The sequence below is a fragment of the Centropristis striata genome, chromosome 17 (genome assembly GCF_030273125.1).
Source record: "Centropristis striata isolate RG_2023a ecotype Rhode Island chromosome 17, C.striata_1.0, whole genome shotgun sequence".
NCBI lineage: Eukaryota > Metazoa > Chordata > Actinopteri > Perciformes > Serranidae > Centropristis > Centropristis striata.
The window spans coordinates 27,300,458-27,372,546 of NC_081533.1; the positions used below are offsets into that span (position 1 = coordinate 27,300,458).

The 72,089-nt window shown below is 37.2% G+C and overlaps 2 protein-coding genes and 1 long non-coding RNA gene across 3 annotated transcripts; 2 read left to right on the plus strand and 1 right to left on the minus strand.

The window, feature by feature from the left end:
• Positions 1 to 3,470: 3,470 nt before the first annotated feature.
• LOC131989845 (equilibrative nucleoside transporter 2) lies at positions 3,471 to 33,441 on the minus strand. The gene is made up of 13 exons (XM_059355192.1): positions 33,161 to 33,441; positions 26,245 to 26,301; positions 25,747 to 25,828; positions 20,034 to 20,179; positions 17,169 to 17,308; positions 16,375 to 16,509; positions 16,055 to 16,152; positions 13,292 to 13,361; positions 12,647 to 12,840; positions 10,852 to 10,954; positions 10,614 to 10,699; positions 8,385 to 8,584; positions 3,471 to 4,658 (listed from the first exon to the last, which is right to left on the minus strand). Exons 2-13 carry the CDS (start codon positions 26,274 to 26,276, stop codon positions 4,547 to 4,549), a joined length of 1,398 nt encoding a protein of 465 aa, XP_059211175.1. The 5' UTR covers positions 26,277 to 26,301; positions 33,161 to 33,441; the 3' UTR covers positions 3,471 to 4,546.
• A 21,346-nt stretch (positions 33,442 to 54,787) lies between these two features.
• LOC131989850 (uncharacterized) lies at positions 54,788 to 58,149 on the plus strand. The gene is made up of 3 exons (XR_009395997.1): positions 54,788 to 54,959; positions 56,269 to 56,366; positions 57,953 to 58,149. It is a non-coding gene; the product is annotated as an uncharacterized LOC131989850 (long non-coding RNA).
• Positions 58,150 to 65,160: 7,011 nt separating this feature from the next.
• LOC131989849 (protein S100-P-like) lies at positions 65,161 to 67,017 on the plus strand. The gene is made up of 2 exons (XM_059355196.1): positions 65,161 to 65,647; positions 66,784 to 67,017. Exons 1-2 carry the CDS (start codon positions 65,510 to 65,512, stop codon positions 66,919 to 66,921), a joined length of 276 nt encoding a protein of 91 aa, XP_059211179.1. The 5' UTR covers positions 65,161 to 65,509; the 3' UTR covers positions 66,922 to 67,017.
• The last annotated feature ends 5,072 nt before the right edge of the window (positions 67,018 to 72,089 follow it).

Below are 72,089 nucleotides of genomic sequence, written 5' to 3' on the forward strand. Positions count from 1 at the left end.
TGAAGGTTCGAGGGCCATTCAACGCTTTTTACAGCTTTAATTTTTAGCTTGCATTCATTTAAATAGTTGCTGAATGTTTTGTAGAAATCAAAAAGATTATTTAATTAAAAAAAAAACACTGCCACTTTTTGTTGTAATGTAATATTTATCTAGTTTTACAAAGTTATTTGGTCCTGCATAAAAAATGACAGATGTTGCCAAATATAGCTCAGGAGCTGAAACCAACACATTTTAAGGTATTTTTAATGTTGATTTTATTTTAGTTTACTGGAAACTTTTTTTTAAATTGGAAAGTGTTAGTCATCATTGTAGACAGACTCAACATCAGGTATTGGTGACTCGACTTGGACTTTGCACTGATTTTCCAATATTGCATCAAGTTCTCCATTGTGGCACCTTCATAGAGCTGATACAGAAATAGAAAGGTTGCCATTAAACATAATAATTTAGGGAGTTTAATTTGTTCTTCCAAAGTCGACACAAACTAAAAAGACATTAACATTCCAAAGTTATAATGTGGTCGATTCATTTCTTTATATGCATTGTTCAGAATGTCATTTTTAAAATATGTTTGAGTCTGAGTCACAAAAATCAGGACTTCAGTACTCCGTCCCTGATTGCAGATTTTTTTCAAAAGGCGAGATGTTATATTACTTAATTAACTTGTTTATTGGACAGCTTGTATTATCTTTAGTTATTTTTATTTTTTACACCAAAAAGTTGATACTTTCTCAATTTACCTGTTCACAATGAAAAATATTATTTTACTTTTTTCTGACTATTAAGATGGACTATTGAACTCAGTTTGGCAGAAATTAACATTACAAATCAAATTTGATTAGCAATCAGCCACTCAATTCATATCACCTATTTCAAAATAAAAGCAAAGTTATTTAAAACAACTTCATCTGGGACAAACTAATCCTCTGAATTAACTGGATGTAAATTAGCAGAATAATTTTAGCCTGAAATATAAATATAAAAATAATGTTAATCATCCAAATGGCTATAATTTATCAAATCAAATCAAACTTTATTTATATAGCGCTTTTCATACATAAAAATGCAACACAAAGTGCTTTACAAAAAAAAAAGAATAAAAACAAACAATAAAAATGACAAAACCCACCCCTCCCTCCCCCATATACACATTTGTAAGTATACATACACAAACATGCACACACACGCATTTAGTCATGCAAGCACACAAACACACACTCAGACTCACACACAGCACATGACTTTTTAATGGTTTGATTCTGCAAACTTTTTAATTTAGATTATAGATTTTATACTTTGTAAGGTGACCTTGGGTGACATGAAAGGCGCCTCTAAATTAAATGTATTATTATCGTTTGTCTGATTCTACAGCTCCTTAATACATACTCCTTCTTTAGACACTTTATTTTTACATTACATTTTATTGTATTTTTATATTTTATTGCTTGAAGTATGCCTAGGTTGTTCTTTTTATTTCATTATTTAATTGTGTTGTTATTGTCTCTGTGTGTAATGCTGCTGCTACGCTGTAATTTCCCAGCTTGGGATAAATAAAGTATATCTATCTATGTATATATCAGACAGAAAGAGCATTTATCAATATACAAGAACCACACACACACATCTGGTTGAAACCATCCATTTATTGACAGTCAGAACTCTAAAGAAACATTATGAACATGCATAGGCATGAATTCCCTTTACTGTAAAACTCAAAAGACGAGATGTTGTGTATATCTGTCAGCATGTGTTTGTATGGAGCGGGTCACAGTGTGTGAGAGGAAACACAGGAGGGCGACAGGTCAGTTAATGTTGGAGATGATCTGCTGTTCTGTGCTCCATGTTGACACAAGCACAGACCAACTACCACGAGGAGGCAGACAGCAGTATTTACAGTCAATCCAATATCATGTGAACACAACATGAACCATTTAAACAAGGTTTCATTGTTATTATTAAGGCTGTTTAGGACCGTACTGTTGCAGCTACACTGCCTGAGAATGAGTCACACCCACATTCTTTATACAAGCTGAGAAATCTGAAATAAACAACAACAGAGTGTGAAATCTTCTGACGAACATTGGTTCCTATTCTTATGTTAAGTTGCTGCGACATAGCCTGAGTTCCTGTTTCTGATGCTGCATTGATGTACCGTAGGAAATACGGCTCATTTCAGCTTCCTATTCGAAATACATTGTCCGTTTTAACTTAAAATATAAATGCAAGTTTGTTCAATTCAGACTGGATATTCCTACTAGACATGAATGCAGCACTAACCATGCTTTTAAAAAATAAAAATAAAAAGTTCCTTTTACTTTTGCTTCCTTCATTAGGACTCAGCCCTTGGTGCATTTGAAGCAGCATCTGTATCGACACAAATTCAGTAAACCACGCGCTAATCTCTTCATTTACAGATTCAGTAAAAAAAACACTTTGAATAATAAGCATATAAAATCAATGCTTTTTTTAGCACTTAAGCAAATTGTGATGGTGATTATAAATCATCATAAATCTACATTAATCTTTTAATAACTTAATTTCTATACATGGTAAGATGTTTGCCCACTACAATGACAAAAACTAAACTTTAATTACAGGTGCATCTCAATAAATTACAATATCATAGATAGGTCTATTTCCAGTAGTTCAAGTCAAACAGCCCCAACAAAGTACCGAGTCATATTTCCATATTAAACATACTTTTTAAAATTGGTCTTTTGTAATATTACATTTTTCTTGAGACACTGAATTTTAGGTTTTCATTAAATGTAAGCCATAAAATAAATGAATTAAGACATGAAATGTTTCATTCTGTGTGTAATGGATCTATATAATGTGCTATTAAGTAATATAAATTGTTTATAGTATATGTATATATATATAATTATTTATAGTATTTGTATGTGACTATATCGATTATTCATATATGTATATACTGACCCGTTAAGGGGTAGGACTAGATACGTATTTTTACTTCTTCCTTCCCCCTTTCGAGCTTGCAGAAAGTGTCTGTTATTTTTCTTTTTTTTCTTTCTTAATTTCTTTTTTGTTTCGTTTTTTATTTATTCATCTATTAATATTTAAACCTGTTTTTTTTATTGCCTGCATGTTCTAAATAAAGACAATCAATCAATCAATCATTCAATTTCCACTTTTTGAATTGAATTACTGACAAAAAAATAAACTTTTCTACGATATTCTAATTTAATGAGATGCACCTGTAGGTCATTGGTGCATGGCACATTGGTAACAAATCCAATACTATTTGACATAGCTAAATGGCCAATACAATATCTGTACAATACAACAACAACAAAAAAAAGTCTAATTTGCGGGAGTTTTAATGGCTGACAGCAACAGCAGCATCACTACGCAGCGCTGCCAGCTGTTCTCAGGAGAACTTAAAGTAAACCAGCTTCTTGTATTGAGCCAAGAGTTGAGTTCTCTCTTCGGTTCCAGCCCGACAACACCAGAACGTGGTCGTACTCGTCTAAGCGGTTCACCTGAGCTCTGTGGTCCTGTCGTTTCCTGTCGTCGGTCCTATAACCTGTGAGCTCACAATGCTACAGCAGTCTTTGATGTTTTTCAACAAAGGACATGAAGCTGTGAAGGACCAGCAGATGGCAGCGTTGATGCTGGTGCTGCAGCTTTGTACTGAGAGGGGACAGGGAGGTGAAGACCAACAGGAATTGGCAAAAACGTCCCATGAGCGTGGAGGAATTACTGAACAACGGGGACCGCCCGAGACAATCCTAGTTCTGGCTACGTGAGACTACAATGAGGCCCATCTCTGCGGTCCGATCAAAATCCTTTGTGGATATTTTGCGTCTCTTCAGATGAGGGGCCACCTGGGCCCCTGAGACCGCCCCCCCGACGTTCAGTAATCCATACATGCCCATAAGACAGGCCATTAACCCTCCATTTTTAATTTACCGAACCATGTTATAAAAGTTTTGTTTGTTTGTTTGTTCTACTTCTGTAACACAGAGCTACAGTACTTCAATAGAAAATAATTCAAAGAAAACTACGTCAAAAATACCTATTGTCAGTACGGGAACAAAGAGGAATCATTCAAGCAACCAATCAAGTAGTAATAATAATAATAATGATAAAAAAAATAGGGGATAATGCCCTAAAATGAGTTACAACAACACAACAGTGAACATAAAAAAAAAATCAAACTAATAAGTCTCACAGAGAGGACATGTGGTCCAGCCTGTGGGTTTAGGTTAGCAGCAGGTCACATAAACAGCAGGCAGTCATGGTACCATAGTAACATACAGTACCTCCCTTATTCCTACTTTCAAAGGGAATCTTTTCAGTCATTTATGACCAAAACACTCGATGAGCTGCTTTTTACAGCTTCACTCAGAATGCTTGGTTGTCAAGGCAACAACACACACAGCACCTGACAGATGAAAGAACACAACTAGGTCACCCAGGAGGGACAGACTGACGGAAAAAAAACAAATATTTATCATATTCTCCTCTTAATCTGTGTGTGGTCTCTCCTCCTGTGTGTGTGTGTGTGTGTGTGTGTGTGTGATTAGACCAGGGCTCTCAGAGGGAAGGACAGGGCGGCTCCTATGGACAGGCCCAGGGCTAAGAAGAAGGTCATCAGGGCTCCTGCGGTCTCTGCGTCCTTCGGCTCCACCAGCCTGATGAGGAACAAAAAGCTGCTTTTAGTGGAGGTTTAGTGTGTCACGGTTTTGCAGTGTTGCCATGGTGATTCGGCTTGAACAAGAGGTGCTTTTAAAAAACACCTTGTTGGTAATTTCAAGAGCACTAGAGCACAAGAACACTTTTAGACCAACGCAAACCTGGTTCTAGTGCTGAGCTGGTGCTTCTCAGGACCCGTTTGCTTTTCCACAAGAGACACGTCATTACGTCACTGTGTACGTCTGAAACGTCTCCGCTCTCCACAACTACTCTACTGGTCAAACGTTTTAGAACACACCAACTTTTCCAGAATTTAATTGAAAATGATGCAGTTTAATGTCTCAGTGTACTCTGAAATTAATGCACATTTGCAACATTTAAAATTCTTTATTGAGCATGATAGTGTTTTGAAAGTAAAAAAAAGATTCAAAATCACATTTTATGTTGGACTAAAGGACTAAAAAAAGACACAAAATGACAAAAAAAGACACAAAATGACCACAAAAAAAAGACACAAAATGACTTACAAAGACATGAAAAGAATTCAAAAATGGACAAAATAGCCCAAGACTCCATAGAGTTAAGTTGTTAACCCATTTCTTGTTCCCTGAAAAAGGCCTACTTGTATAATTCTGAAATGTACATTATTTTTCAGTTTTTGTTAACCTTACCTTTTATTTTATTTACCTCTGGCAGTTCACCACTTACCTTTGTACCCTTTCAAGCTGTTCATTTGACTTAAACTGCTTGAATTTCAATAAAAAACTGGAAAAATTGGGGTGTTCTAAAACTTTTGACCGGTAGTGTATAATAACAACAATGTTGGACTACATCGTCTCTTTACAAATGTGACTCCTGGCTTTGCGAGTCTACACCGGCATCCACATCTGTGCTGCTTGTCTTGATCGCTACGGACAGAGATCACATTCTTATTAAAACTGAAGGTTAGATGTTAATGTTAGACTTTGTTGTAAGCTAACGCTAGCCGCTAGGTCTAACTAGTTATCTAGGAAAGACTAACTAGTATCCATTAGATTTTATCCCAATACTTGAGTCAGGATACAATATTATTGCGATTTTAAGCATTTCGTGATATGGTGAGTATTGCGATACAATTTATTACAGTTTAACTGCATTTTGTGTCACACAAATCAAATTCAATCAAGGATTAACATAAATAAAGCCAAACTTTGCAGCGTTATTTCGACAACTTCCTGACCTGCTCTCCTGACCTGGTGCCTATAGATTCCTTAGATGTGGTAGCTTCATTTGCTACCATTATCTCCAGTATATTCCTAAAAGTGAGCACGTCAGAACGCTAAATATCAATACTTGGCAGCCATGAATCAATATAATATTGCCACACAAAATATCGCAATACTATGCTGTATTGATTTTTCCCCCCACCTCTAGTATCCATCACATTGGTCTTGTTGCTTACAATAACCAGCCCCCGATGTAAGCGGTTCGTGGTTCTAGACCAGCAAAGACTTGGTGCTGCTCTGGAACCAGTTTTCCTGGCTGAGCTGGTTCTTTGGCAGTCAAAAAATGAAGAACTGCTTCAAGATTAGGAACAAGCTCCAAACCATCCCTGCAACTGCCTTGGTGGTAAAAGGGGTATGGCTGTTGCATTGCATGGTATTCATGAGCTGTAATGACACTAAGCCACCAATTTGATAGTATTAACGCTGAGCGTTTGGCCATTCAGTGTATTTACATTCTCACCTCTGTTATTCCCGCAAGGATTCAAATTATTTCTCTGATTTTAACTTGTCAATAATATCCTGAATGTTTTCTACTTACTGTCCTGCAGCTGTGTCAAAACCAAGGAGAGGGTTGAAATTCATCATCATTTGCAAAATGTATTCTCAATTGTTTTCCCCTTTTTATTTGAAACTGTGTATCTCGGCAACATATTACTAGACGGCTTTAGCAATGCAGACAAGAAATTGCTTTATATTCTTTTAGCAGCAAGCAAAAAGGCCGTTACCAGGAGATGGCTCAAACCTGAGCAACCACAAAATGAGGACTGGATCAACATCATACAATGGAAAAAGTGACTTTTCATCTAAAGTTACAAATGGACTCATTTTACAAAACCTGGTCAAAATGGACTGAATATGTTAAGCCTACAAGTTCTGATTTTATTTAAAACTGTCCTTTAACTAACAACGACTGCTGCAAAGAATGATGATAGGAGAAAATGATTACGCTGTGTGATATTGGTACCCCACACCCCAACTGTTCTTGTTCTTTGTTCTGTATAAAATGTTAAAAAAATTCCTCAATAAAAAGTGAATTTAAAAATAAATAAATTAAAAAAAAACGAGGAGAGACCTCTGGGTCTGAAAGCCTTTAACCTGCATTCTTTCCTATGGCCAGCAGGGGGCAGATCTACAGCTGACAAAAAGCTGATTGTGTAGAAGTCTACTTCTCACTTGCTTTACTCAGTAAATATTAACCTTGTTTGTGCTAGTGTTAGCTTATAACTTAGCAAGATGATGATGGCGAAAAAAATCATGCTTCTAACGTGACGTGTGAGACACGAAGGAGAAGATGGACCCTGATGAGAAAGACAGACTACGATGTCTTTGCTATACAGGTGATGGACGAGGTGCGGAGATTATAAATGTCATATTTTGAATAGAAACAAAACAATCTTGTTAACATTAGTCCTGGTTTATACGATAAAATGGCACAATACCGCCGTTTGTTTACATTAGGAACAACTCATTGACCTCCGCTGGTATGACTGGTGCTGCTGCTCTCTGATTGGTGGCTTCCTCCCAGTTATATATAACCCATAACATATATAGTGCCTTTTACAGGCATTGTTAATGTCTTATACCAAAACACAGCTTATTCTTACAGTTCCTGTGGATCTCTATTCTCCTAGCCGCCTAGGTGTGCATCACATTATTATACTATATAGCTAAATACACTACCGGTCAAAAGTTTTAGAACACTCCAATTTTTCCAGTTTTTTATTGAAATTCAAGCAGTTCAAGTCAAATGAACAGCTTGAAAGGGTACAAAGGTAAGTGGTGAACTGCCAGAGGTAAATAAAAAAGGTAAGCTTAACCAAAACTGAAAAATAATGTACATTTCAGAATTATACAAGTAGTTTTTCAGGGAACAAGAAATGGGTTAACAACTTAACTCTATGGAGTCTTGGGCTATTTTGTCCATTTTTGAATTATTTTCATGTCTTTGTAAGTCATTTTGTGTCTTTTTTTGGTCATTTTGTGTCTTTTTTTAGTCATTTTGTGTCTTTGTAAGTCATTTTGTGTCTTTTTTTAGTCATTTTGTGTCTTTTGGTGTCTCTTTTTGTCATTTTGTGTCTTTTTTTGGTCATTTTGTGTCTTTTTTTAGCCCTTTAGTCCAACATAAAATGTGATTTTGAATCTTTTTTTTACTTTCAAAACACTATCATGCTCAATAAAGAATTTTAAATGTTGCAAATGTGCATTCATTTCAGAGTACACTGAGACATTAAACTGCATCATTTTCAATTAAATTCTGGAAAAGTTGGTGTGTTTTAAAACTTTTGACCGGTAGTGTATATTTAAACCCTGAATGTGTATGCTGCAATCAAAAGCACACTAAGATGTGACAGTCTCCAGATCAGCAGTAAAAGGAAGCACAAACACTTTAAAGTCCTGAAGTTGTCATTATTGAATGTGATGTTTTTATGGTGCAGCAGTGATGAGCATGTTTGGACTCACTGTGGTGCGTAGGACATGGAAAGGCAGACGAAGTAGCCGCTGGACAGAGAGAAGAGCGCCATGATGATGGAAAAAGCAGCGTCGTGGCTGAAGTAAACAGGAAGGTATTTGCGACCCTGGACGTTACAGAGCATCAGCAGAGGGACGAACAACACCCTGGAGACGACCAGCACCGGGAACAGACGGGACTCTTTGTTAGGCTGCAGAGGAAACAGGAATGGGGAGAGGAAAAACAATGAGATCAGGTACAAAGAGATAGTTTATCCTAGTCAAAACACATAAATACACATTCATGCTTGTGCAATATTTAGAAATACTGACATAAAATGACAGCAGGTTGTAATGTACACCCAGTGGTGGAAAAAGTATTCAGATCCCTTACTTAAGTAAAAGTCCTGCATTCAAAACTTACTGAAGTAAAAGTACAGAAGTATCAGCATCAAAATGTACTTAAAGTATCAAAAGTAAAAGTACTCATTATGCAGAATGGACCCACTCAGATTGTTTCATATATTCTAAAAATATATTGTTGGGTTATTATTTTTTGATGCATTTATGTACGGACCGTTTTAATTTTCTCAAGGTAGGGCTCATTTTAACAACTTAATATACTCTTATGATGTTCAATTTAAAACATGTTAACATGTTAGCAAACATTTCATATTAATTATGTTTTTATGTTAAATCTTGAACTGAAAAGTAACTAAAACTGGCAGCTAAATATAGTGGAGTAAAAAGTACAATATTTGCCTCAAAATGTAGTGAAGTAGAAGTATAAAGTAACATAAAATGGAAATACTCAAGTAAAGTACAAATATCTCAAAATTGTACTTAAGTACAGTACTTGAGTAAATGTACTTAGTTACATTCCACCACTGTATACACCAAATATACTTGTAACTGTAAGCTGGATGTGCTGCGGTGGGCTTTCCTGTATAGCTTAGTTGGTTACAATAGGGACAATATTAGGTTTATTATTAGGGCTATATTAGGTTTGATTTCTAGCTGCGAGCTAACATTAGCCAACAATAAAAGATGTGTTCATCCAACTCTGTTACTATTAATTACTAACCGTATGAATTACTTCCTGTTGCTAACACATACAGCTTTCAAAATAAGAGCACATGGATGTGTGAATAAATATAATGTCTTAAATAAAACACACAAGAACCCTTATTAGCATTTACTATAATTCCCTACATGTTTACAATTACTAACTAATTGAAATATGCAATCATTAAGATCAGTGTATCTGATGGAATAGTGGCATTAGAATATGTGAGAGGCCACCAAATTTGGGCTTTTATAGCAAAAAAATTCTCCTGGGGGGCATGCCCCCGGACCCCCGAGCCGGCTACTTCACCCCACTGGCTGGCTACTCCATGTCCCAGTGGAAGGCATGTTCACAGTGATTAAAAATGTCACAATCGGATAACAATAATACAGTGTTGCCCGACTGTGAAAAATGCACATTTAGCTCTCAAAGTGCACACCGATTGATGCATTTTACTTAAAAATGTAAAAAAAAATTCTCCGAGGGGGGGGGGGCAAGCCCCCGTACCCCCCTTGATGGTTCGGGTCCCCCCACCGTAATCTCATAAAATCCTGTGGGGATGTGCTATATGATATAGATATACAGTACTGGTCAAAAGTTTTAGAACACACCAACTTTTCCAGAATTTAATTGAAAATTATGCAGTTTAATGTCTCAGTGTACTCTGAAATTAATGCACATTTGCAACATTTAAAATTCTTTATTGAGCATGATAGTGTTTTGAAAGTAAAAAAAAGATTCAAAATCACATTTTATGTTGAACTAAAGGACTAAAAAAAGACACAAAATGACCAAAAAAAAGACACAAAATGACTAAAAAAGACACCAAAAGACACAAAATGACTAAAAAAGACACAAAATGACTTACAAAGACATGAAAATAATTCAAAAATGGACAAAATAGCCCAAGACTCCATAGAGTTAAGTTGTTAATCCATTTCTTGTTCCCTGAAAAAGGCCTACTTGTATAATTCTGAAATGTACATTATTTTTCAGTTTTGGTTAAGCTTACCTTTTTTTATTTACCTCTGGCAGTTCACCACTTACCTTTGTACCCTTTCAAGCTGTTCATTTGACTTGAACTGCTTGAATTTCAATAAAAAACTGGAAAAATTGGGGTGTTCTAAAACTTTTGACCGGTAATGTATGAAGAGGAGATGTAGAAATGACCTTACCCAACGGATCAAGGTGGTGATGGTCCGACCGAACCAGTCGTTGATGTTGAAAGTCAAGAAGCAGCACACGGAGATGAAGAAGCGGTCTGAAGAGACAACGAACAGCAGGAGACGTGAGGGAAAGTAGAAGGTGTGTGTGTGTATATTATAACATCTGCAGTGTGTGTGTGTGTGTGTGTGTGTGTGTGTGTGTGTGTGTGTGTGTGTGTGTGTGTGTAGAACTGAGGCGAGGTCATACCCCATTTTCCTGGGAACAAGGTCTTGACATCTGCAGTCACAGCAGGGAACACGGACAGAGTGACTGTAAACACAAACGTCACACAGAACGCCATCACCCAGATCTGAAAATTAAAGGAAAAATCTAGTCAATATTTTAGATGTTTGACCCCTTACTGTTTTCTTTTTTAGAGCAATGGAGGGCAGGGGATGTTCAGGTGTAGATATCACGATCAACAGTAGAGTAGAATTTTTTTCTAGTCATAAATCAGAACTACAAAAACAATAAATTATTATAAATTAAAATATACTGTGAACAGGTATAAGACTTTAGAACATTATGATGTGAATACATTCCCATACTAAATTATATCACAAATGTTGATGCAGAAATGTTTTGGTTGATAACAACTGTTACAAAGTTTTTTGCTAAATTTGATACCGTTTTTGACCCCGCGAGAAATGATAAAAAATGGTCAAAAATTCCTCCAAAATACCACAATAAGATAACAAGATCATGACAAGCTGTGGTTTGGAAACTAAAACTCTAAATAGGACCCTAATTTACAAAATGAACACCATGCTGTATTGAAGATTTAAAACTAGCGACTCATTATAAAAATGTTGTGAGATCAGACTTCTTTTTGCAATCGGTGTAGTCGCCACCTGCTGGCCGGAATTGCCACTAAACAGTAAGGATGTTTATTTAGCTTTTAATGTTATTCCTACTTAGTCTTTTTAACAATGCAATAAATTGTTTGCATGATGCATAATCATTCATTACAATGTTAAATATTATTTAATAAAGTTTTATGTTTGAGAATGTAGCTCTCTGGGTACAGTTGCAGAGCGGTGAAACTCGCACATAAAAAAGATCTATTTTCATTCACGCTCCATAGATAAAGTTATCGGCCGCCGTATCAGTTATCGGTTAATATAAAAAAAAAAAAAGCTTTTATTCTTTTCTCTTCTTTTCTTCTTTAACATATAGCACTCCTTTAGCGATGACAGTTAGCTCTTAAAGTTATGTACTTACTTGATTCCTGTGGTCTATGTTTAGTACCATCAGGTTGAATGCACTTATTGTAAGTCGCTTTGGACAAAATCATCTGCTAAATGACATGTAATGTAATGTAATATTCCCTCTAAAATCAGTATCGGCCCCCGACTCATAATAAATGGATTCAGGACGTTCTGCAGTGCATTACACTAGAGAAAATTAGGCTTTCCTTAAAAGGGTCCTCAGGCAGTTTCTATAAGATGTGGCAGCCCTTTACCACATACATTGAATCTCTGAATATTGTAGCAGAAACCTGAGCCCCCCCCCCCCTTATTTTATTTTTTTTACTATTTATTTAATTTATTTTTAATTTAATTTACTTATTCAATTTTTTTTACTTATTTATTCCTTATTACTTTATTTTCAATATTCATATGTGTATGTATGTTTTTATTTTATTTTTATTTATTTATTTATTTATTTTTAATGGCTATGTATCTGTATCTTTCCTTAGTATTATGTCTCTTCACTTTCTGTTCCCTCGTTTGTAACCTGTGCCTTGCACATGTATGTCGTGAGTATGAATGGATTGAATGTGTGTAGTTCAGGGTGGGTGGATGGTTACATCTGGGCTGATATGTCCATAATAACTGGATCTTAAGCTTGTTTTGGAACCATTGTCTTTTGTAAGAACTGAGATCCTGACTGTTTGTAAAGAAAGAAAAAACCAATAAAGAAAGTCTGGATTAAAATCAGTATCGGCAACTGTCAAAAATCCCACATCAGTCGGGCTCCATTTTAAAAAAGCTAGGTTCACCTTCTTGAAGACCTCTTTGACGGAGGCCTTGGCTTGTCCCTTCTCCACCTGCTCCTCTGACAGGAAGCTGTGCTGAGTCTTGTGCTGACTGGTGTCCACCTCAGTGTTCTCTGCGCTGGCGTCCTTGGTGGCGCTGCTGGTCACGGTGCCGTTAGCGTGGCCGTTCAGCTTGCCGTTCTCCACTGCGCTGCCGTCTGCATTCACACAAATGATTCCATTGTTCCACTTCCACATAAACAACATTATCTCTTAACATGGTCAAAGAAAACATTTCAAATGTGACATCTGATTGAGCGAGGTAATTGCGTTTTTTTAGCTCTCATAGAAAACACTAAAGAGAAATGTGAGTCTCTCTGAGAGTAACAGGCTCGACCTTTGTCTGGGCCCTGCCATCACTCTAATTGGATAACTCAGGGGTTAATGCGCTTAACAAGATAATGTTCCACTGAACTGATTTCATTCAGTCAGACTCAGTGGAAAAAGCAAACAGATGTTCTCTCACTCATTGACTAATGTTGAATGATTTCAATTTCCACAAGTGTTAAAAGGTTGCACTCCTAAATTAGCATGCATGATGTTAAGTGGCCCAGTTTGGTGACAGATAAAGTGACAAAAAAAAAAAGTTGGTTGAAGCCAAAAACTCACCTTTCAGTAACTCCTCTGTGGTGCCTGGCTCATACCTGCTGCTTTTGTTCAGGTAATATTGGGCAAAGTCCTGCATGGAGACACCAAATAACACAAATTAGGCTTCACAGATGGAATACAGCAAGTTAATACCTCTGAAAACTAGACCAAGACGGAGTTTAGTGAGATTTCAGAAACAACAAATTTCACTAGAAAAGTCTCAACCAGTTGTGTTTTTAAGGTCTATACAAAAGCGTAATGGTATCATAACGGAGCGTCCTCAGTTCCCCCAACTGTTTAAACGTAATAAGGAAGTAATAAACGTGAAGATAGGGCCAAACTTCTCAATTAACCCATTGAAGCCTGTAAAGCGGATACGTCGTTTTGTAACGTTTTATAAGCTCTCAAATACTTTTTGAATTTCATTTCTACCTGCTACAGAGGCTGAAAAATCTATTATTTAGTAGAAGCGTTGACACTTCTGTTGAATTTCCAGAAAAACTTCAGGTTTTAGGGGCTTATTTTAAAATCACCCAGAGGTTTTACAGGCGTTTTAGGCGTCAATGGGTTAAAAGAACCAATTTCTTGAGTTAAATCTCACTCAATTGCAATTCCAGGCTTTCTTATAGTTAAGATTGCAGCGAAAAAAACAAAAGAAAGATTTATTCATCTTATTCTGTGCCTCACTTTAGGTGATCATAACATAATGGGTAGAGAATTAATCTCTATTCAAATTAAAAAAAACAAAATGGCTTTATTTATCCCCGAGGGGAAATTCAGTTAGTCTGGTAACTCTGGAAGAATGACACAGCCTGATGGCTGTAGGAGCGAAGGATCTTTTGTATCAGCACTGCAGTGAGGATTAAGAGCAGCAGGATAAAGACCAGGCTAATCTGCAGATAAGACTGAACTTTTCAATAGCTTTTTAGCCTCAAAAAAAGCCAGAATATGGCCTTCAACAGAAGTGGTAGAGCTTGTTTTTTTAGCCTATAACTTAACTGTTGACTCAGCTGAACACATGGTTGCTCATAGGGACCACAGCTGTTGAAAACACGAAAACATACAGGTGTCGTTGTAAAGTGAGGTTGTATGAGGTACTTACCCACAGTCAATGTATTACCTGCAGTAGATGACGGTCTGAGAGTTCCCAGTTTAGAGAACCAGACACGCTCCAGGCAGGAAATTAATGAATGAATCGCTGCAGATGGGGACTGACATAAAACATATTTTAACCACCTAAACAAAGGCACACCCTAAAAACGTTATACCTGTTTATGTGTACGCTATAATAACATTATGTCCACCGATTTTTGTTGCTATTGTTGAGTTAATGCTCTCACCTATTAAATGTTATTTGTTTTGTTTTTCATGTATGATGGGCAAACATGATATGTTTTTGTGTATTGTTTATTGGTCATGTATTTTGCGTTTCGGCATTGATTGATTGTGGGCGTGTCAAATAAAAGGGCCATCAGACACAGCTGTGTGTGGTTGATGTCATGATGACACAAGAGACAGCAAATCTCAGTGTTTCACTCTGATTGTTCTTGTTCGGTGTTGCTTATCTCGCCACTTTAATCTGGAGCTGTGAAGTTGACTCTGCTAACAGCTATCCACAGCCGTTTCATTTGGCTAATTTTTTTCTCAACTGGATTCTTACGCAGTAGCACACCTACGCTTTGCAACTTTGCTGGAAGTTCTACGGTTGAGAAAACTGTAGAACTTCCATGTTCCAACACATATGCACGCACACTTAAATGCTGTGTGCACTGCCACAGATCAGCTGTTTTGGTCAGAATCCAGTAGTAGTAGTAGCAAAGCATAAGTGCGCTACAGTGTAAGAATACGTTTAAGTTCTACGGTTGAATTTTGTGACATAAAAATCGGTGGACATTGTTAATATAGCGTACACATAAAGGAGTAGAACATTTTTAAGGTGGGCCTTTGTTTAGGTGGTTAAAATATGTTATGTATGACAGGCCGTCTGCAGTCTGTTTCCTGCCTGGAGCGCATCCAGTTCTCCAAACTGGAACACACAGACCAACATCTACTACAGGAAATACATCGTCTGTGGGAAAGTACCTCACAAACTTTCCCTTTAAGACTTTTACTTTATTCAGGACTGATACAGTTGAAACCAGAAGTTTACATACACTATATAAAAAGACACATATGCTTTTTTTCCTCACTGTCTGACATGAAATCAGACAATCACTTTTCCTGTTTTAGGTCCGTTAGGATAGTGTATGTAAACTTCTGGTTTCAACTGTATAATCAGGAGGATCTGGATTACAAACTCTTTTTTTCCCACAATCCAAAGTCCTACTATGTAAACAAACATCTTCAGTTGGATACACTGATTCCTTTTAATCATTTTAAAGACATTCTTATTCATCTTATGATTTCTGAATGTGTATGTGCTCATTGAATTTATTGTGCTTCTGTTGATTATAAATTATTATGGATATGTAGTGTAATGTGTTAAATTGTATTTGTACTGTAATCAGGGCGCCATTGGAAATTGGCCCTCCCTGAATAAATAAAGGTGAAATGAATGAAATGAATGAAATGAATGAATCTAAAAAGCTGTTTAATATCCTGATGTATAATTCTACAATGTCCTTTAGCGGACGTTATCCGAAGCGACATACATTTGAGAGATCATACATCACAAGCAAAAGATGATGCAACAATCAGGGGTCAAAAAAGAGATGGCACCCAAGTTTAGGAAGAAACAAGAGGATTATGGGTAATGTAGTCATGCAGAGCGAGGTGCTGACTGACCAGTCGGGGTAGCAGCAGGTAGCTGAAGAGCGTGACCAGCGTCCCGACACATGGCGTGATGAAGTAACCCAACGCTGCCGTCTCAGAGTCTGCATCACCTGAGGGACAAACGCGACTTAGCTCATTGGGGATTCTGGGAGAGAGACGTATCATATGAAAGGAGACACTGTGTGTTTGAAACAGAACAGATCGTGTTGTGTGGCGTCATGCTGATTCGACTAGCTCGACATCCACTTTGAATGTCCTCTGTTACTAAGCAACTGGGGATTAGGCACCCGGTGGCGTTTTTGTATGTGTGTGTGTGTGTGTGGGTGGCTCACTGGCTATGGCGAGCAGCATGGCGATGGCAGCGAAGGTCCCGGCGAGGCCCTGGCCGCTCATGAAGATGGCGCTGTACTTCTGGGGAAGCAGACCCACCAGGCCGAACAGACTGCCCTGCAGCACGGCTCCAAACGCTGCGGGAACAAGCAGCCAGTGTTGGGGGAAGTATTCAGATCCCGTACTTAAGTAAAAGTACTAATACAACACTATGAAATTACTCCACTACAAGTAAAAGTCCTGCATTCAAAACTTACTGAAGTAAAAGTACAAAAGTATCAGCATCAAAATGTACTTAAAGTATCAAAAGTAAAAGTACTTGTTGTGCCGAATGGACCCACTCAGATTCTTTCATATATTCTAAAAATATATTGTTGGGTTATTATTTTTGATGCATTTATGTACGGACCGCTTTAATTTTCGCAAGGTAGGGCTCATTTTAACAACTTAATATACTCTTATGATGTTCAATTTTAAACATGTTAACATGTTAGCAAAGATTTCATATTAATTATGTTTTTATGTTAAATCTTGAACTGAAAAGTAACTATTATTAGTATTTGCCACAAAATGTAGTGAAATAGAAGTATAAATTTACAGAAAATAGAAACACTCAAGTAAAGTACAAATATCTCAAAATTGTACTTAAGTACAGTACTTGAGTAAATGTACTTAGTTACATTCCACCACTGCAAGCAGCGTTTCATTTAAAGTTACTCATGTTCACTTCCCAGCTTCTCTTTATTACAGGCTGAAACACACACACACACACACACACACAGCCACCACCACTCACAGTTGATGAACCAGATTGTTGCCATGGTCACAGAGAAGAAGCGGTCTGCCTCCATGGGCACTTTGACCAGCACTGCTGTGAGGATGAAGAGCAGCAGGATGAAGACCAGGCTACCTGCGATACGCATTGCCTCCGATATCCTGAAACAAGAAACACATCAGTCATTTACACTAGCGGGCTCTCTACGCATCACACTGAACAGGATATACACCACAGAGGAATATCTGGACATGAGACCATGCTCAAGGTACAGACACTCTTCTGATATTTTGAAATTTCCTCTCAGAAGACTTTATAGGGCGCTACAGGAATGAGTTCTTCAACCCAGAAGTAAGTTAGCATTTAAGCGCCATGGGGCCTATCCTTTCTAACTCAATGACGATTCTTAATGGGGGTTTTTGTATGACATAAAATATATGGGTCAGCTACAAAACTGCGCAAACTTCAGGTAGCATACAATGACTGTCTGAGGATACTAGTGAAAAAGCCCAGGAGTAGCAGTGCTAGTAAGCTCTTTTGTGACTCAGGGCTCAGCACTTTACAGGCTCTCTTGAGGAACCTGATGTTTAAATTTATGTCTGGACTTGATGAGTCACAAAACTGTATTATAATGATGCTCACAAGTCCCAAGTGCAGCTCGGTCAGATATCAATCATATCTGTGGAAACATTGGTATGGGTGCCTTTTAAAACTCTCATGAGTAAGAGTATGTTTGAATGTGTTTATGTATCTGTTGTTTTTTGTATGTTGTATGTCTTGCTATTGGGTCTAGAGCCTGTAATAAAGTTTATATATACATTAGTAAATACCCCACTTGTGAAATTTGGAGTTTTTAAGTATCCTTAGAAAGGTGGTGGCTAACAAGTGGCTAAATGAGACTACCGTGGTTGTCGGGGGCATTAAACGTCATCACGCAGACGGAAGTCCGCTTCACAGCCTCTAATCGTGTTTTTCAGTGCTTTTGCAAACTCTTGCAGATTCTAATTTATGTTATTAAACAACTCATTAGACTACTACTACTGTCTGAAGCTAGCGGTAGTGACTTAGAAGTCATTTACTTTTGTTGGCTGCATTAACGCTTCAAACATAATTTAAGTGTTTTTCATTTGTAAAGATTATCCTGCTGGACAAAATGTGTAAGCATCAGAAACGTGTGTTTGCCACAGAGCTTATTTTCTGTAATGATCCAAAAATCCAAGGAAAAAATCCCATGGAGATACTACTTCCGGGTTGGTCATTTTGTTTGCTCTCTCTCTCTATAAATGTTCAATTTAACTATTTGATGCACACCAGTATAATGATCCTAGTCCCCCATGCAACACGTCTGCATTAAAATATTCAGTTTTATATTTATTACATGTTTCTATTTGGATTCATTTTAAACTTGCATGCAAAAATGAAGAAATGCAACCAAAAAAAAGGGAAAAAAAGAGTAGATCTTAAATAAACAAAATGCTCAGTGACTGATTCAGCAAATTTGTAGTTATTTGCCTGTTTGTTTCACGTGTTCACTGCATACTTGACAGGAACTTTTGGACATTGGATCTGAGGATCCTATACATTTTAACCCTTATCTCAGATCAGCATGACAAGAGAAGTGCTAGCAGGCTGCGTTGAGATCGCAAACAAAGCTCATTACTTATTGTCTATTGTGGAAAAATAGTTTTAGATTCTTGATATTTAAACAATAAACATTTCCACAACATTTAATTAAATCATGTCTCATAGACAAATGGGCAGACAGGCCAACTGCAGGGGATTAACATGTGTATTGCATGGCAATTAACTGAACTGGTTCCCAATCTACGTTTCTATTGTTTCTTAGAAGTTTATGTGTCTCACTACTTTCAATGTCTGGTTCCTGTATGTTAATCTCATTAAGACGCTACTTCACCTGTAACTTCCTCCTCTCTTTGATCATGTAAGGCTGAAATGTTGTATATAAGGAAGAAAGTTTACTTTGTCGAGAGAGATTGCTGAGACTCTCTCCATGTACACGTAACTAAAAACTCTGATTGATCACACCGGCTCATTCCATTTTTCTTCAATATTTTGGGAAGAAACTGCATCTACACTATCACTAGCATGTCCACCCCAATGTACGGTCGCTGTGGATCAATACTCATAAATGGATTATGGACTGCAACACACACAAACTAATCCAGAACGTGATCTGTAACACCTGGATGGGTGGGGGAGTGTGTATGCCAACGGCTAAAAGAAAACGACCTGACAACTTGTACTCTATGTTCAGGGTTTTGTAATTTACCACATCCCATGCAGAACAAGTTGTATCTTAATTGTCTATAAACAGCCTTGGCACATTTCAGAGTATAGATATCAGTATCATCTGACAGTGAATCAACATAAGTAAACAGGTATTTAAAAAGAAACTGAAATGTTATTTTATACAAGCTGTACATTTTTAAATGTTCTTACCTTTTCTTTCCTTTTCTTACCCTTTTTAGGTTTATAGTGATTGACCTTACCTGTAAATGTTTGATATATTGAGAATATGTTTTTCTGTATATTCTGTGTTGTTCCTGTGGACCCCAGGAAGACTAGCTGGTTACTAAGGTACCAGCTAATGGGGATCCTTAATAAATAAACAAATAAATATAACAGCCTATAAAAGTTGTCCCTACATAGTATAAAAGTTTTTCTTTTATTGATAATTAATAAAAAAAAGAACGTCTGATGCTGTTAAACTAGAACGCACCATCTGTTAGAATGACAGACTTGGCTTCAGCTGACACACTGAACAGGTTATCATCATTATCTATCACTAATAAATATCATTAGGGCTAAAGCTGTCCAATTATAGCTTAATAAATAAACAAATAAACATGTCACCCCGTCACTGACCTCTGGTACAGGAAGGAGTTGAGCAGGGTGAAGAGCAGCAGGGGCAGCTGGGAGAGCAGAGTCATCCAGTTGTTGAAGTAGTACTCTTCGGGGACCGACGCTGTGCCATTTTTGAATTCTGTAGAGTTGAGGCGGCCTTGGAAATACTGCAGAAAACAAGACAAGTTTTAAATTGTCACTGTCATATTATCCTGCATCTATAATTATTAACATGCAAACATACAGTACAGGCCAAAAGTTTGGACAGACCTTCTCATTCAATGCGTTTCCTTTATTTTCATGACTATTTACATTGTAGATTCATCAAAACTATTAATGAACACATGTGGAATTATGTAACAAAAAAGTGTGAAATAACTGAAAACATGTCTTATATTCTAGTAAGCAAAGGGTGGCTACTTTGAGGAATCTAAAATACAAGACATGTTTTCAGTTATTTCACACTTTTTTTGTTAAGTACATAATTCCACATGTGTTCATTCATAGTTTTGATGAATCTACAATGTAAATAGTCATGAAAATAAAGAAAACGCATTAAATGAGAAGGTGTGTGTCCAAACTTTTGGCCTGTACTGTATACAAGAAGTCATCTAGTCTCTTACAAATTAACAAGTCCTGTTTATTATAGTGTTTGTTTCCCAATAGACCAATTTACTGTTTTACCAACAATGATGACATATTTGTGGGCGGAGCCTAACTGGTGGCAGAAAGTGACAGTTAGCTGCTGTGACAGTACAGTTAATAATAATAATAATATGAATCGTCCTGATGTTTTTCCCCGATTATTTTCATGGCTTGTTAGCAAAAGACAGATTAAGTTACATGAATAAGCTAACCCTTAACAATGCTGTGAGATATCAGGATGGTAAAGGACCCAAAATAGCTTAAATGTCCAATGTTAGAGTGGCTGAACATCCATATTTGTCTGAGGATTTTTGAGCGTTTCGGACAGAGTTATTGCTACTATGTTTGTAAATGATACTTTAAGTCGGCAGAAACTCAGAGAGAAACGACTTCTTTTAATGACCAATCTATGAAAACAGGAAGGAAATAGAAGGAAACAGAAGAGTTTCAGTTTCAGTAAGGATGTCTGACTGTGCCGTTTGATGTCAAATCGCAGTTGTTTTCTGCCACCGATATGAGCACACAGCCGCCAGTGATGTAACCGTGAAGACCACTCCATACTGGCCTATTGAGCTTAGCAGTATTCCAGGAGTATTAGTTATTAAAGGCTACATGTGACATTCCATAATGACTTAACATTGTGTTTTATATCATGTATTTTATATCAGTGTGCCACATTCATAGTGACCTCAAAATAATTCCCAAATCATCTTATCATAATAATCATAATATTAATAATAGTAAAATCAACATCAATCATTCCTTTTCATCAGGAAAAGCTCCGATGGAATGAAGGGACCTATGATGTCCAGGATGTGGAAAACATGGACGGAATCTCGTAATCTCAGAATAAAAATGGAATTATTTGTAAAATGTGGAATATTAATATCCTGTATCCTGCCCTGTCCTGTCCTGTAAACAGCTCTGCAGATATTGTTTTATCATGTTTGTTGTGTTGTTTTATTCTGACTGTATTTTTTTTATCTATTGTTACCATGGTCCTCGTTTCCTGCTTCTTATGTTATTTTTTTTTATTGCTCATTCATTGTAAAGCACTATGTAACTGTGTTTTGAAAGGTGCTATATGAATAAAAGATATATATATATTTTTTTCATTATTATAGGAGGCTATTGAATACAGGTGATATGAATACAGCACCGATATGAATACAGGTGCGCCTTGAGATTTTGGCTTGCACTCTGGTATGCCTTGGACACAAAAAGTTTGAAAACCACTGTTTTATATTATGCACTTTATCCACATAAACAGAGAGTGGGAGAGATGAGCAGACACACAAACAGACACACAAACAGACACACAGAGGTTCTATGACTTTACTGTTTGGGTCTCATTCTCACCGCTCAATAACCCTGTTTCCAGACACAGCAGTTAGACCCCTTTAGGCAAAAAGTTCTATTAAACTGGCTGTGCACTTTATATCCAGCACCAACCAGCAGGCAGACACATTAAGGCTACGTTCACACCGCAGGTCCTAATGCTCAATTTGTTGGCTTGGTGTTTTGTTGGCTGTTCACATTATTTTTTAAATGTGACCTACATCAAGACTCCAGTGTGAAATGCTCACGGTCCTGAACTGACCCGCATGCACAGAAGAACAATAACAAAGACGTCACACACTGTGTATGGAGGTAAACATGGAGGCTGCTGAAGTCAGCATTTAACACTATTGTAATGTAAATACATTAACTCAAGTACTGTACTTAAGTATAATCTTGAAGTACTTGTACTTTACTTAAGTATTTCTATTTTATGTAACTTTATACTTCTACTCCACTACATTTAGAGCCCAAAAAAATTTTTTTTACTCCTCTACATTAAGCTGAAAGCTTTAGTTACTTTAAAGGTCAAGGTTACCATGAAAAAACATGATTAATATAAATTTTTACTTTTTTTAATTTACCCAAATTACAATATATTAGGTAGTTAAAATTAGCATTAGCTTGAGAAAATTGTAATGCTGCTTACATAAATGCATCAATAATAATAATCCAATCATATATGTGGAATATATTTAACAATCTGAGTAGGTCAAATGGGGAATGTTTTTAAGACTATATTCTTTACAGGGTAGCTAAAAGGTATCTGCATACACTGACCATTATGGGCTGTTCTTGGGGGACTGGCATGGAAATGAAGGGGGAGGCAGACTGGGTTCATTACAAGGAAATGTTTACTGGAAGACCTTTGTAGACAGTGAATTAACACATTGAGCATGGATTAATTGTACCTGTCTTGGACCTCTTATGTACTTATTTTTATTTTGTTTTATTTATTTATTTTTATTTATGTTTTATTATAAGATTGTGTATCTTAATCTTGCCCCTTTTTTCCTTTTTTTTCCTTTTCTTAATTGGTTGTTAGTGTGGTCTTGTAAAAAATTGTAAAAACTCAATAAAAGTTGAATCATAAAAAAAAAAACAATCTGAGTAGGTCAATTCTGCATTAAGAGTACTTTTACTTTTGATACTTTAAGTAGATTTTTATACTGATAGTTAGGTGAAGTTTTGAATGCAAGGCTTTTACTAGTAGTGAAGTAATTTCACAGTGTGGTACTTATGTGTAGGGGATCTGAACATTTCTTCCACCACTGGCGTTTACGGTAGAAGCTGGTGGAGTTATGAGCAGATAATAACAACAAGGACGAGGAGAAAGAGAGCAACATTAACAATGGCTGCTCAGTCTGTAAAGAGGTGTGTGTGTGTGTGTGTGTGTGTGTGTGTGTGTATGAAAGATGAGAATCACGTCATCATCATAATAATATATAAATAACTAACAACAAGGACGAGAAGAAAGAGAGCAACATTTTTAACAATGGCTGCTCAGTCTGTATAGAGGTGTGTGTGTGTGTGTGTGTGTGTGTGTGATCAGAGCCGGGAGTGGTGGGATCGAAACAATGGATTGTATAATGAGTGCGTCTGAGTGACTTTCACCCCTGCCAGAATTGTGACGATCGTCGCTTTAGAGTGACGTAAAAGTGACAGTTCAGACTGAGGTCGCATTGGAAAACAGCAGACCTGTATCTGATTTAGAACCCCATATGAAAGAGGATATGGTCTCTTTGAAGAAAATCAGATTCCATGTGATTTGTGCTTTTCACACTGCTATAAAAAAAAATCAGATAAGAGTCATGTATGATTAAAAACAATTTGGGCCACTTTTGCCTGCAGCCTGAATGTAGCCGTACAGGTAACAATGGAGCATTTAGCAGAGCTGTTGGTGGAAACCCCAAAACATGTGAATCATGTGTTTGCATGTGTTGGTGCAGTGATCCATACGGTTACCCAAAGTCATATGACAGACTGTGTGGACTTATAGGCCCCTCTGGGTCATTTCATTTCAAATTCCTATGTCCAGACTCCAACAACTAATCACTTAAACCACTAACTTCAAAATACACACTTCCAATCCACCATCTACACTTAAGCTACATACAATCGTTTTCCCCTACATTTTCTTAAATGATATAAACAGCTTATTGATTCTTTAAGAGGTTTAAGTAAAGAACCACTGGACCAACAATTCCCTTGCTGTCACAGTGACTGGGAAGATGATGGTATGGATTCAGTCTATAGATTTTTATGTGGTAAAACATTGAAGCAGAAGGTGCAGATAATGGGTTTCCGCTATCGTCGAACACCCGGAATGAGGCGGGTCTCCCCTCGCCGAAACTCCCCTAATTTGAGTGTGAGCTGACCCTAGCAGCTGTTTGACCGGCCCTTCTGCCCTGAAAAAGCAGGATGTGACTGAGCGGGATTGGCAGCCTTTCTTAATGTTTGTTGAAGATATGGAGGCAGACAATATAATACTGTAAACCTCTGCTGTTGGCCTCAGTCATCATTATAATTATATTTATGTATTTGTTATGTTTTTGTTTCTTTGTTTTCTTTATGATTTTTGCTAATCTGGCTATGTGAATTCTGTATTTTGAACTATGTATTTCACACTGTGAACTCTTAAGTCTGGTACTTGGGGAGGGGGGGGGGGGGTTACTGAGGGTTTTTCTTTCCCTTTTTCCCTGTGTGTTCTGTTGGACCTATGTTAAATTGTAAACTATAATCTGTAAAACAAAATAAAAACACCTTGATCAAAAGCCAGTGAAGGAGCGAGTAGTCACAAGCGACAAGAAATATAAACCCCTTTCATAGTGCGGTCCTTCAAATGTTCCGCTATATAGCTGGAAAGTTTCTATGCCAGCTTTTTGCCTTAGGCCGTTCATAGTGATCCCATGAAGGCCTGATATTCTGCCCTCATAGCGCAGTCCGGCGTCACGGATCGAGGTGCACAGTAGCACAGTGCTAATAGGCTAACAGTTAGCTCTGTAGCAGTAAAGGATGTATGTGCTGCAGCAGGATGTGTTCACTTAGCGACCTCCGTTTATTTACGACAAGCACCAGACACTCAGCACAGAGTGCCGGTTAATTTACAATCAGCGGCGGACACTTTGTGTACAGTTAGCATGCCCGTTTGTTTACAATAAGCAGCAGACGCTGTGCACAGTTAGCGACGGCGGCCGCAGTTGTTGTGCATGCTGTCGAAACTGTCACTAAGTGATTACGCGATAATCGAAAACCATCTGGGGCCTTTTCTTGTAATGGACACGACGAGTGAGTGACCATTTGAGAGGGCGTGGCCTGACGCTTTGGTAAATGGTAAATGGACCTGCACTTATATAGCGCTTTTTCTAGTCGCTTTGCGACCACTCAAAGCGCTTTATACTACAGACTGCGCTCATTCACCCTTTCACACACACATTCATACTGGTGGCAGAGGCTACCCTAAACGGTGCCACCTGCCACCATTGGGAATTCATTCACACACCGATGAACACAGCATCGGGAGCAATTTGGGGTTCAGTATCTTGCTCAAGGATACTTCGACATGTAGGCTGCGACGGTCAGGGATCGAACCACCAACCCTTCGGTTGGGGGCCAACCAACTCTCCCAACTGAGCCACAGCCATCCCTTGAGCCTTGGCTTTCCCAGCGGCCACTCTTTACCCGTATGGAAACGTGCCTATTGCGTCACTTCTACTGTATTTGAGGGATCAGGACATTGCCATGTGTTTACCAGTGAGGCAGTCATGAAGAAGTTCCATGGTAGCAACGTTCCCAGGCCCAGAATGAAGAAACAGATCCCCACCACGCAGCCCCTAGGGATGGGAAGGAAAGAGTGTTACATGAAAAATGATTTACAGTAAACAGCAGGATTGAAGCTGCACTAAAACTGCCCTCATATGCACGAGACTCATGTGTGTGTGAAATGATGTAGCACAGTACTCTTTGTAATTTGATCCCATTGATATAAGCCTCAATGTTTTCTATTCACAGCTGTAACAGGGCCCTATTAAAGGGATCCCACTTTACTGCAAAAGAAAACTCAACACGTGTGGCAGCTTCACTTAAAACGCAGTGTATTTAAATTGCTACATCATTGCCTGCGAGAATCAAAACACTATTTAAAACCACACAGAAACTGAGGTCGAGAGTAAAACATCTCTGTGGAACTACGACTGAGAGCAAACAGTGGGAAGTGAGTGTGTTTTAATATAATCCTTTAATAACTCACCGGTCCTGAGGAGCATCCATCTGTCCCTTCATTCCGACGGAGGAAGTTCAGGTGAAACTGCAAGGACACAACAACAGGAGAAAACAAAGATCAGCAGCATGTTCAAACATAACTGAGCGAATAGTTTGTTTTTCAGACAGCCCTCTGCTGAGGTAGACAGGGGTGTGACCATACACCCATTCAAAGCCCAAACATTTCCAGTTTCTAAAAGGAGAATAATAAGGCAGCTAGAGTGCGAAAAAATTTGATAAAATATGAAAAAGGATTACCTCATCACTGCCTTTACTTTACGCTTTTACTTTGACAATCTCCCTGTTTTGAGAAGTAAACTGAGCACACCGATAGAACCCGTCTTGGGAATGGTCTATGTTCATAATTGAAAGATCATCACAGGCTCTTTGAGTAAACTAGGGATGGGCGTTTGGAAGGAACTTACCAACTTGATTATCTATAACGTTAACGATCAGTTAATCAATTAATCGATTAATCGCTATGTTTTCATACATACTCCACTATGTATAAAAACCTGCATACACGGGCAAAATAAAAGATATATACAGTACTATGCAAAAGCCTGTTTTGATAACGGGCGCTTTTACTTTGAAAGGACGAATAGACACTTCCTGTCGATCGTAACACTAACTCAAGTGAGATTAAACAGTAAATATAACGTCAAGGAGTTCAATGTTTTATGTTTCAGCTCCCGAAGAGGCATGAGGTTAGTTTTCACAGTAATCTTGTATATTTAAGTGTGTTTTGTGTTTAAATATGTTTTAGATTAAATTAAACCTAGTAATTCATGCTAGCAAGGTTTGATACAGTAAGCTAGTTTTGTTTAAATGAATCCTCGTGTATTTCTGTGTGTTTTATAATTGTTATTGCAACTTTCAGTTTGCAAACTGTAGCTTGTCCTTTTCAGTTCAGTGAGTACTGATACGCAGTCATAGATACAATAAAATTAACAAATACACAGATCGATTAAAAATTCACCATGATCGACCACATTCTTAACGGCCATTAATCGATCATCGATTAATTATTCCCATCCCTAAAGTTAACCCATAAAAGCATTGGCTTAAACGCAATGTGCCATTTTATAGTGTCTTTTTTATTATTTTGATTAAAAAGAATGGATTGGTGGCTGGCTGTCTGTTGCTTCTGTTTTGTTTTATCTGTTTGTTTACTTTTATTTTTATTTATTTTTTCTCTGTTGGGTTTTTTCTATGTTTCTTGTACTGTATGTGTCTGTATATATATATGTGCCAAAACTTTGCATAAATAAAATTTACAAAAAAAAAAAAAAAGAATGGATTGTTTTTACATTCAAATATCTGAAAGAGCTCACAAACAAAATGGTAAAATCATATTTTAGTTGCTTTTGTGAGTTGATATAAACCTATTAACCTTTAATAAGTAATAGAATTAACTAGAATGTCAACAAACAAGTTCTACTTTATTGCACAAACGTCCCAAGAGCTGCTTCAAAGACTTTCAATTGAGGCACCCTGAGGCTGGGTACAAATCCTGCCTCTCTATAACATGCAGAGTCAAGAATGTGAGAGTCTACTCCCTATGTACACAACACAGGAGAGAAAAAGTAGTGACCTACTCACTGGAAAAGATTTCTCCTTCACTCACAGAGGGAGGCTTGTTTTGACTTGCTGAGAGGCTAGACAGATAACAGAGCTGGACCCACGTGTATACTGTGTTCTAAAATACCTAACATGCAACAAATATTACACAACGTCTACTATCTTACAATCTGACAATCTGTGGGTGTTTTGCAGCTTTGGGGGAGGAAATGGCTAGATAACTCTTCTTTTTTTTTCCAGTGACTCCACCATTTTTAGCAGGAAGCTTCTTGGTTTCCTTTTGTTGTTTTGTCAGCGTGTGGTCTACTTCCCGAAACGACATTCGACACCTACTTCAGCCTGTACACAAAAGCAGGTGTGGTAAAAGGCGCTGGTAACCGTAAACAAAGACGGCTAAATCATTCTCATAGGACACTATAACTAAACATACTGTAGTCAAGTCAAAGTTTATTTATAGAGCACATTTAAAAAACAACCTCAGTTGACCAAAGTGCTGTACAGTTATTAAAATAGAATACATCATACACAAATAGGTATAAATAAAAACAATGAAAAACAATAAAGTACTAAAAACAGTAAAACAATAAAATAAAATAGAATAAAATAGTAATAAAAGCTCAATCCAAAACAGAGTTGGAGATAAAAAAGACAAATAAAAGGGTAAAAGTAGAAAAGAAAGCCAAGGATTTTTGCCTAGCTGGGACTGAATGCCAAGGAGAATAAATAGGTTTTTAATACTGTAGAATAACAGTTTAGTCATTCACATGTCTTACATTTTCGATCGAAGGGCTTGTACCTGAAGTTAAAATTAAAGCCCGTTTGCTGCTCGGTGAGACGGTTGGCTGCATCTCAGTGAGACAGAACATGGTTTTAAAGTAAATCAGCTTGGTCAAAAGTCATTACAGTCTAACTAGAAAGGAACAATGTTTCAGGCAGCTGAGCAGAACTAATTAGATCAAGCTGGTAAATCATGGACCAAGTGATGTGGACATACAGGTCATAAAAACTGTGATCGTGTTTGATTTCATCAAATATATGAAAGAGAATAAGGCTCCTATGGTGGCAGACTACAGTTCAATTATAACAGACTGCCTGCTGCTTCAAAGCTCTCCTAATATAGCACTGACTGAAATGAGTCTTTGTTATGGACAAAAACACTTTGCATGTCCCAGCTGATGGAAACCAGTCAAACAAATGGCAGTGGTCTGGTTTCTGAATGTTCACAACAAGGACACACAGTGAAGCAAACACGGAAAACGTCCAACAGGTCTTCAGAGGTCAGGGCTTAAAGCAGTCATAACAGAGTCACACAGGTTCTTCACAGGCCTGCAGTGTCAACAGGAATGTCAGCTGCTGTAATCTCACTGAGAGCCTGATATAAGCTACTTAAAACATGTGTGTGACCAGTGTCCATTTTTTTTGATTCTTCTGTTCAACAACATTTTCAGTTTGTTTGTTTTTTAACCCATTGAGGCCTGAAAACGCCTGTAAAACCTCTGGGCGATTTTAAAATAAGCCCCTAAAACCTGAAGTTTTTCTGGAAATTCTACTTTTAATAGATTTTTCAGCCTCTGTAGCGGATAGAAATGAAATTCTAAAAGTATTTGAGAGCTTATACAAATACTACAAAACGACGTATCCGCTTTCCAGGCTTCAAAGATAAGCTTTTATCGATCGGGGTTATTTGGGGTTGGTTTTTGCAGCAGCGCAAGGACAGACTAACTAAATAGAGAAAGACTGATTTTTGTATAATAGAAGATTTTCAGATTAAAAGGAATAATATGTAGTCCTTAAAAAACAAATCAACGCTTAGACCCATACAAGAATAATCCATCTCAATAATCACTTATGAACCACTAGAAATATGTCAGTATCTAAAGAGATCCTTTTTTTCCATTTATTTTGCTGTGTCTCTGAAGTCTTTTACCCCTTTTTTCGACCAAGGCACTTGAAGGGCCGGTTCAGAGCCAGTGGCTTAACTTAAACCAGTTCCTTTTCAACTGCCAAAGAACCAGCTCTTGGCCAGGAAAACTGGTTCCAGACCAACAAGACCAACTAAAATGTGTATCATTCAGTGGCGGTTCTAGACCAATTTTACTGTGGGGGCCAAGCAGGGGCCAGTGTTTAATCATAAGGGCACATTAAAAATCATCAAAAATGATATTTAAGCATTCAAAACCTTTATTTTAGCTAAAAGTCTCATATTTGGAAGAACTACATAGGTTGAAACAATGAGACTTACGAACATTAACAGTTATTTTTGTACGACAATGACATTTCTCATTTTTGTGCACAATTATTACTTTTTTTAATTTTGAAAGTGCAGTACAGTGAGAATGATCTTTATATTTAGCTTTTATTGCACAATTAAACTATTATACAATGTACACATTCTGGGTTCCTTTAGTGTACAATGAGATATTGTTTGAACAAAAAATAGGTCAGAATTGTTCCGTCGTTCATCGTTATAAATTGATCATTTTATTATTAATTTGACACATGGGCCACAGCAGGGGCCAAGGGCTTCTTCACAGGGGCAGTGGCCCCTGGAGGCCCCTGTGTAGAACCGCCACTGGTATCATTCATTTTATTTTATTTGTTTAACTGCAATGTGATTGTTACGGGCTAGCGTTAGCTTACCACAAAGTCTAACATTAACATCCGACGTTTAGCGTTAATTAAAACATAATTTCCGTCCACAGCATTCAAGACGAGCAGAACAAATGTGTTGCACATGTCGTGTTTGGATGTCAATGTAGGCTCGCAAAGCCAGGAGCAACATTTATAAAGAAAGGATGTCGTCCGCCATTGTTGTTATAGTTGCAGAGAGCGTAGACGTTTCCAGACGTTTACAGTGACATAATTACGTGGCTTCTGAGCCTGTGGAAAAGCAAACAGGTTCTGACACAGTTCACAAGTTGAACCAACTGTTTAGCTGCACCAGCCCAGCAAAAGAACTACGTTTGCTTTGAAAGAAATTGCCTGCAAGGCTGATAGAGGAAGCTGTATCAGTTTTATAATACTTCCATGGACAAAAGCACCCTTTAGGCCAGAGATATACTAGGTTTTAATGAGGTGTTTTAGACCGTCAATTAAACAATAAATTAAATTGTTTTATTACTCTGTCTCATAGCATTGTTCTCGCCGATGCCGCTCCCTCGCTTCATTCCCTGTCTAGCTCTATCAACCACCACTGCACTCTTTCTCTCTCGTGTGCAGGGGTGAATGGGCAATCCTTGAATGCTGTGTTTGAAAAAAACAGCCTACAATAAGTCGCAAATGATACATTTCAGTAATTAGTCTGCATCGTGCAAAGTGGTGATAAAAAAAACCCTAAAACAAACAAAATCAAGCTTGTGTGTAGAGATTACAGAACAATATTTAACAGATACATTAGATCAGTGCACAGTGACTAAGTGAGCTAACAATAAGCAAAACAGCAGAGGGGGACTTTGACATTATAGCCTTTTACCCGATTTTCTTTATGTCCTACTAAGTCTTTCCACTCCCCTCTTTCAGAACCATAATGAATGGGCAGAAGGGATGCAATGTCTCATTGTTTCATGTGTAAGAGAAGAAACTACCTTTGTCATGGAGACAAACGCCAAACGTGCTGAGAAAACTTTATGCCCTGACTGGGTTGAGTTGCCTTTGTATGTAAACACTCTTCAGCTGTCTATCCACTTTAAGTCTAACAGCTCTTAAGGGATCTTCACACACAGACACTCCTGGGTTAAAATTATGGGTTTGTCAGTATATAGTTGGTGTGAGAATGCCTCTCCTTTGCAGATACTGCTTGTTTGGCTTGAGGGTTCCCAAGAAGGCAATCAGGTGTGAAATACGAGGCTGAAAACACTATTTGTTTACGTCTCTTTTCCTTTAGAAAAACACTGCTTACTGTAAGTGCAATCTTGCTCAGTCCACTCTAATTTATATTTCCGATAAGCATTCACTTATAGTAACTGGGTAGCACACACACACTCAGCTATTTCTTTCTGTCTTGTAAGCGTTTTCTTTTCTGGCCATTTCCACTGATTGTACCTCTAATGTTAAAATTCATATGAACAGCATGTAGACTAAAGAAAACATTTATACACACTGCATTTTCTTATTTGCATACACACCCATGGCAGTTGATTTTAGCTGACAGGTGAGATCAAGCAGAACAAATCTCTTCCAAGTCAAATATTAACACCAACTTTATCAGTATATGGGAGGTGGAAAATACAGCTACTGGTCATTATGTTGACCTGGGCATGGAAGGTTAAGAGAAAGTGGATGCACGCTACTAAAACTTAATAACAAATCCATGAGATTACACCAGAACTACTGGGTTAGTTTGGGTTTGTTTGCCATCTGCTTCACTCTTGTTTCACTCTTGCGTCACAGGAAGTTATTGGTCCTTACAGTAAATCAGAATGAGTCAGATCAACCATGTGCTCATCTGATGGAAGGAGCCATGTTACTATCAAGAGCAGGAAAACAGACATAGTGCATGATAGGCATAAGTATTTGTAATAGATTAAGACACAGGGCATGAAATTAAGATCAATCCCTTGCTGATTACACGTAGATCTTAAATTAATTCTTAAATTAAATAGTCTCAGGAGTACACTGTAACTGTTAACTTAACAACTCAACTCAACTTTATTTGTAAAGCACTTTAACACAACAACAGCCGCAACAAAGTGCTGTACATAAACAAACAGAACAAGAGACAATACAATAAATAAAACAGGAAATAAACACTAAAATAAATAGATTTATTGCTTTTTAAAAGACAATTTAAAAAACAATAAATAAAAGCAAACCATAAAACACTAAAAACAAGAGCAGAGTCTCATGCGTGGTTAAAAGCCAAGGAATAAAAATAGGTTTTAAGATGACTTTTAAAAATGGACAGTGAGGAGGCACCACAGACACAGACTCTCATCCTGATTGAATATTAATGGCCAAATCATATAATAACCTGAAACAGTATGCTTATTAGACATGGCTAGGTTTATGAAAACACCTGTTCCGTTCTGCAAATAAGCAGAAAAACACCTAAGATAAAGAAATAGCAGTAAGACCAGTTATAATATATCAGTTATAGTGTTTAATTTAACTACGTTTATGATGCAGTAGTATACACTCAGTCTGACATCCACGTTTGAAGTCTAACAAGGAGGAAACATCACCGTATCCCGTCTCATTAGCCAGTCCACAGTGAAATAACTGAAATAGAATGTCTTTCTTATAACATGACGACGTCACGTTGAATGCATAAAACGCAGCGTTGCCATGTAACACAACACTGCTGTTATTTCATCAGAGAGACTCACCTTGGGAGATGTTGGTCTTCTCACTGTATTTTCATTATGTTTCCACGGTAAATTCAAGCACTGGTGATATCCAAATGGTCCAAAAGTGTCCACTAGTGAACAAATTATAAGCTATAATATGTATTCGTCGCCCATACACGTGGCGGGAATGTATAAATGGCCACGGTCGTTAATGAACCAGCTCGTGGGCTGCTACTGGGCTCTTACGTAGAATCATGTCGTTAAAGCTGCAGCAGGTTAGAACAAGAGCAGCTTCCCTAAAGCAGCAGAGTACTTCCGGTGTCATGTCAAATGATGTATCCCCGCTTGTTTATGCCTCGTTTTCGCGGGCATTTGGCAGACTGGCGCCCAAAACTGTTTCCATAAGTGACAGCAGGTTTGTGTAAGGCAGGGGTTTCAAACTCAAATTACCTGGGGGCCACTGGAGGCAGTATCAAAATGACCAAAAAAGACACAAAATTACTAAAAAAAGACACAAAATTACAGAAAAAACCCAAATTACTTAAAAAAGACACCCAATGATCAAAAAAAAGACACAATATGACCAAAAAAGACACAAAATTACTGAAAACACACAAAATTACTTAAAAAAAGACACAAAATGACCAAAAAAAACACAAAATTATTTATAAAAGACACACAATTACCAAAAAAGACACAAAATTACATTACATAACATTTCCACTTCTTCCAGTAACAACAACACAGCAAATAATAAACGGTCCGGTAGCAGCTGCCTTTCTTTTTGTTAACGTTGTCATAGAAACAAGTGAAACAAAGCTCCAGCTTGAGCAATAAAGGGACCTTCCACACACAACACGGTAAAGTGCCATTCATATAAAACTCACATTAAACTTTCATATCAAGGTGGGGGCCACAAAATATCGTCTCGAGGGCCGCAATTGGCCCGCGGGCCGCGAGTTTGAGACCCATGGTGTAAGGTGTACATTTTGGATGGATAGAAGTAGTAGTAGTATTTTGTATTAGGCTTTTGTTTTTTTAGGGCCACTGTAACTATTTTATCTTCTAGTAACTGTGAAATGAAAGGGTTTCATTTGAAGAAAAAACACCTATAATAATATTAGTAATATTTGACAATGTTTTGCCCAAGGCCGGCTCTACGCTGGGGCAAGAGGGGGCTGAGCCCCCTTAAATAAATGTCTTGCCCCCTCAAATCAAAATTTTAGAAGTGATTTAGAAATGATCTGCAGTAGCGGAAAAATCCACCGAAAAAGGGACACACGATTGTTGGTTGAAATCTGTATGAAGGATGTTTTATTTTATTTTATTCATTTATTTTGGTTTTATTTTTCAAAAAACAGCTACTATTTGACAATGTTTTGCTTATTAAATACAGTCATGGAAAAATGATTAGACATTATTTTGTACAGTAATAGAGGATGTTGGGGGAAAAAGGTAATTTGATGTGTTCTGTAACAACTAAACTCTGAACTTCTGTACCTTGAATTGAGTTGGCAACGTCACTGCTGGTAAACATGTTTACAGGCCTGGATCAATACAGATACGCATCTATACACTGTCTAATCAAACATGTATCATCACCCATCTCCAGCATGGAAAGACGAAGTGCTCTCTCTGCAAATAACAATCAGCAGGTCATCAGATTATTGACTCAGTGAACTGTATAAAAGCTTGGCTCAAAGCAAGGAACTTTGTCTTTTTCTTTTTCTAGAGCCTCCTTGGTGACAGAACTCTGTTTCTATTCAGATGTTTAGTGTGATGTGACTCTGTTTGTATATGATTGCTTGTGATCTCAGACTTGAATACCCATTATAATCGTTATAATCTTTCAATATATTATCGTGTATTAAAAATACTTTTAATTTCTCACTAAGGAATCTTTCCTTAAATTCCACCACAGAAGACAATTATATGTATATCCTTTTCCTTTTCAAACTCAATAATTTTACATATTCCAATCTAACAGACTTTAAACAGCATCTGTCCAGGTAGTCTTATACAATACATAGGCACAGGAAATAAACAAAAGATTGGAAAGAAGTCACAGACAAGTGCTCTATCAGTCTGTGAGACACTGACAGGAAGCAGGTGTCTGTGATGCTGATTTACTGGTGTTGTCTTCCCTCTGCTGGTACATTCTGGGAACTGAACTCTCAGAATCATGAATCATGAATTATCAGTCCAGGGGCTGTATTCATAAAGCTTCCTTGCACAAAGAGTTGCTCCTCATGGTGGCAATTATGACATTCTCTAAGAATTTACCCTTAAAGTTAAGAGTAGAACAGGTGTTGGGAACCCACATAAGGTCCTTCAGGCCATCTGCAGTGGCTCCCTTTATTCTTGTATTCTTCTAATGCAGCTATTCTCAACCTTTGGGTCCCGACCCCAATTGGGGTCGCGAGATGATTTCTGGGGGTCGCCAAATCATTTTGGAAGTCAGCTCTGTCTCCACTGTGTTAAAGTGTTCATGTGATTTAGTCTTTTTGGTCATTTTGTGTCTTTTTTAGTCATTTTGTGTCTTTTTTGGTCATTTTGTGTCTTTTTAGTCATTTTGTGTCTTTTCTGGTCATTTTGTTTCTCTTTTTGATCATTTTGTGTCTTTTTTTTGGTCATTTTGTTTCCTTTTTTTGGTCATTTTGTGTCTTCTTTTAGTCATTTTGTCTTTGTCTTTTTTTTGTCATTTTTATTTCTTTTTTGGGTGATCTGAACTGTGTGTGTGAGATTCTGTTCAGTGAGCGGGGGTCGCGGACAACATGCATGTTAAATTGGGGGTCGCGACTCAAAAAGGTTGAGAACTACTGTTCTAATGTAAAATGTTTAGCTTACATACAGCATTACATTTTTTAAAACATTTTAGTCAACTAAAATGTGCATCATTGCTTATGAAAGTCCACAGTCCGGCGTCTTAAAAGGATAAGTTGTATGAAATACTTGCCAGTAGTGTGGTAGATGCAAAGCTTTTAGCTAACTTTCAGAGCACCAGTGTTGGAGTTCTGGCCCGTTCTGATCGTAACAAGCTAGTAATATTGCTACGCCCGGTCATTGCATTTACAGGCTTTTTCTTGAAGCAAAAAAGTGAAGTGAAGTTTGTTTCTTCATTGTTTTGTGGTTGAATGGTTGACCTTTTAGAGTACACGTAGTTTGTTGAGTAAGACCTTGTAGTTTCGTGACCCTACCATGCCAGAACAATCTATCCTGCGATCAGAACCGACCAGAACTCCGACACCGGAGCTCAGAAAGTAAGCTAATAGCTTTGTACCCACTACTCTACTGGCAAGTATCTCAAGAACTGGACAAAATCCTGAACTATCCCTTTAACCCATACATTTTGCCAACTTCAAGTCTAGTTTGGAGTTTCCCTAGCTAGGGTAGCTTTCAATTACAAATTTGCACTTGGATCCTCGTTGCTATCTAACAAAACCATATTAATACATGCTCATAATGACCTATTAGTAATATTGTTAGGCTAATTTAGTTACTAACTTAGTAGGCTGTTACATCTTCATTGTAAGGCTCAAAATAATGTTTGCGGCTTCATTCCATCATTTTTTTGGCCAACAATGGCCCTTTTGTTAGTAAAGGTAGCTGACCCAAAAATAGCTGTTGAATAGTTGAATTTAAGAGCTGATATCTAGCCATTTCCCATGGTTTTCTTGATCATGATTTTGGTTATTATCAAGAAAAATATGGAAAATGGCTAGATATCAGCTCTTAAATTAAACTCTTATGAGCTATTTTTGTTGTTATCATTATATTTGTCCAAACAAATGTAGCTTTAGTTGTACCAGGCATTAAAATGAACAATAAATTGAAGAAAACAATGGTCTAATATTTTTTCCATGAATGTATATAATGTGTTACTTCCACTTTTTGAATTGAATTACTGACATAAATAAACTTTTCTATGATATTCTAATTTATTGAGATGCACCTGTAGGGTTAGGGTTTAGTAAATACATTTATGTAAATGCCGCAAGTGAAGTAGTTACTACGGGGACGTGACTAAGTTAGGTTAAAAAAAGTTACGTAAAAACTTTAGCAATAAAAAGATAATTTGTGAGCTCTTTTGTTTCTGTACTGTATTGTTATTGTTACAGTATCAATAAAGCACTTTAAGATAACTGTAGTACAGAATTGCAGGTGGACCATTGGGAACTATATTTCTACATTATTTACAGTAATGGCAAGGAAGAACATTGCATGTGATTATGTCATTTGACTGAACACAGTGAATTTTTAACTGTTCTGTACACGTTCAGCTGAATGTTGGATGAGACATGAAGCTAAAGAACATCTTGGGGAAATTTATTTTTTGTGTTTTAATTTTAGAATATATGATAAAACATGCAAAAAATATTTTAAGAATAGGGCGCCAAAGGAAGGATTTCTTAATCCCAACATAAGTTAGCATGTTAGCACCCTGGGGTCTATCCTCTCAAACCCAATGAGGAGTTTGAATGGGGCTGAATGCGGTTTTTACGTGTCCTTAAAAAGGTGGCTGCTAACAAGTGGCGAAATGAGACCACAGTGGTTGTGGGGACATTACGTAAACAGCATCACTATAGCATAACATTAGCTTTTTACTTTCTTCGGCAGCATTAATGCTTTGAACATAATTGGTGTTTTATATGTTTGGACGGGCTGATGGCTTTTGTAAAGCACTTTGAGTTGCATTTATATGTATGAAAAGCGCTATATAAATAAAGTTTGATTTGATTTGATTTGATAATAAAAGTGGTGTTCATTTCTGAAGATTATCCTGCTGAACAAAACATGTAAGCATCAGTAACGTGTGTTTACCACAGAGCTTATTTTCTGCAATGATCCAAAATCCAATGCAAAAATCCCATAGGAGAATCCTCAATAGACCCCATGGTGATGTCACTTCTGGGTAGGCCAAGAAAATATCTCGTTTTGTTTGCCCTCTATACTAGATATTTTATTTTACTGACTACTGGACATAGGAGCAACACTGAACATGCAGAAGTGTCCTCCTGGGTGAAAGTCCTGCGTTTGTTCGACCCATCCACCCCAAGTGTGACATCTGCCATTTAAACCCAGTCAAGCCAGTCTCGTTCTGACTACCACAGAAGCATCAAGATGGCACCTTCACTGTGTCATTTCGAACATTAGAGCATATTACTTCAACAAGCAATAATGTATGGATGACCTCTGTATAATACTTTTTGTCACCACAGAGCCACCACAGTATGTGAAAAAAAACTTACAACAGCTTTAGTGTGACTTTGAAGTAGCACAGAGGAAAGCAGGAAGAGGAAGAGAGTATACATGCACTCACAACAAAGAGATTAAAACGTGTCATCATAGTGTTTGTATTGTCTACATGTGCAAGTTATAATAGTAATGGGAGTGAATGGACCACCAAAGATTTTAAGGTATTGTATAACTCATGAGGATTTAAGTTCAACTAAGTTATGCACAGTTGATCTGTGTTGAAAAAATATCCCTTACAGGAGAATATATATATATATATATATATATATATATATATATATATATATATATATATATATATAATACAACAAACTGTGACTCCAGACACAGTGGCAACACAGGGAGATCAAAGATAACAGCTAGGCCCAACAGAATGAATGTTTGTCACAGACAAGAAGACCTCAGGACGATAATGTCAGTCATGGGTGTGAAGAGTGAACACGCGGTGGTTTGTGGGTGTAGGTCTTCCTGTTTTTGTCGATAATCTAACTGATAGTCCGAAGCAGTGCACCAACCTGTCTCTGTTCTCGAAAAATGCAGAATGACTGCAGACTGCTGTCTCTAAACATGATTTCCCGTGTAAATAAGAATCTTCTTTCATATATTCATATATATATATATATATACACACACACACACATACATATATATATATATATATATATATATATATATATATATATATATATATAATTCTTAATAATAAGAATTATTATTATTATTATCACTATTATTCTTATTATATTTAAAACAATATTGATAAATATATACATATTATATTATATATTCAGCATATACATGTGTATATATACTGTATATATTTATTATAATAGAATTTTAAATGGAATGTATATATATAGTGATTAAGGATAATAAATTGAGGAATAGCATATATATATATATATATATATATATATGCTATTCCTTAATTTATAATTTTTATATCTATCTATCTATCTATCTATCTATCTATCTATCTATCTATCTATCTATCTATCTATCTATCTATCTATCTATCTATCTATCTATCTATCTATCTATCTGTTGGAATAACACATGTTTGACCTCTTTTCATGAAATTGTTGTGACAATGTGATTTATTTTTGACAGATAAAGTATATATTTCTTCAAAACTTTATTAATCAATCTCTTCCAAACATAGCACAATGAAAATTAAACCACAATTTACAGAGGATTGTGTCTGAACAGTATATCTCTCATTCACACCTATGGACAATTTTAGATTCATTATTTAACTGAAGCTAGCTCAGACAAGAACAAAAATAGTTTACACAACTAAATTGTGAATATATGTTTAATATTGTTGCCTTCAGCTCAGAATGGACAGAGCCTGTGGTTCCATGCATTTATCTTCAAAGGTGAAAACCCTGCAAATGCGAACAATGCCTGGTGTGTAGAGTTTTGTGTGTGTGTGTTAGGTGTAAGAGCTCTGTAGAGATGATATCAGTGTTCAGCGGTGAATCGATGTGAAAGGATGAAGCTTCTACTGAGACCGTTACTCGCCTCTCTGTGTGCCTGCACTTCTTGGAGTAAGTAAAAAACAGTTCTGCAATGATTTCCATATTCAGTGTTTTGTCACAGTATAGTTTACTTAGTGATTTAACAGTGAATCATTATATTTTATAGGTTTTGGGGGGAAAAAAGACATAAAGTCACAATATAAATACATTGTATTACATGTGTTCACGGAGAAAAGTGTGATTCACTGTGTGTTGGTAACACATATGACAAACTGTAATTTCCCAGCTTGGGATAAATAAAGTCTATCTATCTATCTATCTATCTATCTATCTATCTATCTATCTATCTATCTATCTATCTATCTATCTATCTATCTATCTATCTATCTATCTATCTATCTATCTATCTATCTATCTATCTATCTATCTATCTATCTATCTATAAATATAAAAGTTAATGTAACTACATGGGTACAAGTGAACAGACCAGTAGGCTATCAATTAAGTCAAATGCTATAAAACGGAAATATTCACATTATTTGAAACTGGAGAATTAAGAAGGTTCTTTAGTATCAAGATTGGGAGGTAATAATTATAGAAGAAAATGGCATTTCAAAACTAGCTAGCACGCAATGTTAGAACAAATACATGTTTCCGTATGTGGAGTTGAATCTTGAAATCTCTGAGGGATTATTTGAAAAGGTTGTTTTTGTATAATTTCATTTAAGACAATGTATCGAGGTCAAATCATTTGAACATATGAAATTAAAATGTAATATTTATGGGGTTTTTTAAGTGTCAGATTAGGATAGATAAGTCAAGTCAAGTTAAGATAGGTTAAATAAAGAGAATATTAAAAAAGATAAAATAAGTCTATATTTACTTTTATATATACACTACTGGTCAAAAGTTTTAGAACACACCAACTTTTCCAGAATTTAATTGAAAATGATGCAGTTTAATGTCTCAGTGTACTCTGAAATTAATGCACAATTGCAACATTTAAAATTCTTTATTGAGCATGATAGTGTTTTGAAAGTTAAAAAAAAGATTCAAAATCACATTTTATGTTGGACTAAAGGACTAAAAAAAGCCACAAAATGACCAAAAAAAGACACAAAATGACAAAAAAGACACCAAAAGACACAAAATGACTAAAAAAGACACAAAATGACTTACAAAGACATGAAAAGAATTTAAAAAATGGACAAAATAGCCCAAGACTCCATAGAGTTAAGTTGTTAACCCATTTCTTGTTCCCTGAAAAAAGGCCTACTTGTATAATTCTGAAATGTACATTATCTTTCAGTTTTGGTTAAGCTTACCTTTTTTTATTTACCTCTGGCAGTTCACCACTTACCTTTGTACCCTTTCAAGCTGTTCATTTGACTTGAACTGCTTGAATTTCAATAAAAAAATGGAAAAATTGGGGTGTTCTAAAACTTTTGACCGGTAGTGTATATATAAGTTATAACAAACTCTGGTCTACTAAAAAATGGGGCTCTCGGTTCGCTTCCAAGTGCACCAGTTTGGTTCACCGCAGGTGTAAATGCAGTCCGAACCAGAGGAAGGAAGCCAACAAAACACAACACATTCTGGGTTGAATTTGTGGCAACAAGGTAGCAGCAGGCTTGAAAAATGTTTGAAGTATGAAGTAAAGGCCCTTATTGAAATATGGTCAGACGATCACATTACACAGTTGCTTGTGACAACACCCAAAAACAACAAAGTCTTGTTGTTATATATTGTTGTTGTAATATTATTTAGCAACAGAATGGTGGCTAATATTTAATCACACAGCAGATCAATACCACATAAAAGTGAAAAAAACTCAGTCACAATACATTAAACTCTGCAACTTGCTTCAAAAAAGTGTCAGCTCCTTCCCTCTTTATTCTGTTCAACAGACGAAGGACACAACTCTTCACCACTGAATTGCACCGAGTCCACCACACTTCATATTTGAAAGCTACCTTTGTCAAATAGCACATGCACTTTACTGCCTCAGTCGTTAATTGAATCATTGGGGGTCTTTGCCTGTTGGTTTACAGCCTTGATGAGGGCCTTAAAAATGCTGACCCAGGGGTCAACACGCACTTGTTAAACTAACAAATCATCTATCTAGGACAGAAGAAAACCAAGAGGAAGAGGAAAAATAGATGAGAAAGACATAGAAGCAGAGTGAAAATTAAATAAAATAGGTGGCATGTAGCTGACACTATAAATCCGATGTGGCAATCCTTCTATTTAAATTTGAAGTATTAGCCATGTAGATTTGTCAGTGGTCTGTATATATATTCATATATTTAAAGGCACCATTCAATCTAATTTAAAAATGCACAGGGTGTATTATATAAATGCAGCAGAGGAATAACAATTTACGGTTTGGGGGTGCAACCTCTTGATGCAACTGTTGGCAAAACACGCAGCAAAAGTGACCTGTTGGATGCTCCGATGGTGGATAAAACCTGATGCGGTACCGTCTAGGGAGTCCTTCTACTGGCAAAAAGGACATGCAGTGAACCAAAAGTTGAACTTTAATGGAGAAAGTGTGTCATATAGGGTGCCTTACATGCTTTAAATGTTCTGTGTGTTGGTGCCCCACTCTGTATAGCTAGGTCCCTTTGTATTTTTTTCACCCCCCTCAGGCAGCCTGAGTCCAGCACTGATTTGGTTTAAAAATGGACCCATTGAAAGGTGTGTTGTAGGAAGTAAGTGAGAGCTCTTTGGTGAAATATGGTGTTGGGACAACAGAGCTTCGTGAAGCATTTGCTTTATTTGCGGAGCCCAAGAGATCTTTGTTTAACAAAGGGCTGAAAACACACTCAGTACCATTGCTGAAGCCTTTTTTTTTCAAGCCAAGACCGCCACCTAGTGGGGTCAAAAAATAAAGCAAATGCTTCACGAAGGTTTGCTGTCCACCACTGGTGAAAGGGCACTAAAGAACACACGAACAATCTAATAACATTTAACATCACATCTGTTTTCAATGACATATCACATTCTTACGATTTCGGTTAAAATATATGACATAATTACTGTATATATTCATCATGTCAGTGATACTGGCAAAAATTGGATTCAACACTGTGATCTATTAAAAAAAAATAAAAATTTCCATATCGCACATATTATTTTATTGAAATGCGCCCAAAACTCACCACTGGCTACATTTAGCTTCTGGTTCAGTTTCTGAAATGATAAATGATAAAGATGTTTGGTGCTGTGATGAACTACTAAGTGCTGCCTCACTCACTCTTTTCATAGGTGTTTTATCAGATACACCTGTTGTTACCCAAATATGGCTGTCTTTATAATGCCCTTATATTCAACCAGTGTGCCCTGGTAGCCTCGGCCACCAGTGTGAATGTGTGTGTGAACGGGTGAATGACCGTAGTCTGTAGTGTAAAGCGCTTTGGATAAAAGCGCTACATAAGTGCAGTCCATTTACCATTTTCCATCAGTGGATATGAATGTGGATGTGAATTTTAGATATTTTTGAAGATTATTTCAGGCCCATGGTGCAGAGAAGGAAAATGCAGTTTTACACAGATCTGTTAAAACCTGAGTACTTCTGGTTCGGCCTCTGAAATGATAAAAGATGTACTAAGTCCTGCCTCACTCCGTCTCTTTATAGGTGTTTCATCAGGCACACCTGTTGTTACCCAGAGTCCTGATGTCTCTGTCATGGAGGGGGACACAGTCAACATCACCTGCTGCTGGCCACATGAGTTTGAAAGAATTAGATTTTACTGGCTGAAAAATCAATCAAAAAATATGTCTCAGATTTTCACCTTCAAGAATCCCTCTCAAGGACCTCTGCAGAACGAGACATCCAACTGCTCACGATTGATCTTTACGAATATCACAAGAGAGGATTCAGGGATATATGTCTGCAAGGTGACAGTGGAGGTACCGTTTTATGCTTTAGTTCTAGGAAAAGGTACCGACATCACAGTAAGAAACAACATAACAGACGACACAACAGACGGCACAGCAGGAGGTAGGTAGCAGCTTCCCCTAAAAGTTTGGACAGCGTAGTGTGGTCTCAGTCTCAGCATGTTCCTCTGTGGGTGATTTCAGGTTCTCACTGGGAGGAAGTGTACATTTATGCCCTGAGGTGTCTGCCCATCCTCGCCCTCATCACCATCATCATCATCTTCTGCAAGTTACAGACCAGAGCTCAGCAACACACACCAGGTACAACACAACTTCCTCTCCATTATGATGATATGGTTATTAGATCATATATTAGCAGCGTAAATGTTACAGTACAGTATGACTAATCAGTCAGTGCATTCATGTTTCAGCTGCTCCTGGAAATGAACTCACTTCATGCCGAAGGACAGAAGAAAACCAAGAGCAAGAGATAAAATAAGTGGCATGTAGCTTAATCTGCACTTTGATGATGATGCTTTTATTTTGAAGTACAGTGCGCCACAGGAATGAGTTCTTAAACCAGGAAGTGAGTTAGCATTTTAGCGCCATGGGGTCTCTCCTCTCAAACTAAATAAGGGTTTTTGAATGGGTTTTTTGGTTTGAAGTCTGAAATAATGTCTGCGGTTAACACAACGGACATTCGCTTTTTGTTGTACGAGATAAAATACGTTAGTAAATATCCCCACTTGTGAATTTTGTATTTTTTACGTTAAGGCGGTTGCTAACAAGTGGCTAAATGAGACTACAGTGGTTGTCAGGGACATTAAACGCTGCCTAATCAAGCCTCTAGTCGTGTTTTTCAGATTGTAAATTCTGTAAATTACCAATTTATTAGGCTACAGATTCACTATTTTGTCAAGACTGCTGGTTAGCTTGTTGGAGACCATAGGTGCGTTTCCACTATAGTTGAATACCCGGAATGAGGCGGGTCTCCCTTGCTGAAACGTCGCTAATTTGAGTGTGAGCCGGCCCTAGCGCCCGTTTGATCGGATTTCTTTTTTTGGGGCCCTGCCAAAGAGCAAGGCCATTTTTCTCCCCTGAAAACAGCCTGGTTACTGATCGGATAGAACACTATGGGGGATTTGACATAGTACTAGACGCCACAACAACATGTGCAATTTTTAAAAGCCGGCGAGTATCGAGTAGTCACAACAATAATAATTGCCGACATGTGCATGAACACAGCGACAAGAAACACAGCAAGCTCTGCTCCTTCCAACTCGGCGTCTCCTTCCTTATTGTTTTCATTTGGCGAGTCTCCCGTGTTAAATGTGTCGCGTATGTGACGTCACCGTCGAAACTGTTGAAACTGTCGAAACTGTCGAAACTGTCGCTAAGCTATTATGCGATGATCAAAAACCATATCACCTCCAGAGTCTTGTAAATCCCACTGGGGCCTTTTTTTGTAATTGAGACACGCTGAATGAGCGGAGATTTGAGAGGGCGTGGCCTGAGACTTTCCCAGCGGCCACTCTTTACCCTGATGGAAACACGCCTCATCTGAAGCATAACAGCTGTGACGTTTAAGTCATATAGCCATGGTGTTTTTAGCTATAGCATAGGGTTAGCTTTTTACTTCTGTCAGCTGCATTCACACTTCAAACATAATAAAAGTGGTGTTCATTTGTGAAGATTATCCTGCTGGTCAAAACGTATGAGCATCAGAAACGTTTGTTTGCCACAGAGCTTATTTTCTGCAATGACCCATATTCCAATGCAAAAATCGAACCTGGTCTCACAGGAATCCGTGAAACAGCCACGGATTCGCTTAACTCAAAACCCGTGGAATAGCCACGGAATAACTCAAATTTCCGTGAAACTGACACGGATTTCGCTACAATGCAAGTTAATGACTCGTTAATATCCCGTGGCTATTCCATGGATATTTTTTCCTATTGATTTGTTCCAAGTCACGTGACGTTTAAGGTCCCAGCGGTCAGAACAAAAAACATGGCGGACAGTTCTCTCATTTTTAGTGAAAAAAACAATATTTTGACTTAGTTTCTGCATAAAAATGGATTTTGATCACATTTCTAGCGAGAAATATATGTTTTATTTTCTAAATATTCACTCAATGAATGAACATAATCACTTTGTATGTTGGAATAGCCACGGGATATGACTGTCATTAACTTGCATTGTAGCGAAATCTGTGTTAGTTTCACGGAAATTTGAGTGATTCCGTGGCTATTTCACGGATTCCTGTGAGATCTTGTTGCAAAAATCTCATAAGAGAATTCTCAACAGACCCCATGGAGATGCTACTTCTAATAATTTAATTTTCTCTCTCTTAGCCATGTAGACTAGTCAGCTGCTTATATTTTCTTTGATTACAACTGTGCTCTTAAATGGATGCCATTAAAACAATGTTAAAACAGTGACGGGACAGCAATCTTTTTTACAATATAATTAAAAAATTTTCATGATTTACTATATAAATGCAGCATAGAAACAACCACTCATAGTTTGGTCCACTGGCAGGAGGCGACACCAGTCCTCTTGATGTCCCTATGGTGGATAAAACAAGGTGCAGCACCCATAGGGTGCTATTCCACTGAAGAAGATGTTCTGTGTGCTGGTGCCCCACTCCGTATAGCTGGTCCTCTTTATATTTATTGAAAAATTTCTGCCCCTGTCCCTCAGAGTCCAGCACGGATTTGGTTTCAATATGGACCCATTGAAAGGTTTAGTATAAGGAGTAAGTTGGAGCTCTTTGGTGAAGGATTTCAAAGCTTAGACTTTGTGGACTCCTAGTGGTGGCACTACAGAATACACTACAACACAGAGCTTTTCCTCAGTTGTATACACAGTTGTTTTCTGAAAGCATACATCATATTCTCAGAATATAGACAACCAAATACAGATAACTGTGTAAGTTTAAAGAAGGAAATGAGCTTGTATTTTAGCAGAACTGGTTAGGGCGTTGCCACATGGGCTACAGTCTCTGTTCATTGTGTCTCAAGTACCAGGGCTAGTGTGGAAACTATTGTGAAATACTGCAATGCTTTTTTATAAGCTCCCACTACACTACCATGAATTTGACTGCTGGACACAGATGAGTGGCACAAGCCATATGAGAAGAATATGTAAAGTGGATCTATTTCCACTAAGATTGTCAGTGGGATCTACAAAAAATATAATTAACTTTCTATAAAGAAATTACGTTAGGGTCACGGTTAGGAATGGAGTCAGGCCAAATAAGTGACCTGATAGTTGAAACACAAAAAGAGGAAGGAACAAAAGCAGTGGTTTTTCACACTGTTCTGTAGAAAAAACGGAAATGAAGGGTGATAGGTAATATGTTTTATGTGTGTGTGGGTGTGCGTGCGTGTGTGTGTAATTGGAAGTAGAGATGAGTGTCAGTTGTCAAAGATGAAGCTTCTACTCAGCAGTCTGCTCCTCGCCTCTCTCTGTGCCTTCTCTTCTTGGAGTGAGTAAAAACACAACAACTTAATCTTTAGTGTGACATCTGTTGTAAGATTCTTACAATTTGGGTTTAAAACTATTACTTAATTACTGAATTTATTCATAATGTCCATGGTCGAACAAGTAACACATAAATGTACGTAGGATTATTGGAAATAATGTGTTGTTCCTCGTGATATGAGTATATATTAACATTAACATTTGGATATATTTAATGGTTCAAACCACAAAGTTTCAATTGTTTAAATTTACATTTATGACGGGAAATGGACGACAAAAACAGTGACGACTAAAGATTAGCACTTTATATGGTATTTCAAGCTGATTAAACACTGTGACCTATTAAAAAAATATATTTTCTATTTAGCGCATACCCTCTGATTATATTAAAAAATGCCAAAAACTCACCACTGGCGACATTTAGCTTCTATTATTATTAATTTACCTCTATGTTACCAGGAAGTCCAATTGAGATCAAAAATCTCTTTTACGACAGAGACACACTTTCATCACCACAGTGTGTATAATGCCCTTAAATTCATCAGTGGATATTAATGTTCCTTATTTCATGTCTTTTTGAAGATTATTCACATGGTGCAGAGAAGGAAAACGCAGTTTTACCCAGATCTGTTAAAACCCGGGTACTTCTGGTTCAGCCTCTGAAATGATAAAGTCCTGCCTCACTCCGTCTCTTTATAGGTGTTTCATCAGGCACAATGGTTGTTACCCAGAGTCCTGATGTCTCTGTCATGGAGGGGGACACAGTCAACATCACCTGCTGCTGGACACAGGAGTTTGAAAGAATGAGAGTTAACTGGCTGAAAAATCAATCAAAAAATATGTCTCAGATTTTCACCTTCAAGGATCACTCTCAAGGACGTCTGCAGAAGACATCCAACTGCTCACGATTGATCTTTACAAATATCACAAGAGAGGATTCAGGGATATATGTCTGCAAGGTGACAGTGGAGGTACCGTTTTATGCGACAGCTCTAGGAAAAGGTACCGTCATCACAGTAAGAAACAACTCAACAGACGACACAACAGACGACACAGCAGGAGGTAGGTGGCAGCTTCCCCTAAAAGTTTGGACAGCGTAGTGTGGTCTCAGTCTCAGCATGTTCCTCTGTGGGTGATTTCAGGTTCTCACTGGGAGGAAGTGTACATTTATGTCCTGAGGTGTCTGCCCCTCCTCGCCCTCATCACCATCATCATCTTCTTCTGCAAGTTACAGACCAGAGCTCAGCAACACACACCAGGTACAACACAACTTCCTCTCCATTATGATGATATGGTTATTAGATCATATATCAGCAGCGTAAATGTTACAGTACAGTATGACTAATCAGTCAGTGCATTCATGTTTCAGCTGCTCCTGGATATGAACTCACTTCATGCCGAAGGACAGAAGAAAACCAAGAGGAAGAGATGAAATAAAGAGATAAAATAAGTGGCATGTAACTAAATCTGCACTTTGATGATGTGTGTCGATGCTTTTATTTTGAAGTATAGGGCGCCACAGGAATGAGTTCCTCAACCTGGAAGTGAGTTAGCATTTTAGCAACCTGGGGTCTATCCTCTCAAAGTCAATGATGATTTTGAATGGGTTTTTGGTTAGATGAGTGAAATAAGGTCTGTGGTTAACACAAGCTGAAGAGATGTTTTTTTTGTACGACATAAAATACGTTAGTAAATACCCCCACTTGTGAATTTTTGAGCTTTTACGTGTCCTTAAAAAGGCGGTTGCTAACAAATGGCTAAATGAGACTACAGTTGTTGTCGGGGGCATTACACGTCATCACTCCGGACATGGCATGAACTCTCACTAGTCCTCCTCACAGCCTCTAATCGTGTTTTTCAGATTGTAAATTATGTAAATAAACAATTTATTAGGCTACAGATTCGCTAGCTTGTCAAATCTGCTGGTTAGCTTGTTGTTGATCATCTGAAGCAAACAGCTGTGGCGTTCAAATCATGCGACCGTGGTGTAGTTCCCTAAAGCATAATGCTTTTTACTTCTGTCGGCTGTATTAACACTTCAAACATATTAAAAGTCGTATTAATTTGTGAAGATTATCCTGCTGAACAAAACACGTAAGCATCAGAAATGTGTGTTTGCCACAGAGCTTATTTTCTGCCATGATTCAAAATCCAATGCAAAAATCCCATAGGAGAATTCTCAGTAGTGTAGAGCAGTGGTTTTCAAAGTGGGGGCCGCGGCCCCCTGGGGGGGCGCTAGGGGGGCCTCAGAAAATTGGAGGGAAGATGAGAAAAAAAAATTAAAAAAAAAAGATTTTTTATTTTTTTATTTTATTTTTTTAATAACCATTTGTCCTGAACCGTACAATACGTAAACTGCCGTAATCGTCGGATTCTCAAGTTCAGCTGCAAATTCGGCATGACGACATCATAATCTGTGTAGACCGTTGTTATCAAGCTGCTCTGCTCCTCAAGCTAGCGTGTAGCTAGCTAGCGCAAAATGGACAGGTTTTTGACAACAAAAAGACCAAAGGAGAAGACCAACAGCCCTGCCGTGGAGGACTCGTTTTTTTGTAGCATTGTCGGTGGGTTTGGGGGTCCCCGGCCAGAAGCTAATGCTATTTGGGGGGCCTTGGCATGGAAAAGTTTGGGAACCCCTGGTGTAGAGGACACAGGTATGCCACATTTTCATATATGAACTGAATCGAATGAAATTTGTGCCAGCATTTTCTCCATTTCAGCCACTGTAAATAGCCTGTCACATTAGATATTGTGTATTTTTTTTGCTTTACTTTGTTTTTAGAATAAACATTTTTTTTGAATATACACGCTGTCCTTTTTAATGTTTCCCACTTATGAGTGAGATGCCATCCTCTGCTGTAAAAAGAAAACCACATTTCTTCAACCAATACTATTTTATTATAATTATTAACTTAATTATTAATCAGAGTTCCAAATGTATAGTTTAGTAACTTTATGAGACTTATTTAGGTGAATTGGCTATATTTTTCTCTGTTTTACAGATTGGTGCCCTCTGTCAAGGTGACTTGAGTAAATCAAGTCATATCATGTTTTATTATCATTAATAATTATTGACAGTAATTGTTCATTCTGATAGCCATTTAAACCTACTTTTAAAACTCAAACATTATATTGTACATCCTGTTAACTCCTTTTCATACACTTCTGGTGCCCCGTGGAGAGGTTTCCATTTATTTATTTGATGCAATATTAACAAATGTTGAATGTATTTATTTATACATTTATTTGTAACATCTACAATCACATATCTTTTGTTGCCCCGGCATGAGGCATCCTATATCTGTACCAGATATCCCTACAACAGATCCCATGGAGATGCTCCTTCCAGGTTTGCCTACAAAAATACACTACTGGTCAAAAGTTTTAGAACACACCAACTTTTCCAGAATTTAATTGAAAATTATGCAGTTTAATGTCTCAGTGTACTCTGAAATGAATGCACATTTGCAACATTTAAAATTCTTTATTGAGCATGATAGTGTTTTGAAAGTGGAAAAAAAGATTCAAAATCACATTTTATGTTGGACTAAAGGAGTAAAAAAAGACACAAAATGACCAAAAAAAAGACACAAAATGACCAAAAAAGACACCAAAAGACACAAAATGACAAAAAAAAGAAACAAAATGACCAAAAAAAGACACAAAATGACTTTCAAAGACATGAAAATAATTCAAAAATGGACAAAATAGCCCAAGACTCCATAGAGTTAAGTTGTTAACCCATTTCTTGTTCCCTGAAAAAGGCCTACTTGTATAATTCTGAAATGTACATTATTTTTCAATTTTGGTTAAGCTTACCTTTTTTTATTTACCTCTGGCAGTTCACCACTTACCTTTGTACCCTTTCAAGCTGTTCTTTGACTTGAACTGCTTGAATTTCAATAAAAAACTGGAAAAATTGGGGTGTTCTAAAACTTTTGACCGGTAGTGTATGTGATTTTGTTTTCTCTCTCTTAGCCATGTAGACTTGTCAGCTGCTTGTATTTCCTTTGATTACAGCTGTGCTCTTAAATGGCTGCCATTAAAAACAATGTTGGGACAACAATCTTTTTTCAATGTAATTTAAAAAAAATACAGGATTTACTATATAAATGCAGCACAGAAACAACCACTCATAGTTTGGTCCACTGGCAGGAGGCGACACCAGTCCTCTTGATGTCCCTATGGTGGATAAAACAAGGTGCAGCACCCATAGGGTGATATTCCACTGAAGAAGATGTTCTGTGTGCTGGTGCCCCACTCCGTATAGCTGGTCCTCTTTATATTTATTGATAATTTTCCGCCCCTGCCCCTCAGAGTCCAGCACTGATTTGGTTTCAATATGGACCCATTGAAAGGTTTAGTATGAAGAGTAAGTTGGAGCTCTTTGGTGAAGGATTTCAAAGCTTAGACTTTGTGGACTCCTAGTGGTGGCACTACAGAATACACTATAACACAGAGCTTTTTCTCATTCACACACACACACACACACACACACACACACACACACACACACCATCATATGAATGGACAATTAGGAGAACAAATTGAACACTAATGTCCACAATGTAAAACACTGATATGAATGGAAATTATTTTGTTATTAGGACACTTCTGCATGTTCAGTGTTGCTCCTATGTCCAGTAGTCTGTAAAATAAAATATCTAGTATAGAGGGCAAACAAAGCGAGATATTTTCTTGGCCGACCCAGAAGTGACATCACCATGGGGTCTATTGAGAATTCTCCTATGGGATTTTTGCATTGGATTTTGGATCATTGCAGAAAACACACGTTACTGATGCTTACATGTTTTGTTCAGCAGGATAATCTTCAGAAATTAACACCACTTTTGTTATCAAATCAAATCAAATCAAACTTTATTTATATAGCGCTTTTCATACATATAAATGCAACTCAAAGTGCTTTACAAAAGCCATCAGCCCGTCCAAACATATAAAACACCAATTATGTTAAAAGCATTAATGCTGCCAAAGAAAGTAAAAAGCTAATGTTATGCTATAGTGATGACGTTTACGTAATGTCCCCAACAACCACTGTGGTCTCATTTCGCCACTTGTTAGCAGCCACCTTTTTAAGGACACGTAAAAACCACATTCAGCCCCATTCAAACTCCTCATTTGGTTTGAGAGGATAGACCCCAGGGTGCTAACATGCTAACTTATGTTGGGATTAAGAACTCATTCCTTTGGCGCCCTATTCTTAAAATATTTTTTGCATGTTTTATCATAAATTCTAAAATTAAAACACAAAAAATACATTTCCCCAAGATGTTCTTTAGCTTCATGTCTCATCCAACATTCAGCTGAACGTGTAAAGAACAGATACAAATTCACTGTGTTCAGTAAAATGACATAATCACATGCAATGTTCTTCCTTGCCATTACTGTAAATACTGTAGAAATATAGTTCCCAATGGTCCAATTGCAATTCTGTACTACAGTTATCTTGAAGTGCTTTATTGATACTGAAACAATAACAATACAGTACAGAAACAAAAGAGCTCACAAATGATCTTTTTATTGCTAAAACTCTCATTGCTAATTAAATAATTGTAAAACATGAGTTCGCCCATGTGAAAAATTAGATTGGAATTGTCGAAAACTGAAGTTTAGTGGACGGCAGTGTGTGTCATGCAGGGTATTTTATCTGTGAATATTGTGCCAGATATAGAGAACTGTGTGAGTGTAAAGCAGGAAATGTGCTTGTATTTTAGCAGAACTAAGGGCGTTGCTACATGAGTTACAGGTTTTTGCTCATTGTGTCTCAATTACCAGGGTTAGTGTGGAAACTATTGTGAACATTTTTTGTAATGTTTTATGTTAAGTTCCCACGATGCTCCCAAGGATTTGACCCGCAATAATGGTAGAACCCATATCAGAAAAAATGGGTAAATATGATCAATTTCCACTGACACATGACTGTCTGAGATTTGTATAAGGTAAAGTGCATTGTGAGAACAGATAAGGTTTCTGTTATACTATAGAGAGCCGAGTGCTGCCTTCTATTCGAAGGAGGAAGGAAAATAAGCTGTGGTTTTTCACACTTCTCTGCAGAAAATACAGAGGAGCAGAAGATGGCCAGTATTGTGTGTGTGTGTGTGTGTGTGTGTGTGTATCGTGGGAAGGACCTAGAGAGGCTGTGAGAGACGAGTGTCAGTTGTCAGCGGTGAATCACACAGTAAAGATGAAGCTTCTACTCAGCAGTCTGCTCCTCGCCTCTCTCTGTGCCCTCTCTTCTTGGAGTGAGTAAAAACACAACAACTTAATCTTTAATGTGACATCTGTTGTAAGATTCTTACAATTTGGGTTTAAAACTATTACCTAATTTTACTGAATTTACTCATATTGTAAATAATCAAACAAGTAACACATAATTGTACGTAGGATTATTGGAAATAATGTGTTGTTCCTCGTGATATGAGTATATGTTAACATTAACATTTGGATATATTTTATGGTTTAAACAACAATGTTTCAATGGTTTAAATATTTCAAACTGATACATTTATGACGGGAAATGGACGACAAAAACAGTGATGACAAAGGATTAGCACTTTATATGGTTGTTGAAGCCGATTAAAAACTGTGATCTTTAAAAAATATATATTTTCTATATAGCGCATATCCTCTGATTATATTGAAAAGTGCCCAAAACTCGTCAGTGGCGACATTTAGCCTCTGTTATTATGTATTCACCTTTATTTTACCAGGAAGTCCCACTGAGATCAAAAATCTCTTTTACGAAAGAGACACGGACATGCTTTCATCACCACAGTCTTTTTAGTGCCCTGAAATTCATCAGTGGATATGAATGTTTCTTATTTTATGTCTTTTTGAAGATTATTCACATGGTGCAGAGAAGGAAAATGCTGTTTTACACAAATCTGTTAAAACCTGAGTACTTCTGGTTCAGTCTCTGAAATGATAAAAGATGTACTAAGTCCTGCCTCACTCCGTCTCTTTATAGGTGTTTCATCAGGCACATCTGATGTTACCCAGAGTCCTGATGTCTCTGTCATGGAGGGGGACACAGTCAACATCACCTGCTGCTGGAAGTTTGAAAGAGTGAGAGTTTACTGGCTGAAAAATCTATCAAAAAATACGTCTGAGGTTTTCACCTTCAAGGATCACTCTCAAGGATATCTGCAGAACGAGACATCCAACTGCTCACGATTGATCTTTACGAATATCACAAGAGAGGATTCAGGGATGTATGTCTGCAAGGTGACAGTGGAGATACCGTTTTATGCGACAGTTCAAGGAAAAGGTACCGTCATCAAAGTTAGAAACAACACAACAGACGGCACAGCAGGAGGTAGGTGACAAAACACCAGAGTTGCTCAAAGGTTTTAGCTAATATCTTGGTTGAGAATAGCTGTTTTTCTCGTCTCAACGTGGAACTTTTTCAAAATCTTTTTCCAAATGCACACAAATTGCATTTTCTGTACAACACAAATAACTAAATCATAGATAAAAAAATTCTGTTAGGGCGTCCCGGTGGCTCACACTGGTAGAGCGCTTACCACTAAGGCTGAGTCCTAAAACAATAATCTAAAAAAAATAAATCAATTCTGTTATTTTTCTTGTAATATTTGTTTTTATCCATCCAGGTTCTTCCGGCAGTGCAGTGTACTATGTGATAATTCCACTGGCTGTGGTGGCTTCATTGCTGCTCATCACTTTCATCTGTTTCTGCACTCTGCGAAGAAGACAAGGTACAAGCTTTTGTCATTTAAAGTAATTTGCAGCGGTGGGAGAAGTATTCAGATCCTTTACTAGAGTAAAAGTACTAACACCGCACTGTGAAATTACTCCACTACAAGTAAAAGTCCTGAATTAAAAACTTATTTAAGTAAAAGTAGAAAAGTATCATAAGTAAAGTATTTGTTTTTCACAATGGACCCACTCACATTGTTCGTTATATTCCAAATATATTATTGGATCATTATTTTTCATGCATTAATGTTAGCACGATTTACTGTTATTGGGGTACGGCTAATTTGAACTACTTAATAAACTGTTATATATCTTAATTTAAACATGCGCAATCATTTCAAATTGATCATATTTTTCCATATTAAACTTTGACATGAAAAGTAACTAAAGCTGCCAGCTAAATGTAGTGGAGTAGAATTATAAAGTTACGTAAAATGGAAATACTCAAGTAAAGTACAAGTACCTCAAAATTGTACTTAAGTACTGTGCTTGAGTAAATGTACTTAGTTATATTCCACCACTGAATTTGATTAGGGTGGGAAACAAGATCCATAAAGCGCTGGTTAAAATTGACCAAATGGCATAATAAAAACACAATAACCCTTAACAGGTTAAAAAAAAGAAAAAGAAAAAAAAGATTAAAATCTCTATTGAACACAATATTATTTGATACATGTGTACCACATCAACTTTTATAACTTTAACATGCGATTCTAGCTTGTATGCAACCTATTTCATGTCTGTAAAGGCCATTCTAGACCGTATTTATAACGTGAAAATATAAAGAGGAATTACTTCAGAAACAAATGTATGGGGCCAAAAACGGAACCCTGCGGTACACCGAGGACAATGTCCGTTGTGAAAGATAAAAAAAATGAATGTTGCAATCTTTGTTTTTGTTACAATGCATACTAACAGTTGTAGCCTTGTGGTAGTAATTGTAGTAGTAATTGTGTAGTAATAGAAGTGATACAGCAACTTGTAGCAGAAGTAAACAGTGGCAGAGATGCAATAACCAGCGGAGCTAAAAAGAAGCTAAATAAGAACTTTGTTGTCCAACAGTCGACATTTTTCTTGGGCTTTAAGATGCTGCATCATACAATATCAAAATGCACATACACACATAGATAATAGATTATATATCATACATAGACTTACTCATTAATATAATCTTATTATATATATAATATATAAAGTATGATGCTTCTATGTATTTTTACAAAAGCCTGGGTTTAATTTTGTGCAATAAATGTGCTATTAACCACGCTGTGTGTTTGTGTGTGCGTGTGTGTGTGTGTGTGAGTTCAGCACGAGCAGCCATGGTGATCTACGAGGTTCCTCACATTGACTCTGAGATAGAAATGGACAAACACAGCACCAGCTCCTCCAGAGGGTCGTCTCAGTGGGTGAGTCAAATGGCATCTACACAGACACTTATGCAAAAAGATTGTGACAATAGCAAACGGACAACAACAAGAAATGGTGGCACTAACCAACGGGCATTGGTCTGGGCTATTCTTGTGATCTTTGTTTTAGTGGATAAAACATATATTATTGACATATCATGCCAAATTAAATTCTACCTCAGTGTCAATCCTCTACAGCAGGGGTGTCAAACTCAAATACACAATGGGCCAAAATTTAAAACTTGAATAAAATCGCGGGCCAACATTGAACAAATAAACCTTTTAATATATACCAAACAAGTTTTGCTTTAACATTAAATATGGAACCAGCAACGCTTATAAACATACAATATATAACTAAATAGTGCAGACATGCAAAATCAAATTTCAAATAAAAAACACATCAATGTCATTAATTTATTAAATAAAAAATAAATGAAAATCGTATGCCTCTTTTCTATTTGCATCCTTCTGATTTAAATATCAAAATAAAGTTTTTCAACAGGTTAATACATTTAAAAATAAAATATCAATAATAAATCTAGTATTAGCGGTACATGCGCCGTATAATACCGGCGGGTCAGCTTTTATAGTACAATAATAATATAATAATTTGATATTGGCTCGCGGGCCAAATAAAATTACACTGCGGGCCAAATTTGGCCCACGGGCCAGAGTTTGACACCCCTGCTCTACAGCCTTTATAATGCTTAAACAGTCTTCGATCAACACACTAAAAGTTTCCAGCAACCTTTCAGAATTGCTTTGCATGAGATATTTATGGAACATGTGAAACTTGATGTCGTGGAATGTGTGAAATGTATGCACCTACGATATTAAAGCACAAAAATATTATTTTATAAATAAAAGCTTCAGGGTTTTTTATTACATTTCAGCCTTTTTGAGTAACATTTTATCACATTTTGATTAAAGTAAATAACAAACAACTAGAATATTATAGAAAACTTGTACATGCTGCATACTTTGAGGCAGCATACTTTTTTACCCCATAAGTTGCAGCAGCTGTGGCTTTTTTCGCCCTAACACCTGTAATACAGTGCCGTGCAATACCACTAAATGTTCTGTTGTTGAGACTACTACATCAGTTGTTTATATTAGAGTCAATAATATAGTATTTTTCTATGTTGTGTTTTATATATAGATAAATATTTCAACCCATTGACATATATGGGGGAGCAATAAAATAGAATTAGAACTGTTGTGTTTTAAAAAATGTATTGTCTAATTTTTCTGTGGTAAATTTAACTAGTTTTTCTAGATTCTCAGTTTCAAATATAATGTCTTAGTTTTGACTTGTACAACTTAACTTGGCAGCAGCAACTTCCAGTTTTGAGACATTATTGTGAAATATAACTGGCATCCGGTTTCTGACTAATTGAGTCCATTGCTCACACCTACTCAGTCTTACACTGTACACATTAGCAAAGGTCGTCCTATAATATCAATCTTTGAGCACCACAAACCCTCCAGCTCTTAAATATAACCATAAACAGACACATGTTGATACACTGCTATACCGCACTGAGACAGTATAATGTGAATAAATACTTTTATGTCTTTTCCAGTGTCAGGTGCCAGTGTACGAATCCGTCGATTACTTTGAACGCGCTGAAGCCAAAGAAAGTGGGTGAAGATCTGCTCAGTAGAATCTCTTCAGCTTCCAGGATTTTCATGTATATAATGTACATTCATTTATCTTTAACTGAAAAGTGTAAATGATTTTAAATGACTATATTTTTCTATAAACTCAGTCTTATCCATCTGTGTGGTCCTCATTTATTTCAAAGATAATAAGGTGTGTGTGCATTTATAGGCATTGGTCTGTATTAGTGACTTGTATTGATTCTGAAAGATGCAGATTTCACAATGACTTTAGATGATAGAAGGGACCCTGTGTGGAAACTGTGGTTGTTTCATAATAGGTCAATGACAGGAAGTGGAAAGAGCTCCTGTGACGGTCTAAGTGGTTACTCCCTGGCTTACGTGTGCCTTTTCTTCACACACAGCAAACTAAACTGATAAAAGAGCTTCTTAGAAAAAGTAAAAGCTGAGTAACTGACTCTAACAGTAAATACATTTAGCTCGGATCATGTTTTACTATCATTATTTGCAATGGTGGAAAGTAACTAAGTACTTTTACTCAAGTACTGTACTTAAGTACAATTTTGAGGTACTTGTACTTTACTTGAGTATTTCCATTTTATGTCACTTTATACTTCTACTTCACTACATTTTGAGGCAAATATTGTACTTTTTACTCCACTACATTTAGCTGACAGCTTTAGTTACTTTTCACTCGAGGTTTAACATAAAAAACACAATAAATTTAGGTGATTAGACACTTTTTTAAATAAACCTCATAACAGAATATTAAATATGAGCCCTACCTTGAGAAAATTAAAACGCTGTATACATAAATGCATCAATAATAATAATATAATATGATATTTGGAATATATAAAACAATCTAAGTGGCTCCATTCTGCATAACAAGTACTTTTACTTTTGATACTTTAAGTACATTTTGATGCTGATACTTTTGTACTTTCACTTAAGTACATTTTGAATGCAGGACTTTTACTTGTAGTGGAGTAATTTCACAATGTGGTATTAGTACTTTTACTTAATTAAGAGATCTGAATACTTTTTCCACCTCTGATTATTTGTTTGTCTCTTAAAACATGTGCTTTGCATTTCAAGGTATGCGTAAGTTTCGTCAAATTTCCAGAGATTCAGACATTGTTAGCATTATTACTCGGATTACACTCAAAGTTAGCTGGAGTTCAGCCTTACAAACATACAGATAAAGAGTACATAGGTGACCCTAATTGTGTAAATGTGTCAGTATACAATGTGTTAAATATTTGTACTCATAAAACACTGAAAATGTTAAGCTGTAGCTGCTCTAACCTAGTTAGCCAACACTTGACAAGGTTTTTAGGATATGCTAAGTTAGCTACGTTTTTGTGACCATTTTTGTGACTCAGCACTTTATTCTGTGATTCAGTCACGCAAAATTTCCCTTTTCAGATGTCTTGAGTATCCAGAATGACAAATGTCTGGGGAAACACTTATGTTTAAATACAACACTCCCACATCTTCACTTTTGGGCTTTTCTGCCCTGCTAGCTAGTACGGTTAGCAATATGGTGCTGTTTGTCTCGACCACACAAGCACTGTTTTTAAAAAAAATCAAGAGCATGACAATCCTATAGGCCAGAGGTGGGCAACCTTTACTAACAAAGAAAAGAAGAAGAAAAGAGAAAAAATGTTTGAATGGAGCCAAAAACCTTATTTTAGGATAAGATAATCCTTTATTATTCCCACAACAGGGAAATTTCCAGTGTTACAGCTGCAAAAATAAAAAGCATCATCAATAAAATAACAATTAGTACAAACAATATTAACAAGACATATAAAATTATTAACCGTTTCAACAATAAAAATATTGAATTAAGAACAATATTAATACAATATATACAAACTCACTGCATGGTGGAATGATTATATGCCTGACTGAAGTATTGAAGGCAAGTGACATTGCACAGTTCATTCTAGTGCAATGTGCTATTATAAGCCTTATAGTGAAGATGAAACAGCCTACTAAGTCTAAATTGGCCTAATAACATTAATAGGTCATAATGAACACTTATTAATATGATTTTGTCAGAATGCAGCGACTGCACAGCTAGAGAAAAATCTAAACTCAAAAATAGACTTTAGAGGTTTAGTGGACTAAATGATAAAACATTTTTTAATGCTGTATATAAGCTTTTTTTTTTTTTTTTTTTTTACATTTTTGTAAAATGCAGACAGCCTGAAGAGACACATACTGTAGCCACAGGTAGCCTACTGCTGGGGCAAAAAAAAACCTTAATCCTAATCCTTCTAAACCGCTTTCTCCAGTGGCACTGTAATTCCTGAGCATCGACTGGAACAGCCTTGGATGTTTTATGAATACTTTAGACTTTTCCTCAGTATACATGGCAAGAGATGAGAGGCTGGCTAACAGGGCTAACAGTCTTCATAAACTATCTGAGGCTGTAACGCTGAACGCCCAGGTCTAACAACACTGCTACCTCTGTTCCTGTATAGTGGAACACTAACTATACATTTATGTACATGTTAAAAGTCCTGTTAGCAAGATTAGAACCAACACTTAAACATATCTGCCCAAAATACTCCTTCATTTGTAACGTTGTACAAAAACTGAATTTTCCCTGACTAAATGTCATGAACTATGTGAGGTCTGGACCCAAATGCACAACTCAGAAGGCAGATATGAGTGCAACCACAGTCTCAGAAGTAATGTTCAGGGGGGAGGAGGAAGGGGTGGAGTGCCTTCCCAGAATCCAACAGTTCAGGTGAGGTGAGGTGAGGAGTGTTCAGGTACACGCCTTTTGTTTGGCGTGTACCATGTGGTAATGGTGACGCCGCGTCAGCACATGGAGAGAATGGATCTTGTAGTATAACTCACGACTGGAGGAGCACACGGTAGCAAGCGACACTGTAACAGATTGCTGTAAGAAAACAGCCAAATTGTTACAGTAACATACTGTTTTCCATTAAAAAGGTATTATACTGTAGAAAACAATGCATTCTGGGCAATATTTGTAACAGCGCTTAATTCGTAGTAATTGGCTTTCAGACATTAATATGCTCTATTTACAAAAAGTGACTGCATTGTATACTGCAACAATATTGCAACTACTTCAGCACTATACTGTGTTTTAGTCTACTGTAAAAATCAATGAAATGCAGGATTTTAATGTAATTCAGTATGTGGTTTTATCACAGTAACATACTGTAAAGTAAATAACAGTAGAGGAACTGTAAAATTAACAGTAGAATACTGGCAACCCTGCTGCCAGTATTTTACTGTTAATATACAAGACAATTGTTTAAGCATGTGATAAGATGATCTCTGTACAGCAGAAAACACTGAGAGAATTAGCACACAAGCTCATAAACAACAGGAAGAAGCAAAACACACTAAAGAAGCCAAGGTACGAGGAACTACCACACTGGGTGACAAAACTGTCTGGCAATAAGTGAAGAAAGAGACCGGGGTTTTATATATTGTGAAAGTTGATTGCTGGATTAGATTCACCTGATCCTGCCTGTGAACAAAACCAAGCCCATGCACCCACGCACACACAACAGACAGGGGAGGAGACCCAGGAGGATCAGACAAACAGCAAAAGACAACATCAAAAGGGATAGGCACAGATCCTGACACTGAATCAACATTCACCCTGACCGGAGTTTTAAAAAAGCTGAGTTTTCTGTCCTCTAAAATGCAGATTGTATATGTGCATAGACAAAGCTGTAGCTTCTATCTCTAGGATTGGTTCACCGGAGGTCGAGCATCACCATGGTACATCGATAAGGATGTAGGAGGGACAACTGATGTTTCCGTTGAAGACATTTATTTTCACTATGCACACATTTAGAGCAATAGAAGATGATGAGGCTTGACGATTATGTTTTTTTTTATACGCACAACCATAGATTTGTATCTGAATCACAGGGACAGAGGGCCCTCACATGCTGCTTCGTGTTGCTGCCAGCCAGAATAAAGAAAATGGCCGGTACATATAGAGTAGAGCATTGATTAGGAGTGAGTGAAGTCAGGTGAGAATGGGTGGATCCATGCAATGAAAGTAGGTGGAGGGTTACTGAATAGTATGGCTCTATTCTACAAAAGCTATGTTTCTATAAAAGATAAGGTTTGCATAAGAAATGCTATTGTGACCGTAATAAGTCTAAGGTTACAAATGGGGATAATAAAAAGTTCGTAAAAAAAAATTTCATCTCCTGTAACTTTAATTTTCTTGTAATGATGCTAATTGTCTTGCCTACAGTTCTTCACCATATTGTATACTGTTACCATGCACACTGCATAGTTTAAACTCAACAGATGATTTTGGTGCCACATTTCTTCAACACATTTGTGAATATCATTAGTCATCATGTGGATGACTAGTAAGTTAGTAATACTCACCTGATGGCGCCTTTAGATTGCAAGAGGTTTGTTGATACAGAGACATTTGGCCCAATGAGTCAACCATTTTCAAACTGATAAAGATCGTTAAAGGCTACACACACTTCTGCACTAATGGAAATAAACTACACCACCTCTTACCCACATTCCTGCTCTGTACCAACCTGCAAAATGTGTTAACCACCAAACAATGTGACAGTAGCGTTCTCATGCTTTCACTCTGTCTTTTGCTTGCATTCACCCCTGTACACACACAATAATCGCAGCAATGTGACACAGCGATACTGTACATGCTCAGAAATAATGTGCTAAATTTGTACCTATAGGGGTACTAGATAAAAGCAAGATGGCCCATTACAAGTTTTGCCAGTGCAATAAAAGCATATATACCTCCAGTTTTCTAAGTAAATTGCCTCTCCTCTCTTTTTTGAAATTAGAGTCAAAATAACGTAATAACGTCAAAAATAACTATTTTATATTTTCGTTATAGAGGGCAAACAAAATGACTGTAGGCCAACCCGGAAGTAGCATCTCCATTGGGTCTATTGAGAATTAGCCTATGGGATTTTTGCATTGGATTTTGGATCATGGCAGAAAATCAGCTCTGTGGCAAACACACATTTCTGATGCTTACGAGTTTTGTTCAGCAGGATAATCTTCACAAATGAACTCCACTTTTATAATGTTTGAAGTGTTAATGCAGCCAACCGAAGTAAAAAGCTAGTGTATGCTATAGCTAACTACACATCAGTTGTATGCCTTGAATCTCTACTACTGTTTTGCTTCAGGCAGTCTCCAACAAGCTAACCAGCAGTTTGACAAGCTAGCAAAACAGTAGCCTAAAAATTGTTTGTTAACCAAATATCTCAAACACATGACTAGAGGCTGTGAGGCGAACTAGTGAGAGAGCTGTAGTCTCATTTAGCCGTGTGTTAGCAACCGCCTTTTTAACGGCACGTAAAAATGTCAAATATCAAGTTGGAGTAATTACTAATGCATTTTATGACATACAACACAACGTGAACATCTCATATGCTTGCAGTGTTGTGGTGCTAACCACAGACCTTATTTCAGACATCTAACCTAAAACCCATTCAGAATCCTCATTGAGTTGAGGGCTTAGACTGTAGTTGTCAGGCCTGGACATGAAGGAGGACTCAGATGCAGAGCGAAGATCCGTGTGGACTTTATTAATCCCTCTTAACCTCAGGACACGGTGATTAAATAAATGGCTATGAAAATATCCTGAGTCTAATAAGAACAAAAAAACACTCCAAAAGGGAGGGACAAAACAGCAGACACAAAAGAAAAATAAACCAACAGAAAATCACTCCAAAAGGGAGGCAAAAATGCTAAGGCTAAAGATACAAAACAAAAGGCACTCCTAAAAAACGGAGGCTAAGACTAAATGCTACACGATAACAAAAAAATCACTCCAAGGGAGGCTGCAACACACTATGGCACTAGGTACAAACTAAGAAAACTATGAACACAAAATCACTCGCCTGGAGGAAAAGAATACAACACTTCACGAAGAATCAGAGACAAAACTTGGACTGTGGTAACTGGCTTGGGTGATCGACAGGAACGAAACACTCTGGCACAAGACAAAGGGAGACGCAGACTATAAGACACATGAGGGCAATGGGGAACAGGTGGACACAATCAGGAATCAGGGAAGACAATCAGACTAGTGACACCAGGGGAAGGGCAAGTGATCTGAAACGAGAGGAGAGTTAATTTTCAAAATAAAACAGGAAGTCACAAGACAAAATAAAACCCCGAACAAGACAAACCTCACCGCGGTGTGACAGTAGTGCCCTATTACAATATATATGTATATAGGATGTTCGTAAATGGTTTTGACAGAGTCTCACAAGACTTTGGACAACGCTAATGCTGTCTATGTTGCCAGATCTTGTGAGAGTGAGTTGTTGAGACGGAGACAGGTGTTAACTTTCTCCTGAAAAATGCCATTTTTGTGTCTGCATGTTGAGAAGACAAGTGACCTGGAACAGGGGTAACTGAACCATTTTGCTTCTAAACCGTCTCTGGTACAGGTGTCGTTTCCTTGACATTGGCTTGGGAACATAGATGTACTTTTTTAGACCTCAAAAATGAACATACCTTGAGGTCCAATAATTAGCTCTTTCAGAAATAGGGGTACAGTAGAAGTCAATTTCTGTACCCAAGGTAAAATCTACAGTAATGTAACCAAGAGCCAATCATTGGACCTCAACAAACAGTAAATGTTCCCAAGCCAATGTCAATGGTGCACCTTAGAGGATCCATGTTAACCCCAGAGGTACAAATTTAGCACATTATAATAAGTGACAATCCACATAACTCAAATATTGATATTTAAAAGCATTTTTTAGGAAACACTGCTATAATGTCCCTATACCATTTCATTAAAACACACAAGTCACTCTATTTTCACTCGGAGGTTTCTTTCTCCTTCTGTTTGACAGACATTATTGAGTGTGACCAGAATAATGCCTCTATACAGTCAATTTCTGCAACAGAGCACTGTTTCCAGGAAACAAGTCCAGCAAACAGAAACATGCAAGCAAAAGCTCACTCGTGTACTCTCATACAGTTTGAAGTTTCCTTTCGTGGTTCATGTCCACCTTTACACAGCAGCTCAGACGACCACTAACCACAGGGGATGCAGTACCGCTGGGTTTAGATGTGTTTCTGTGTCATCTCGTGATCATACCCAAAGTGAAAAACCAGCACAGGGTTTTTGCACTTTGCACAGTACAATAATCAGATTTACTTGGTCTCAGATCACAAAATGATCTACCATTGTCTGGCGGCTGAAAAGACCTATCCTTAAATCAACAAGCGAATTACCAAAGCCCCTTATGGTCTATGAGGTAATATGTACACTGGGGGGCGTTGGCCTGAGCTAGTGTTGACAGAGTTGGAGCCTCCACCAATATCAAACACTTAAGACGATACCTAGCCTGTTCAGACAAAGTCCCAAAGCCCTTTTTTCCAAAGGTATAAAAAGAGTTTCTCGCACTCCAGTCCCAGCACACCTATCCCTCCGTCGATCACTTTTGGTCTCCGATTTTCCTCTTGACCGTGTTAACCACCTCACTTAAGCAGCAACCATGACCCAGCTAGAGACGGCCATGGCCATCCTGATGAAGACCTTCGATACTTACGCCGGCACCGATGCGAAAAAGGACACCCTAAGCAAAACCGAGGCGAAGACTTTGCTGGAGAAGGAGCTGCCAGGACTGATTAAGGTACCGTACACGACTGGGGAGGGGCAACTGTGCTGGCCGGGGTAACTGAGACCTATTTTAATGATTCTATTAAGTATATCCACCACCCGCCATACAACAACCTCAGCTTATAGTGTAAAGTGTCTCTGGCTTTTCCTGATTTTACCCATTGAAGCCTGGAAAGCGGATACGTCGTTTTGCAGTATTTGTATAAGCTCTCAAATACTTTTTGAATTTCATTTCTATCTGCTACAGAGGCTGAAAAATCTATTATTTAGTAGAAGCGTTGACACTTGTTTTGAATTTCCAGAAAAACTTCAGGTTTTAGGGGGTTATTTTACAGGCGTTTTAGGCCTCAATGGGTTAACTGATGCTAAAACAGGCTTTTAATTAAGATTTGACCGTTTTTTTTCCTACATTATTTGCCTAGAAATGTTTGTGGCTACCAGTTTTAGTGGTTACTTTAAAGGGTGTACATTAAAATGAAAACAATTAAGCCATGAGAGAATTTATCAACCAGCCACATTTTTAAAAATTATGAAAATGTTTGATGTTTTTGAAGGTGGATTTGGGATTTTTGATCGGATGAAAGAATCCGATCCAAAAAAATCTTGCCTCAACATTAAGTTCTTGCCAAAGACATATCCTGAACAGCAATAACGTCCCTGGGTCAGTTTGACCCAGAGTATGTTTAATTATCCAAAGGTGTCAGAAACAAAAAAAATCCCAATAAACATTGTTTATATTTCATTAATAACTCCGTTACTGACCATTTCAACCAATATTTAGTGCAATGGTGTTCTTTAGCTCCCACAGATCATGGTTCAATGAGGAGAATTCACTCGTTTTCATTAAAAAATGCATGTTAAAACTTTATTTATGTACATTGGAAAGAGCTACATATAAAATACAATGGTTTTACATGACATTGACTTTTTACATTTTTATTTTAAAATTAAAAATGTTTGAAAATATGTGAAATTAACCTTTTTAATTTTCTATGTTGATAACACTTATCAAGCCAAGCAGAAGAACTTTGAAATGGGTCAGTTTGACCCGCAACATAACAGGAGGGTTAAATAATAGACTTTTGGGCTTCTACTAAATATGTATGGAACAAAAGACTAAAACCATATTAATGTTGCTGGTTTCTGCAGGCCGCAAAGAACCAAGGAGAAGTGGACAAGCTGCTGAAAGGTCTGGATATGGACGGAGACTCTGAAGTCGACTTCACTGAATTTGTGATCCTGGTCGTTACTCTCACCTGTGCCTGCCACGGCCGCTGCAAGAAGTGAGCAGGACGACCGCACCCTGGGGCGGGGTCAAATTACAGCAACATGAAATCCCTGTAGTTTCTGAAATCACTGAATAAAAAGATTTATTTACCTGTGCATGGCTTGTGTGTATGTAATTCTGTTTTTCATCTTGAGTAGCAGGGTTTTTATGCAAACACTGGAGAATAATACTCTAATTATGCAAATTAATTACTATACTGTAATTACTAATACTAGTTAAAGTATGCTAATTTTACTCAAATAGGACTTGTATAAGATCAGGCCTTGAATCTTCAAGTCAAGAAAACCAAAAGCCTATTCAAATCAGATTTTGACAACAGTGACAGCCCTAATAACTTTAATATTAGACTTGTTTTGAGTTGTTTATGAAGATATTGTCCCCCTAACATTCAATGATTGTGTTAGATTTATAAGAATCTAAAGTGTAGAGTCATTTATAAGCAGCTATATTGGTCGAAAAATATTTACTGGGAATGCAAAGGTGGCATGAAACAAACACAACAAGAGGATAACGGAAATTATATAACACAAATTAGGTTAATAAGAAATAATATTTTTTAGGTTTCAGGTTAAACCTGATTAACCAGTTGCTGTAAGAAAGATATGAGAAGCATATTTAAAAGGATTCTGCATAAAAACAAACAAAAAAATTATTTCATATTCATAACAAAACCCAGGGAGAGGTCAATATTATTAAATCAAATAGATACAGGAACTACACATTGCATACAATACCATAGAGAACAAACAACATGAATATCGTCATCAATAATTACATATCTAAAAATAGTAGAAAATGTAGAAAAATAGATTAAATAGAGGGGAATCATGATAGAGCATAATTATTTTAATATATTTTTCTACTGTTTTCTGGTACTAAATGGTTTAATATTTTTCATGATGAGGATATTTATTTACTTTTTTATATTTAATGCCAATAACCACCCCATGTGTTGTTTTTACGTCACCTTATCACACCCCATGTATAGAGACAGTAGCCTGGCTAACACCAGACTATTCTCAAATGAGGTCTAGTCTGGCAACGAGCAATTGATTTCTCCGTAGAGGAGGTGTGGTTTACGATCCTCCAGAGCCGTTTATTGGGCGCTTAGAATGTCTATCAAAGCGTCTGTAGGTAGCTCTTAGCCAATCAGATCAGTTATACCAGATGACGTAGTAGAGCAACAGAAATGGATGTTTGTTGTGTGTGTGTCTGTGAGAGAGTGTTGCTTGCTGCTTTGCTTCTCCAGTTCTCGCTTTCTGCAAGATTATTTATTTTCATGCTTTATTCCCCCTCATGTCATTCAGCCACACACATCCACTGATTTTATGGGCAATAAACAAGCTGCTGCGAGTCTCTCGGCGGCTCCGCTGTCCCCCGGCTCGTAGCCAGATCACCGGCGGTGACCGGCGGTCTCGCCGGTTCGGCGCTACCGGTGATCTCGCTACTAGCCGGGGGACAGCTGAGCCGCCGAGAGACCTTTCGCCTTTCATCTTTCGCTCTAAACTATTTAAAACACCATCTACAGCTAAAGAGAGTTTTGCGTCTGCAGCAGCCATGTTGGATCCGTAAGAAAACTACAAGCTTCCGTCTGCCGGGTAGTACGCGTCATCGTCTTGCCGTCCCTCCCCGTTCTGTGATTGGATCCCTAAAACAGGGCTAAGAAATCCCTCTGGTTTCCAGACCCTTTCGCAGTTCGCAAGGCAGTCTGGGTATACCCAGGCTATAGAGACGGAGTGTCACATGTCATATTCTGAAGACCACGCCCACCGGGGGAAAACAAGCTATAGCTCTGCATTGACTTTGAGTGCATCCCATGTTCTTTAATTGCATCCACGTTTCCCTTACTTGCGTCTTTTCCTTGCGTCTAAATACGCATGGAGAGACGTAAGGAAACTAGGCGAGGAGAGCGGAAAAAGTTTTAAGACACATGAGAAGTCCTGTCTGCCGAAGCGTCACGTGAAGAGACGTCCGTTTCTCATGACGGCAGCGGCGGATCACAGCTGGATCAGCTGACGGTCAGCTTTAACAGCTGTTTGTGTCTGCACAGACACAAACAATCACTAATATTAATAAAGTGTTTTCTGTTTAACAAACACCTGCACGTGAATCCTGCATTCTGTATTTCTATTGTGAACTGTCCTGCTCAGGGGCAAGGGGATGCATTTATATTATTTATTTATTATTATTTGCGTCTGTACATAGGCTATCCTGATTAGAATTTAATATTGCATTTAATATCCCAGAACATGATTGTGGTGTCTGATGAACACCTGCCAATGTTTTATTAGGGTAGATGATTAAGGGAAAATGTAAATGTGTCACTCATATCAAACCTACACTCATGATCAGCCTGGCACTGAATGAAATTGACAAACGAATTTAAAGTGTTTCTTGCTTACAGATGGACTCTAATACTCTTTTCTTAGTATTAATAATAAATCTGAATGGGGAAATGAAAAAAGGAAATGAAAAGCAGAACAAATGTTTGTAATTCTTTAGTTCTGACTCACAACAGATTTTTAACTACATGAGGAATCAGAAGATAAATAAAATATAAAACCTACTGTCCTCAGAGCAAGGAGACATAAAATAAGAGAAGTGAGACGTACCCTTAATATGTAAAGAAGATGCCTCCTTGACAATTTTGTTTACTAAAAAAAACTGAAAATTTGTCAAAAGCTGTTGTGTGGTTAAATGTACTATACCAACAATTTAAAGAACTATTTAAAAAGAAAAAAAATCAGACAAACTGGTAAACTAAACATTTAAGAGGAAAAAAGTGGATATTAGCTTGCTAACACGTAGCTAACATTAGCTTGCTAACACATAGCTAACATTATCTTGCTAACACATAGCTTACATTGGCTTGCTAACACATAGCTAACATTAGCTTGCTAACAGCCAACTTGTCCTTTCTGGTAGACATAGAGTGCTTAAATAATCATATGATATGGTTAAATCTATTAGTTTTAGCTAGAAACAGGCATTTTGTTAGCCGTTTTATATATTGCTCAGTTTTCCTCACTGTAACATCTGATGTCTCACATCTGTAACCACCTTTTCCTCTTAAAGTTTATTTTTTCTGTTGGGCAGTTTCTAAAAACGTAGTTCTGGGTTATTTTACGTGTTAGAAGCTGCTATGTGGTAACGTAGTACATTACCACATAGCAGCTTCTTTCAATAAAAAGTCAATGAATAGTCTTAGGGGCACCCATGAGTGCCCATAATATTTATGACCAACTACCATAACCAACTACAAGAGTAGGCTAGTGAAGTGTGAAAGCCAAGGGGAAAGTAAGGAAACGGAGTATAAAGCGTGATAAGATGGATCTTTTGGTAACACTTTCTATGAAGACTACATCTATAGTGCATTATGAGCGCATTCATAGTGAATTATAATGCTCATTATAATCAATCATAATGCATTATGACTGCATTCATAAACACATATAAAGCTTCATGATGCACTATATCAACAGTTATAAATAAAGCTTATAATGACTTATAAATCCAAGTGTCTTATGAGTGCTCTTGACTGGTTATAAACTACAGGCTGACTGATGAGGCTTATAATACATTACAACTACTCATACCCCTCTATACACACACCTCAATAATCAATTGTTGTAAGGACTCATAGGATGCCATAAGTATAAATGAATGATCAATGTAAGCTTTAAGTAAAGTGAGGTTCATATAGACGCATCTATAATGCAGTATAGCTAATCATGATGTTTCATGATTCACTCATGTTTATGAGTGCAGTCATAATGCATTATGATTGATTATAATGAGCATTATATTTCACTATGAATGCGCTCATAATGCACTATAGATGTAGTCTTCATAGAAAGTGTTACCAACCTTTTTTCTTTTTTTCTGGTATTTTTTAAATGCCTAACCTTCAAATAGTGTTTTTTTTTACCACCTAAACATATGAAAAAAAGAGCCTTTTTACAACATTGATTGTTACATGTATGTAAGAAGACGTGTTGATCTGCTGGAACCTAAAGGGGTACTACTTTAAGAAACACTCCCGTGGGTGGTATTTGATGGCAGGAACAAACAACATATGAGGCTGCATGGTTTGAAGGACTGATATTAAATATTTGTATTGAATACTGTGTGTTAAAACTTGTTGACTCTTTGAGGTGTATTAGTGATGTTGAATTTTCTCACCATACCTGATTATTTTAGGACACACCTGTGAGCAAATAAGTACAAAGTGGATCTGATAAAACACTGTGAAACCTGTAGTTTACTCCTCTTGTTTTATGTAATTCATCCATAAAAAGTGTCTATTCCAGTCGACTCCTGGTGTCTGCAGGATTTTTCTTTTTAATTCATTATACCCGTAGATTTATATAAAGTACAGCACTTCAGTAAATGCATTCAATATCATGCCACATTGTCATTACAGTGGCTGTGGTTTGTGTTGATGCAGACGGGGCCACCGCCCATACACAAGCCTGAACTGGTATTACCTGTTATATTATGACAAACCCATTCACACTATATCAAAGAACTGCCTACTAGTATCCCATTCCAGACACATCTACTGCTCTGTCCATTGGTCTTCTAATTTCCACTTTACCATATTTTAACAGCGACCATGTCCCAGCTACAGGAACCCAGAAAGGTCTTTGATAAATATGCTTCTTTAAGTGGGAATAAGAAAACCCTGAGCAAAGCTGAACTGAAGATCCTGCTGGAGCAGGAGTTGCCTGAAATGCTTAAGGTACCGTATACACCTATGAGGGATAACCTTGCTGATCAGGGTTACCGTTGTGTTGTTCAGGTTCATTCTTCCAGTGTTTATCCACTCAATTTAGTTGTTACACCAAGTTACAAAAGGAGCCACTGCATTGAAAATTTGTTGCCTTATGGTGTCAAGGCTCAGGCTTTTCCTGGTTTTATTAATGCTAAAAGAGATTTTTTTAATTTTGTGTTGTTATGTCAAAATTGTATTATGTTCTTGGACTTATTTGTGACTCAGTTTTGGTGATTGCTGTTAAAATTTTAGAACAATAAAGTCATGACCAATTTTTTTAAAATTTCCAGCAACAACTTTAAAAATAAAGTTTGTTTACATTTTTGAAGTTCAAACCAGTTTAACCCTTTATCAGGCAAAGAACTACATTTGGTAACTTCAGGTAATATTTCG

Excerpts from the sequence above, each read along its gene's own strand:
- LOC131989845 (XM_059355192.1), bottom strand. The coding sequence starts at position 26,276 with ATGAAGGGACAGATGGATGCTCCTCAGGACCG. Across the intron at positions 16,153-16,374 it reads CATGCTGCTCGCCATAGCCA|GTGATGCAGACTCTGAGACG; the intron begins GTGAGCCACCCA and ends TTTGTCCCTCAG. Across the intron at positions 12,841-13,291 it reads CACAGAGGAGTTACTGAAAG|ACGGCAGCGCAGTGGAGAAC; the intron begins GTGAGTTTTTGG and ends GTGTGAATGCAG.
- LOC131989849 (XM_059355196.1), top strand. The coding sequence starts at position 65,510 with ATGACCCAGCTAGAGACGGCCATGGCCATCCTGATGAAGACCTTCGAT. Across the intron at positions 65,648-66,783 it reads AGCTGCCAGGACTGATTAAG|GCCGCAAAGAACCAAGGAGA; the intron begins GTACCGTACACG and ends TGGTTTCTGCAG.